Below are 72,089 nucleotides of genomic sequence, written 5' to 3' on the forward strand. Positions count from 1 at the left end.
ATAAACTCGAGACATACATAGTTATAAAATAATGCTGTCACCTGACTCACGACACTGATGTCTAATAACGGGAACCATGTGACGGGACTGATACTTTGGCCTAACACCCCGGGCGTCCTGCAACAGTCCACTTACTTTCTGCAGAATAAAGGAGAATGAAACAAAACAGATAGAAAATAAGACCATGTGTTGTTTTTACAATATGATTCTTGGCAGTAAACCAGATATTTAACCTAGATTTATGGCAAGACTTATCAAGTTTTATACGAGAATTCTTTTGAAGTTCATTTTTAGCTTTCTAAACTGGAACTCACCGTTTCAAATATTATTGGGAGTAAATATATCAAATAGGGTTAACATTCAGTACACAGTCTTGTAGTTTATTGTGAAGCAAAACAATACAGGCTTGAAAAAGTATTCCAGATAGTGCATCTTTTCTCCCGTGGCGATAAAAAGTGCGAGGTTAAAACTTTTATTGAAAAAGATCCTTTAGCTAAAAAAACAACATGGATAAAGTTCTAAACATTCTGAATAATACATTCAAGTAGTTTAATTATTTTCCCGAATAAATTTGGCGTTTATTTTAGAATGCATTTAGTAAAATAAAGACCTTTCAGCTTCATCTAAAAAATAATAATAACTAAAAATAAAAATAATTCTGTATAAAAAAATTATTTATGTACAAAAGTTTCTGGTTATGACAGCCTAATACTTACGCGCATTCTTAATTATTAAAATGATGACAATAAATTTATACTGATAAGATGGGAAGAGAGATTTAAAACTAAAACTAAAAAATATGTTTTACGTTGTACTGCGTTATATTAAAATTAAAAACACTTCAGTTATGTTTTTTATAGGACAGTATATTTTGGTCGGGTAATTTGTCAAAACTAATTGAAAAAATACAGGTCAACAAATGACAACTTCAGATATTAATACAATAACAGGACAATGTCTACTCACCTGGTTTAAAGTTCATGTACATTAAATGAAATAAAATATTTATTTGAAGAAGAAATTACACAGGATTCTGTGAAAGTAATGCAATTTCCGAAAGTAATCGTAAACTGCATTGGACTAAACAACTAGGCTGTATTATATGCACGAATAATTGCATACATTTGAATTTTCTTTCTTCTTTTGATATCAGTTTTGTGTATTGTTTGTGCTGTGATTTTCCCCTTTCCTCTCACACAACAATAGAATAGCTGTTGAGTCTTTTAGTGAAACCATCCGAGCACGGCACTCCCACTGTTTCAAACAGGCTCCTAAAGGAGGTGCAACATTTCATCCAAGTGGACCATCAATGACTTATTAAGTAAAAGTTTCCTGAGCCTGCTAACTGTACTGTGAGCCCTCCCTGCAGACCGTCGACGAGGTCAAGGCTTTACATACGGGTCTCTCTGAATATCGACGAGCCGTGGGCAATAAGAGGGAGAAGAAGAAAAAAACTCCACATATTTGTCTCTGATTTACGAGGTGGAAGCGAGTGATGCTGAGCAGACGAAAGTGGTTAGCACACACAGCCAAACATCTCCAAATTCTTCTTTTTCTCTTAGTTTTATCTTACCCATAAACTCTTCAGAATGGTGTTGTCTATCATCTGTGCCGTTGGCTGTCTGCTTGAGGCCTGGCTCCAAACACCCAAGGGATAAAAGTAAGAGTTTTTATGAGACCACAACTTATTGTTTTCACCCTGCTGCTGGCTAAGGGAGTTTTTTGACATTTCGAAATGATTTGACAAAAATCCCACAGAACGAATTTCTTGCTTTTGGAAACGAAACGGCTGGAAATGCAAATAGGTGAAGTTTGTAGCCTATTACAAAATATATGTTTTAGTATCTTATATGCCTAGATGTTTAATATCTAAAAACGTAACTGATACACACCGATGTATTCCTATACGTTTGTGTGTGTGTGTGTGTGTGTGTGTATTTGAATAACCTAGCCTTATAGGTTAATAAATAATAAATAAAATAAAAACTACCAGGAGACATATCTTATACTTTTATGTTGTAGTCATGTCACTATTTATGTTATATTATTTAAAGTGGTTTGCCTACAATTAAATTGTTATTTCATTAGTCAAATAGAACATCACTTGTCTGTAAGTTTCCACCATGCAGTGGCGTTCAGTCATCGAAGTCAAGGCAAATTGTTATATAGTGCCACCTTGTGGCGAAGATTCGTTATGACTCGTTAACTTCTATTCCACATTAAAGTTGAGTTTGCATTGAGTTTGAATAGAATATCTGTTACCTTTTTGGACGGTAAGTAACTTAAGTATTCGCTGCTTTAATTTACCTGTATTTACACAAGGACAAATATTGGATGACATTCATTAAGAATGTACAGATGATGATGATTATAATGATGATGATAATAATAATATATTTATATTTCATTAATGCAAAATTAGTGATTCAATAAAATTCAGATTTCTGATATCTTGGACTTTATGTTGCTGGTTTACTAATAAAACAATATGAGTAGAGCTTTCAATCTCCACAGGCCCAGAGACTCCCCAACCATCAGAATCTGTTAATACAAAAAAAAAAAAAAAAAGAGTAGAGTACTTTAATAAGAATTTTTTAAATGTTATACTTTGTTAAATTGTATTACTAAACAATATTATATTGTATTGAAACTTAATTATTAAATGTAATATTAAATGTTAAAAAATACCCTTTTTAAAAAGTTCTCTATGTTTATACATCTGTTCACCGACTTCTTGGATGTACAGTGGTAAAATAAACAGAAATCGTCTCACATCATCTCTGGCTGGGTGTTTTGGCCCGTTCTTCTGCTGGACTGTAGCCTACATATTTCCTGTTTGCTCATTACAGTATCGCAGCTCTGCAAATCGTCATGACGTCACCGCGGTGTCATTTTTATTTACACGAGACTCCAGCTGTTCCACTGACTCGGCAGACAGAGTCGATGTGTGTGTCCGTGGGTGTGTGTCATTGCCACGTGATCCAGCTCGCCAATGTCCTTCTACAACCCACTCAGCATCATGGCTGCGGATGCTGCGGATGCTCTCCTCCCGCACCGCATCCCCGGACCATGCCTCCTGCCCCTGCTCCTCCTGATCGCCTCCGCTCTCCCCACACCGAGCCACGGGCTGCTGGGCTTCCGACCGGAGGACACGGGAGGAGATCTGTCCGTGCAGGACGGACTGTTGAAGGCCATAGAAGGGACGCGGTTCATGTTACGCGTGTACTATGCAGCATCACCGCAGAGGCTCAACCGGACCTTCAGCAGCGCCGGCAGCACTGCTGCGCCGTGGATCGCTTTCATAGAAGAACCGGAACCGGGGAGAGAGGGGCAGGTGCATCCCAAACGCAACTTGTGCGTGGAGGAGAGCGCCAGGAGCTCGGATATAGAGCTCCTCGGATCTTTCAAGTCAACCTCCAGCCAGAACTCCATCCTGGTGGAGCTGCTCGCCAAAGAACTGCGGAGAGGAGAGAACATCAAGTATTACTCAATGTGCGCCTTTGACGGGATCAAATGGGAGCACTACCGGACGCGCGACTTCTGGCTGGCGGTGGTAGAGCGGCCGCCGCATGCGGACGGGTGGCTACAAGCGGGTCTTTCGGTGCTGCTTCTAGCGCTTTCCGCGCTTTTCAGCGGACTGGTAATCAGCATGCTCGCGCTGGACCCGGTGGAGCTCAAAGTGCTGCAGAACAGCGGCACGGACAAGGAGCAAAAGTACGCGCACAAGATCGAGTCGGTGCGCAAACACGGCAACTACGTCCTGTGCACCTTGGTGCTGTGCAACGTGCTCACCAACACTTTCCTGGTGGTCTGGATGTGCCAGATCCTCGGAGTGACGCCCGTCTCTACTGCGGCGTGCACTTTTCTCATCTTCTTCATCGGAGAGATCCTGCCGCACTCCGTTGCGTCCAGGCACGGGCTGGCTATCGCATCCAAGACCGTGTGGCTGACCAAGATGCTGATGCTGTTGACTTTCCCCATCACATATCCCATCAGCAAACTCCTAGACAATATGCTGCACCAGGAAATCAGCAACTTCTACACCCGTGAAAAGTTGCTGGCTATGCTGAGAGTTACCGACCCGTACCATGACCTGGTGAAAGAAGAGTTGAACATCATCCAGGGAGCTCTGGAACTCAGGAGCAAAACGGTGGAAGATGTGCTGACCCCTCTCAATGACTGCTTCATGCTGGCCTCGGATGCCATCCTGGACTTCTACACCATGTCAGACGTGATGCAGAGCGGATACACTCGCATTCCTGTGTTCGAGAACGAACGGTCTAATATTGTTGATATACTGTTCGTCAAAGATCTGGCATTTGTTGATCCAGATGACTGCACCCCGTTAAAAACCATCACTCAATTCTACAAGCACCCACTGCACTGTGTCTTTAACGACACCAAACTGGATGCAGTGCTGGAGCAATTCAAGAAAGGTAAGATGTTTATCTTAGGACTCCAGTTGTGTAAAGTTACAAAAAGAAAACCCGTTTAAATCAGTCTAAAAAAGGGTAATTCACACAAAAACCTTTTCTCACCCTTATTTCGCCCAAACCTGTATGCACTTCTTTTGTTCTATGTAACAAAATACATTTGAAATATGTTAATAAAACATTGGACTTAATTAAATTGAATTTGTATGGATGAAAAAAACAAACACTATTTACATTTCAAAATATCTTATTTTGCATTAAACACAGCATTATGATGCGTACAGTTAAGAATGCAAAAAAAAAAAAAAAAATGAGAGAAGATGATATATGATGACAGTTTTAATTTTTTGTTGATCTGTTCAGTAACTTCAGAGTATTGGAGAGCATATTTTACTTTGAAATTATGGAATTGTAAATGAAAATATGCTTGTTAAATCTGGTTTATAACATATAAATAATACATACACACACACACACACACACACACACACATATACATATATATATATATATATATATATATATATATATATATATATATATATATATATATATATATATGTATATATATATATATATATATATATATATATGTATATATATATATATATATATATATATATATAAACATTTTATTTATTTACTTATTTTTGACATCATTGCACATTTAGCATCAGCACAACTTCAGCTGACATATGCAGAGAGGCCAGCAGCTGGACTCCAGTAATTTGAATTTGTTCCCATGGCAACCATTTTCATTCCGTCATCATTGCTTACTGTTCACCATAGAGTTCATATTAGTCATATTTTGACACACCTTTAGCTGAAAATCTAAAAATTACTCATACCAAGCACTGACCTGTGTGGCATGCAGGGATGCATACCATTTCCTCTTGATCCTGCCCTGCACAAAGTCTACAGACAGTGATGTGATGCGTTCTGACACCTGGTATGCTATCATACTTTGGCCTCTACTGCATCACAGTGACAATTATGTAATAATTTCTTTTTGAGATTGATGGTGTTTTCTATTAAGCCACACAGCAGCAACAGCAGGGTGCAGAGTGCCATAATTCAGCTGTAATGCAGTAACCTGTCAGATGTACCACTCACCCATGGTACAAGATTCACTGGATTTACCTTCCCCACAGGGCACAAATGTTCGTACGCAGTAGATTTAGTAAAGGGATCATCAACAGTATCAGTTCCATAACTGCTGTAGGAATCCAGGGCAGTTTAGGCAACGTCAAGACCAAAAATAGGATTTTCAGCACACACTGACACCACAATGCACTTTAACCCTGGATTGAGTTTAATCTTTGTGCAAGACTTGGTTTTCCACCACACAGCAGAACTGTCTGAGAGAATTCATTAAACTTAGATCTGAGGTTAAAGTTTACCTCGTGGACTGCTCTCAATCTCTTTCAGTAATATCTCCATTTAAATTATACTGTAAAGGATGCATGTTGTCACTGTATTTTTTTCATGGAAATGTTAAGGTATCTTTATACACCTCTTTTATGACAGTGACCGTGGCTGTTAAAGGAATAGTTCACCCAAAAATGAAAATTTGCTGAATATGTACTCACCCTCAGACTATCCAAGATAGAGTTTGTTTCATAATCAGAACAGATTTAGAGAATCTACCTGTAGCATTACATTACTTGTTCACTGATGGATCTTCTGCAGTGAATGGGTGCCGTCAGAATAAGAGTCCAAACAGCTGATGAAAAAATGTGTGTGTTTCTATGTAATAAATCCATTACTGAAATGTTTTAACTTCAAATTGTTGATTTCAGATGACCTGAAGGTGAATAAATGTTTGTTTTTAATATTGACAATTATTCTTTTAAGCTCCAAAAATAAAATGGAAAAATAGCATGCAGTTTAGCTTTGCAAATACATCATACAGGTTTGGAACAAAATTAGGTTTAATAAATGAAGTAGTGTCTTTTTTGGGTGAACTGTCCCTTTAAATCCAAGTGCTTGTCTGTATAGAAACATCAGGGCAGATTAGCTGCAGCAGTGACCTTTTGGTCCAATCAGTGTCTCAGCTTGGGACCATATGGACAAAAAGAGCAGAGCGAAAGAGAAGAGGATCTGCTTCCTCACACTGCGAGCACCCAGCCTGTCACTCTTTGAAGCTTTTGCCTCCAGTGAACAGATTACAGCAGGAATTATGAAATATGCAGGCTCAACCTTTCCCTCTACACTCAGTGAAGTAAGGCAGATGCTAAACAGCAGGTAAAGGTGAAGCTGAATAAAATGCTCTTATTCTGAAGTATAAGTTACTGAAGTGGTAAACTAAGTGTATATGTACTTTTAAAAACAGCAAAATCTATTATTCTTTTAAGCACATAAGAAATATTAAATGCTTAATTTAAAACATACATTTACAAACTGCTACTTTAACCAGTTCAACACAGCAGGTAAATTCTCCAAAAGTCTATTACTTTATTTGTCCTCTGGACCAAAAATTACAATTTAAGAATGCTTTTAACCCCACTGACTTTCATTGGGAGGAAAAAACAGAGATTTTTCAAAATATCTGCTTTTGTAAAAAAAATTTACTTTTGTGTGTACTATCCCTTTAAACATCAAAATTATTCAGACAGGCAGAGCATAAGCTGGATAAATTTAGAAACAAGAAATCACACAGGATCTGACTGATCATGATTTGGTTGGCAGTCTCCATTACTTCTCTCTGTTGTATCCTCTTGTAACTCTGCTAGTGTGTCCTATGAAGACAAAAAGCAGATAAAAATACATTTTTTAAAGATAAAAAAAAAAAAAAAAAATTGGCATTTCCTTTGATGTTTGCTAATTATTCCACTAGGGTTTATGCAGAAAATGGTGCTAAAACAAACAATCCAGAGACTTAGGTTTTGTCTGAAAATAGTTTGCTTTGCTAAAAAAAAAAAAAAAAAAAAAATGGCCAGAGATAAGAGAGAAAAAAATGTCCAGAAATCTAGAAATTTAAACCACACCAGGAAATTAAAGGAAATAGTTCAGTTTCTATTCAGTTCATAAATAATCAGCTAAAATTTATGTGAAATTTTGAACTGTTGGTGGCACTACAGAGTTATAGGGAGTTGCCACAGACTCTATCAAAGGCAAAAAATAAATACAAATAAAAATTGGTGCCTACACACCTTTAGTGCTTGGCCTCTAAAGTGTATGGCCCCTTGATTTTCAGGATCAATAGCTATATAATTACTACTCCTCAAACTGTATTGTGCATGAATAATCAGACCTTGAAGTTGTACCAGACCTAGTTTCTTTCTTCTGTGGAACATAATTATATTTTGAACAATGTTGGTAATTAAATAGTTTATGGTCCCCATTCACTTCAATAGTATGGAAAAAAATACTATGGAAGCTAATGGGCATCATAAACTGAAATTCTTCAAAATATATTTTTCCATGTTCAGATGAAGAAAGAAAGTAATGCAGGTTTGGAACAACATGAGGGGGAGTAAATGATGGCAGATGATGGCAAATAATTGCTTTAATTTTTGGATGAACTATCCCTTTAAGCTCAAATGCAGGTCAAATGCTACATGAACGCTGCCCAAGAATCACAAATAAAAAGGCCTAAAACATGATTAAGAAAAAAAGCAATTGACACAGAAAATCATGCATTTATTTGCAAATGCATTTTTAGGACAAACTGTGATAATGGATCCTATTCAGAAATAATTCAGGCATTTCCTTCAGTGTTTTTCTTTCCGTTTTCAGCTACACGCTGCTTTATTTAGCTATTCCCACCATACTGCTCTGCAATGCATCACACGAGAAGAGTATAGTGCCAGCTTTAACGAGTTCATTTGCTGGCACAGCAGCTGAAGGAATCGCAGGGACATCCGCGTGGGCTCAGACTCCCTGGATCCGCGTGCATGCGTGCGCCTGTTATATAATAGCGGAGTGATGTAATGCGGTTCCCTGAACATCAGCTTTGAGGTGTATCGAGCTGAGTGCTGCATTGCCCTTGCTCCTGCAGAATTCTTCACTTCACTCAGCGTGTGCCGCCACCATAGAGACCACAGCGTGAGAGAGGAAGGCTCCTGTCCGTTAGGTTCTCTCTATCCAAAGGTTTAGGATTATGTATTTAATCATCTCCGCCTTAAATTATATTCCAGATCTGTCTGACTGATGATGATTAACAGAAATGCTAGCTGGGATGTTTCGTTTGTTCCATTGCAATTAGCTGCTGCTTGGGAATTCAATGAACAATCTTGTATAAGCACACTGATCGTGCTTCATAAGATTTTTCTTTACAATAATTTAGCTTTTTATGATTTATTCCTTACTGCTGTTCCTTTAAGATTCCAACGTAAGTGCCCTCTTTGCATGTGAAATGAGATATAGGTGTGCTGCAGCAACAAGCTTCTGGTTTGCAGTTGCAGGTGCCAATATAGATTTATATTTCAATAACAGACTGTAGGCAAAGCTGCATGACATTATGAGAGATTAATTAAGCAATCTGTTGAAATGACCAGATTTCAGCTCTTAGTTAGCCTCATCATAAGGCACTGGTAAATATTAAATAGCCATTGTTAATAAATAAATGCATCTGACATTACAACACTGTGGATGTGCAGAAGCCTAACCTGATTTTACCAAGTGAGACATGTTCCTGGGACAACATCGTTGTTGACCCTGGAACAACATTGTGATTAACCAATCAGATTTGAAGAACCAGTTTATAGATTTTGTGAAGTTTATGCTTAAAATCAGTGTTTGGTGCTTGTACATCAGTGTCATTCATCTATCATTTCCTCTGATTTTAGGGATTACTCATGGTTAAGGTTAGGTTTAGGTGTAGGGATATGGTTAAGAATATATTTTTGGAGTAAAATGTTGTTCCAGGGTCAAAAAAATATGTTGACCTAGGAACACATCGGACTTGGCAAAATCAGGACGTGCTGTGCAGAACACGTATGTGTGTGTGTTTAGTCTATATTTACACATGCACAACATGCATATGTTTATAACAATGTTTTTGGAAGTCTCTTATGCTCACAAAGGCTGCATTTATTTAATCAAAAATACAAAAAAAACTTTAATATTGTGAAATGTTATTATACTAACTGTTTTCTATTTTAATAGATTTTAATATAGAATTCATTTGTGACGCAAAGACGAATTTTCATTATTATTACTCCATTTGTCAGTGTCATGTGACCCTTCAGAAATCATTCTAATATGCTGTTTTGCTGCTCAAGAAACATTTCTTATTATCACTTTTCAAACAGCTGTGCTTAACATTTTTGTAGAAACCATAATATTTTTTATTTTTTTTAGAATGCCTTGATTTTATATATAAAAAAAGAACAGCATTTTATATAAATAAAAATCTGCAGTAGATTGAAATTGTTTTACTGTCACTTTTGATCAGTTTAATGCATCCTTTAAAAAAAAAAAAAACTAAAGTGACCCTAAACTATACATAAATATACTAATATATATATATATATATATATATATATATATATATATATACCAAAAATGTAACATTTTATATATATATATATATATATATATATATATATATATATATATATATATATATATATATATATATATACCAAAAATGTAACATTTTGACATCATAATTATTTAATATTAAGGGAAACGTGAACTAATGTCAGAATATCCATTAATGCCTGAGCAGCATTTTAAAGACTCAAAAATAGCAAATTCCAACAGTTTCCAGGTTTTTAGATTGCTCAGCTTCATCATCAGAGCCACAGGGTTCCCAAACCCCATTACATAACCACTCAGTGCTCTTTACATAAGGTCAGGTCTGAATCTTCAAAACTGTCATAGTTAATCTCTTCATGCTCCTTCATTTCAAGCACTCTTTATGTCATGTGACAAATCAGTTTAACAGTGCTAAAGCCTGTCTGCAACAGATATCACATACACAAGTATCCAAAGGGTAAAATAAATGGACAAGGCTTCATTTACTAAAGTTGTGTGACTATTGATTCTGCACACTTCGCCTAATAACTTGATAACTTGCACTGCAGTTTTGTTAAATTGGCTTTACTTTGCATAAATGAGGGTGCATATTAAAATTAAATACCAAATGCTTATCATGCTATTATGCTCCTTTGTCTTTCTCTGGCACTGTAAAGGGAAATCTCATTTGGCTATCGTACAGAGGGTCAATAACGAAGGAGAAGGGGATCCTTTCTATGAAGTCATGGGCATCGTCACTCTAGAAGATGTCATCGAGGAAATCATCAAGTCTGAGATTGTGGACGAAACGGACCTCTACAGTAGGTTTTTACTATTTCTCTTCTTTAAATCTGGTGCACTTTTGCTTATCTTAGGCCTTTTTCTATCTTCTCATTCTTCAATATTAATGATTCAGATGAACACTCAAACACAAACTCAGTCTAATAGTGAATTATAAGAAGAATATTTCCTCTACACGGCAATTCCAGAGCATTTGTCTGAGTGAAAACCTGCCCTGATTCCTGCTGCTTCCTCATGCATAGTCGATAACACTGTGACCTTGTTGCAAATAATTATCACACTAATTGGATTCCAGAACTTGGTGTTATTGTCTTTTGGCAAAGCCTGTTCTCTGCAATTATCAATTCATTTTTAACCATGATTAACAGTGCTGACATACTGGGGGAGACTAGGGTTTTTAAGTTTTACTATGAATATTTTGTAAGTTAACTTGAAAAGTGAATTCATTTCTGTACAGACATTTACCTTAACGTCTCAACTACAAAAAAAAAACAAAACATAAGTTTTCTACCAAGGAAATAACTAGTTATGAATACCATCTTGACCTTTTGTGAAATCATATCCCAGTATAGCTTCAAAGTTGTCACAAAGTTGTCACAATGGGAACCTGCAATAATAGTGCAATGACAGATTATACAGGAGCAGAAAGAAGGAAATAAAGTATATTTTGCATCTCAAGCATATCATATGCTCTCACTGACTTGTTATTGGTTTGAGGTAAAACCTATCCAGTATAATGTATTGCTGTTGTGTTGTGGCAGCTGATAACCGTACGAAGAGGAGAGTGTCCCACCACGAGAGGAAACAGCAAGATTTCTCCATATTTAAACTGTCAGAGAGTGAAATGAAGGTCAAAGTCTCACCACAGCTTCTGCTCGCAACACATCGCTTTCTAGCAACAGGTAATCTCAGTTCACAGTTGTGGGAAAGAGTCAAATACAGGGGCGAATCTAGAAAAATATTAATGGGGTGGCGAGAAGGGGGCAGGAATTTTTGAGGGGTGGCAACATATGGCAGACATATATATACTGAATTTAGTCACAGTTATCACAGTTTGATGATAAATATATGTGCACACTAAAAAAAGGGCACAGGCTATCATTTACAAACTTAATCTCATGCAATCAATGTCTTGCATCTGAAACAGTTCATATAAGGACATATAAGTGACACCCCATAAGCACCACCACACTCACTAATGCATATGCATTGACATGTAATTAAGAGCATTATAAAAGGTTCAGTGTTATCAAAATGTCAATTTATTATAAGAAACACAAGATTTTAACAGCCAATGACATTTACAAAAGGATAGACTCAACTGATTTTCTGCTTTTTAGTGTTAATCACCATCTAACTCAACCAGTCAAGAGCTACATTTAACCTCAGATGTTATATGAATATGGTCCCTGAAGCATAGGTTTTATTAGCTGACAATAATAATAAATAAATAAACATTATAGGCACAAATACAAATGTACTTTTAGAAATTGTTTTTAAAAATATGGTGTTATTGTTTTGGCAAGCTTAAATTAAAACTTCTATGAAAACTTGTGTGATATTCCTTTAAAATAATGTTTTAGTATATATATATATATATATATATATATATATATATATATATATATATATATATTAAGTATATTTTAATGAGGTGCGAGCGGTCTCGAGCGCTGGGAGAATGGAATTATTTTTTTTTTTTGAGCAACTGGGATGGTGCCCCCTCTGAGAGTTGGTGCCTTATTCTGCGTGTAGGGAGCGATGGTACTGAACACCTTTACTATTACACTAGTCCCTATTGAGATTTGATTAAATGCTCTACTTTTGATTTATTCATAAAAAAATGGCCGAATTCCGTGACGTTCTGCTTTATACAGCAAGTTTTATACCATTTCCGCGATTCAATCCCTGTAGCTTTTCAAACACAAACGGGGTGAATCTAAGAATGAACGTGTGAAAGTTCTGACACAAAACGAAGTTGTTAGGTATCCTCATGCTTTTTAAAAGTGGTTAATTATGTTTGACAGGTGCAATATTTGAAAATCGAAAATTATTAACTTATTTTTTTAATTACATTTATATCTGAATATATGTTCGGAGTTTGGAGCGGGTTCGCAAATCATTTGAGTCAGTTCGGGAGTTCGGAGCGGGATCGCGAATCATTTGAGTCAGTTCGGGAGTTCGGAGCGGGTTCGCGAATCATTTGAATCAGTTCGGGAGTTCGTAGCGGGATCGCGAATCATTTGAGTCAGTTATGGGGATCGCGAATCATTTGAGTCAGTTTGGGAGTTCAGAGCGGGATCGCGAATCATTTGAATCAGTTCGGGAGTTCGGAGCGGGTTCGCGAATCATTTGAGTCAGTTATGGGGATCGCGAATCATTTGAGTCAGTTTGGGAGTTCAGAGCGGGATCGCGAATCATTTGAATCAGTTCGGGAGTTCGTAGCGGGATCGCGAATCATTTGAGTCAGTTATGGGGATCGCGAATCATTTGAGCCAGTTTGGGAGTTCAGAGCGGGATCGCGAATCATGGACATTAGAATTTGAAATTTTAAGAAACTGAGAGTTGTTTTAGGTTTAAAACACATACAGTTCAAGACCAAAAGGACGTGTTCACATTAATGTGATAATCTAGTGCATCTACTCATTTGGTGCAGCATTGCAAATCATCAGCAAATGATGAAGGATCAGAATGCTGCGGTTTCATTGTCAGTATCATGAATGTGTTTATTATTCTCTCTGTTCTCTTTATTTCGGTAGAAGTAGAGCCTTTTAAGTCGACGCATCTCTCAGAGAAGATCCTCTTGCGGTTGATAAAGCACCCAAGCGTGGTGCAGGAACTCAAGTTTGATGAGAAAAACAAGCGATCACCAAAGCACTACCTCTTCCAGCGTAACAAGCCTGTGGATTATTTCATCCTCATATTGCAGGTAAAGTACTACAGGTTTTAAAATACATTCTGAAAGTCATTATAAATAAATGATACAAAAAAAAAATAGTAAAAACTTTTTTTCAAATTGTTATGCAGATAAAGTAATTTATGATACAATTATATTACATATATTATACATTATATTACTTATAATAAAATATAGCTTTTTAACTATTGGCCCCTGCTTTAAGTGGAGAAAAATGCTGTATTCATCAGTTTTAATATAAATATTTTAATTAAATAATACAAATATTACATTTGTATATTTTTGTAACAAATATTTGTTATGCTAATTAATTTATAGAAAAAAAAGTAAATTCATGACAAATTTATAGTACATTAATAAAGAGCTTTTTTTTTTTTTTTTTACTTTTGAACCAATGCTGTAAGAGGAAAAAAAAAAACATTTTTATTATTGCAAATTGAGAAAAATAACTAGTTTTATTAAATAATATATTATGAAAAATTATTTCAAAATGGTTTTGTTAATTAATTAATTACAAAATTATACTACATTAATGAAATGCAAAATAAAAGCTGTCACTATTGGACCTCACTGTAGGGTGAGAAAATATTTATTTTCCTCAGTTTATATATTCATAAATTATTAATAGATTAGATATTTGTTCAAAGTTCAAACTCTTATGCTAATCAAATTATGTATGGCAAAATTATATTACATTAACTGCATGCAAAATAAAAGAATTTTTACTTTTGGAAATCACTGTAAGTGGAGAATTTTTTCATGTCAGTTTTCATAATTGCAAACTCAATTTTAAATATGTGAACCATCTCTCTCTGTCTGCAGGGTCGAGTGGAGGTAGAGATCGGTAAGGAGGGACTAAAGTTTGAAAATGGGCCATTTACATACTATGGCTTACCTGCTATCATGACCATCCTACCCACAGGTTTGTTTGCTGATTCAGTATTTGCCAGAATTCATCACTGGAGCTGAACAGAGCCTCATTAAATAAATCAACCTGAGTTTCCAGAATATCTCAAGCAAGGTTTCCCTGCAGTAAAAATATTAATAAGCAATTGAAAAACTCTGAGAGGCGTTGAGCGTGGAGCATATGTGACCCCTCTAGCAACGCTCTCCAGAGATAATTAAGGGAGCAAATCTAAATAGAGCGGCTATGTTAATCTTAGGAGAGTAGAGTCGGGTAATTACAGCGGGAGAGAAACTCTCATCTGTCCACTCAAGCAAAACGGCACATTATTATATAAGGACTAAAATCTCATAAGCTTAGCATCATGAAAATGTAAAAATAACTTAAAGGATGAAGCCTTTAGCTCTTGTTGAAGAGATTAATTCAGAATGAATGTGCATTAAATGTAAGCTAAGTGTCTGTGTTATATAGTCTGTCTCTCTGGTTAGGGTTTTCTCTGTGATATAGACACAGAAAGAAAAAATGCAAACACATACTATATACCAACATACTACATCCAGGACTTTAGCATCTGCTAATGAGATATAGGACATCTACATGGACACAGAGATTCTGTGTATGGCATATTGTTTATTTGTTCATGATTGTACACACAACACTAAAAGTTTTCCTACTTTTTTGGCATTTCATATCCTGTTTTTAACATGTATTTTGCCACAATTTAACAGTTATAAAACAGTACAAAATAATTAAAAAAAATAATAATAATACTTTGAGAAGCAGTATTGTCTATATAATATATAGACTTCTTTCCAGAGAATGTATCTTTAATAGGAGAGCATTTTGTCTTACTGCACTGGAAGAATGTTTCAGATATTTTTATGCATAAACATTAAAAAACAAAATAAAATAAAAATCTGCCAAACGTGCAATACAAAAGACAAGATAAACCTAATTTCAGGATACTATGTGAGAAAACTAATTACAGTATCTAATGCAGTGTTTAAATTCAAGTAGGATTTTTTAATATTTAATAAAAATATAATAAAAGCCCACTTTTGCAGTGAATAAGTAAGCCTGAAGTTGTGTCCATTTAGCTGAATTTCGAATATATAAGTGCATTTACTCCAAATTTGTACTGAATTTTTATAAAAAGCACACTATAGGGATTTTTTGTCCTCATTAAAAAAAGACATTTAAAAATGTAAATCTAAAATAATGTCTACTATGAAACTGTTTCTAAAGTACAAAATTTTGGTTCAAGGATTTTTTTTTTTTTAAATTAAAACTCATTAAGAGCTCACTTTTGCAGTGAATGAACAAGTCTAATCAAGTTGTGTACATTTGGCATAATATTTGAATTTGTAAGTAGTCCATCTCAACATATATGTATATAAATATATATAGTAAGTAGACTCTCAATATGCTAGGTAAAGAACATTTTTATATCTAAAGCAATAATCAACTGAATGAGTTCTACTGGTGTGATCCAGTCCACAGATCACCGTCCCGGAGCAGCGGTCTCAATCATTCAGATACTACAATCCACGGAGGCAGTCTGGGTCAACTGAGCATCAGCGGAGGACCGTATTTACCAGACTATTCAGTTCGCCAGCTCACAGACCTACAGATCATTAAGGTAAACTTGACATGCTGAAAAAGCTGGATGAGGGGACAATTCAAGGTCATGTTAGGGTTCATACCCCAATATTAAAAGAAATTAGTATTGTATTTTTATTTAATATTTTTGACTTAAATTACTGTAATGCTGAAAGAGAACTTGATTCTCATTATGGTAATGAAAAAATCCTGTCTACATACATTATTCTTTTTCCTCCCCTTTTATTTTTTTTTCAATATTAAAATAATACATAATTTTTTTTTTACTACATTTAGATTTTCTTTAAAAATATTGATCAGAATTAAATTCAATATGACCATAATTACGATTGTAATTTCCATTTAAATAATTACTGACAGTGCGCACAAGGAAAAAGCATAAAATGTTAATTTATAATTTTAACATTTTTGTTTTATTTTTGCATTAAACATTTAAAGTAAATCTGATTAAAAATATGTGCAATTTAGATATAATATATTTTAATATAATATAATTTAGACAATGCAACATTTACCTTTAACTCATGGCTCCCAGTCATTTTCTATTTCTGGCTATTTCTTTATTAAAAATATAGTCTTTTTTTATTGATTTGTATGTAAAAATGTCCCAGATCCAATTTTTTTTTAGGCTGATCCAAGGACTCCCATTGAGTTTTTATTTTTCGGTGTTGTTTAGCTTTGCTCCACAAGTGCCAAAGTACCGTATTTTCCGGACTATAGGTCGCACTTTTTTTCATAGTTTGGCTCATCCTGCGACTTATAGTCAGGTGCGACTTATTTATCAAAATTAATTTGACATGAACCGAGAGAAATGAAACAAGAGAAAACATTACCATCTACAGCCACGAGAGGGCGCTCTATGCTGCTCTGTGTTCCTGTACTCTATCACTGAGCAGCATAGAGGCTCGTGGCTGTAGACGGTAATGTTTTCTCTTGGTTCTTAATAAATTTATAGTCCAGTGTAACTTATTACTTGTTATTTCCTCGTCATGATGTATTTTTTGACTGATGCGGCTTATACTCAGGTGCGACTTATAGTCCGAAAAATACGGTAGATACTTTTTAATAATATTATAGAATTTTTATGTAAACAATAACATTAACATTACATGTTAAAACTCAAATAGAATTATTGGCTGTCTCAGTATATTATGCTATTCTTTCCAGATCACTCGTAACCATTATCAGAACGCTCTGACAGCTACACGCATGGACAGCTCTCCGCAAACCCCCGACGCAGAGAGTCATGCGCCCGGGGAGAGAATGACAATCCCTGAGACACGCTCCAACAGCATCGCCCTTCCTCTGACAGAACCACGGCCCTGTCTGACCCGATTCCACCAGCACAGCCACCTCTACAGACAGCCAGACAGCACCAGCACCCTTAATGAGAGGAACCGCATCGTCCGTGAGTGCATGCGCTTCTCATTTATAGCATCTTTCTTGGGTTCTCTTGGTCATTTTCCAGGCAGCAAGTGAATAATAAAACAGTTTGACATGAAAGCACTGAAATACATTTCTTCGGAAGGTTAAATACACCCAAATATAACCATAACATATCAATGTTGTCTGTCACTGCAATCTTTGGGGAAAGCGAGGATGTAGATAATCTATGTTTGAAATTAGGACGTTTCTCACAGCTTCCAAATGCAAGACAAGACAGATGGTCGAACTCTAATCCTCTTACTAAAACTAATCAGACTTTGTGTGAAAAAGTGGAACTCTGATTCTTAAGCTAGAATTCACTTAGTTCAGTTTCCTCTAATAAATGAGGCCTGTACTAAAGCGTACACAAGATCAAATGCAGGGTAATCAAATTACACTGTTATACAATATCATATCAATGTTTGCATTTATATGAAATGTCACTGTAAATATTTAATACACTTTGCGTGCAATACAGATTACAACTTGATACGACAGCAGTTTCTCAACCAGAGTCATTAATCAAAACCTCCATGAAATTATAACGGTTTTGCTTTTTGTCAAAATTTGCTAGTATGAGGTTATTTGAAGTCAAGCGTAAAACAGCCAAAATATTTAAGTTTTTTTTTTTCTTAACTAAAAAATGTACCACAAATATTACATAATCTTTATTATAATTGAATGTAGACTTTACATTTATTTACAACTGTACTTTTCATTTAAATAATAGTAAAAATGCTAGTTATATAAGATATATCATTTTTTGTACACGTTTATTACATTACCAATGCACAATGTGCTTTTTTAAGGAAACATAAATATCTTTATCCAGCAAATCTTTAAAATATCGTGTGACATGAGATGACGAGATGAGATGACAAAGATTCGGGTTGTTTATTTTTGTCTTCTAACATGAAAACCTCTTACAGTCTGAAATACCACATGCCACCAATCAAATGATATAACAGTAATCAGACAGCAGCAAAAATACAAAATAAGCAATTTATCTTACCATCCACATCTTGATCACGACCGCAGGCCTCGTCATCAGGATCTTCTCCCTCAGATCTTGACTCAGAGAGACATAGTCGTAATCCAAAAACAAATTCAGAATCATTTTCTTCTTCATTGCTCGGGAATGAGTGAGAAATATTCCATGGTTCATTGTAAAGAGTCTTCATTGAAAAAACTGTGCTTAATCTCTGGTTGTCATGAAAATTAAAGGCTACTGGTTGTTTTAGAAAAGGTCAATGCCTTCAATACATCCACCACAACTTCCTGTTTCAATAACAATTGTGCCTGCATTGATAATTGCATACTAGCTTTATATTGCAGAAATAGTACGAGTAATGTGCTAATATGCTGTTTCATATGTCAACGCAGGTCAGAAAATTGTGTTTGGTTAATCCGTTTCATTTTTATGTCAAAAGACATGCATAGTGCTACAAACTCCTGTCTTGTTTATTTCCTGTGTGGTCATCTGACTCTGGCTCTCTGGCTCCCCCTGTAGGAAGTAAGTCCGATGGACAGAAGAGCCCCAGTGACTCCGTGTTCCTGCGTATGGATAACACCCCATATATAAGAGACACTCGTGTGGAGAGAAAAGAAGGAACTGGTGGGTGAACTGACGGATGATTTCTGAAGCCAAACTATGACATCATTTTATGCACCGATATACAGTGTTTACTTCAGTCTAAAAATGAATAGAAAAGCTGCTAAAAACTAAATCAAAAGAAGAGACCGGGCATTGGGTGAACATACATCACTGTAGAAACTGCACTTTTTGAAATACAAAAATATATTTTTGATGTTATTTTATTTGTAATTTTTTTCCCACCCTCATGCCATTTCAAACCTGTATGCTTTCAACGGACACACAATGAAAATTTGTTAAGAATATTCTTATTTTTATTATTATTTTCAAAGTCATTTTACATTTTTGTTTCTCAAGCAACTACAGTCATGCTCAAAAATATGGACAGCCTTGGTAAATATGATAAAAGGAGTCTGTGAAAATTAATATGCATAGTTAATCCTTTTGATCTTTAAAAAATCCACAAAAACCTAACCTTTCATTGGGTAATAAGAATTTAAAATAGGGGGAAATATCATTATGAAATAATGATAAGGACAACCCTATAAATTCTTATAAGTAAAATAACTCTGAAGTATATTCCCATTCATATTCAACAATTTTGAGCACTCCAGGGTGATTATGAACATGAAATTATCCAGCCACTGCTTCCTGTTTCACAGAAATATAAATAGGGGGGAAACAAAGCCCAAATGCCCTTAATCATCCATCACAATGACAAAAACCAAAGAATATATTTCTAATGTGCAGCAAAAGATAATTGAGCTTCACAAATCAGTGAAGTGGCTTTAAGAAAAGAGCTAGAGCAGTGAAAATTCCCATTTCCACCATCAGGGCAATAATTAAGAATTTCCAATCAACAGAAAATGTTACGAAACTGCCTGGAAGAGGACGTGTGTCTATATCGTCCTAATACACGGTGAGTAGGTCAGTTTGAGTGGCTAAAGACTCTCCAAGGACAAACAGCACCTACATCAACACATGTTGTTTAGGAGGATTTCAAGAAAAATTTAGCTTTTTAGCAGCAAACACTCAAGATGGGTTTGGTGAACACAGAGAAAAACGTACCCCATGTGTACAATGAAATATACAGCTGTATTTTTGATGTTGTGGGCCTATATTTCTTCTGGAGGTCCTGGACATCTTGTTTAGACACATGGCATCATGGATTCTATCAAATACCAACAGATAAAACAAATCAGTAAGTGACTGACTCTGTTAGAAATCTTATAATGGACCATGCTTGGATCATTCAACCGTACAATAATCCAAACACAAACCTCAAAAACAATACAGAAATTAGTCACTGAGCTCAAAACCAAGCTTCTGCTGTAGCCTTTCCAGTCCTCTGACCTGAACCCTACAGAAAATGAGAGGAGTGAACTGAAGAGGAGAAGCACCAACATTGAGATGGGAATCTAAAGGGTCTGAAGTGATTCGGGATGAAGTAATGGTCTCTGATCCCTTGTCAGGTGTTCTCTAACCTCGTCAGGCATTATAGGAGAAAATGTAGACCTGTTAAACTGGCAAATGGAGGTTTAAAAAAGAGTTCAATAAAAGGGTGTCCTTAATTGTGGCCAATGTGTATTAGAGAAAAACATTTATTTCATAATGATATTAACCCTCCATTTAAAATTCTTATTATCCAATGAAAGGTTCGATTTTTGTGATTTTTGTAAATAAAAGATCAGCCTTTTTAATTCATTTTCACAGCCTTCTTTGATCATATTTACCAAGGGTGTCCATATTTTTGGGCATGACTGTATATGACTTCAAGACTTCAGAATATAGTTTTTAATACTGTAATACCCTATAATTATACCTTAAAAGGTTCCTAAAGATTCTTCAAAATATCTGTATGTCTATAGAAGTAACAAATAAAGCATACAAGTTGCAAAATGGCCTAAGGGTGTATAAACAAAGCCTATTCCTTTAAGAAGGGTGGTGGTCTGCTCTCTGACTAAAAGCACCCCAACTTTCAAACACTGGAGTGGCTGTTTGACAGCGAGCGAGACGTTTGACAGACTGCAGGGAGAGGAAATGCATGGGCTCTAGTCTCTGTTTATACGACCTGCAAAGGAATGTTGACATCAGGCTAGAACTGTCCAGTTCAGCTCTGCTTGTTATGACTGGAGGTTAACAGGGAAGACTAAATCAAGAAGAGAAGAGAAGAGAAGAGAAGAGAAGAGAAGAGAAGAGAAGAGAAGAGAAGAGAAGAGAAGAGAAGAGAAGAGAAGAGAAGAGAAGAGAAGAGAATAACCAATGACTTTCCAGTTCAGTTTGTCATGTGATCCTAGCATCTTTGTCATAGTGTGTCCGATCTATTTCAGATGCGACGGCCGTTCCCATGGAGACGGACCTGTCTACATCCCAGCTCATCAGCTCTCACTCTCTGGGTGCCTCGGATGAGAACCTGGGGAAAAAACTGCTCCGGAAACTCAGTGTGTATCAGATGCCAAGCACCTGACTGAAACGCAAATTTGTGAATCTGCCCAGTAATGACACGACACCTGCGTTTAAAGCTGCACACACACACACACACACACACACACACACACACCTGCTTTTAGTCTGCATTTTCAAATTCCATCTGTTTCCTAGCAACAAGCCAGACAAACTGCAGCCCACACTATTGTTTAATACAAAAAAGAACATTGTGATTTACGCAAGTAGGGCATATTTCTGGGTCAGCAGCCTTTGTTGCTTCTGGAAAAACAGTTTTATCAAGAAATCATTCCTGCTGGTGCTCCGGTAAAGCTTTCTGACTAGCTTAACCAACTAGACTCGACAACCATCATCGGTTCAATTATGTTTCTTACTTCATTTATGCATTTAAATTAAATTTTAATTAAATAAAAAATTACATTTATGCATTTAGCAGACGCTTTTATCCAAAGCGACTTACAGTGCATTCAGGCTATCAATTTTTACCTATCACTTACACTTTTATACAGCAATTCAAATTGTAAAATTTGAAGCATATACCTTGGTGGAAAGCAAACTTGAGGAAAGCAAACGTATAACTTACAAACTAATAGATTCTAAAGTTACATTTGGTGTATTTTCAATATACTTTGAGCTTTCTTTATATATCGATATATTTAGATATTATATAAATGATTTATGTATCAACATTTTCTTAATTATTATATTAATTAAATACATAATATAGAATATCAATATATCAATTATTTTTTCCAAATCTGTATTTTGTTTATTCTTTCTTGAAAGTCTAAAAAACCTTAAACCTTGAAAACCTTGAAAGGGCTTTTCAACAATTTTTCAAACATGATTACAGTTAGAGTGTATTAAAGAAGTACATTTACAGTAAATTAATTTAAAATCCAGTATATATGGATATACTATTTAATATTTAATGTTATTTTTATTTTATTTTAAATATGCATTTGTCAAGCTAACATTCAAAGTACTGACAAACCTTGGTTCAATAAAATAATAAAAATAAAGTGGTTATGTGATTTTCAATTGATTTGATTCTTACATTCAAATTCAAATTGCAGTTCTGTTTCCCATTTCAGTTCAAATTTAATTCAAATTCAGGACTTGTATTGAAATTTGAAGAGCATCTGAATGGTGCACAACCCTGCCAGAAATGTGTCCTATTTGTTGAATAACAGTCGTAATCAATTTTCATCACTTATTCATGCTTATCAGTTGACAACCTTTTTACTTCAAATATTCAGGTCAGTTCAAAACTAGGCATTTTACATTTCACTTTCTACTCTCTAGGCAACAAAAAAAGAAAGAAGTCTTGTGATGGAGATAAACCTTTGGAAGACAATCCTGAACAATCACAGGTGAAGACCTAGCATTCATTGTAAGGGTTTGCTTCTCCCACAAATGTGAAATCTTCTGCAGCCCTCCTCTGGATCCTGAGTGAGAGAAAGCACAACCCAGTGTACAATGACCACCACAACAGATGTAGCATCAGAAAACCTTGCCTTCAGGAATATAATGTTACAACAAACCTGAAATATACAACATCCAGCAAGACACATGTTTTCTTTCATTGACGACATGCTACATAACAGTTGATATACTACAGTTTTGATGGCGGTTTATGATGATGTCATCTCCAGTCACTGTGGTAATGACATTGTGACCTCTGACCCCGGGCAAAGCCAGCAAGCACAAGCCTGGAGACCTGAAGCCAACCATTTGAATAATGAGAGGGCATAACCTTTAGTATGTCTCAAAATATGGTCATCTTTCAGTAGAAACAAGGTGTTTATTGTGTGATTTTCTATCATATTTAGTGAGAGGTATTTGTCAGGCTGTGCCTGGAATTTAATCAAGATATCAGAGGCAGATTTGAGACAGATCAGACCCATTTATTTCATATTCTGTTGAATAGCTGAGATGTTGACAGAGAAAAAATACCTATATTAGGAAAAGTGCTGTCAGAGTCTTTTTTTTTCTTCTATTTTCTGTGTTTAAAGTATGGTTATTTTATGTTGATTTCTTATCATTTTGCTTTAAGTTTTGCACTTCTGTTCGGCTGAGAGCACAGGGTACAAAGAGATATGGCTTTTTATTTCTTTCTAGCTATTTTTGGCCATATTCAGTAGTTTTTAAAAAATAGTGTGAGATGCCAGTGCTAATGGTCTAAGCACATATATTTGAAGATAGATTTATTTGTTTAAAAATAATAACATTTATTATATCGGCATGCTTTTCTCAAACAGCAGTGTTATTATTGTTATTATTAGAACAACATTGTGTTTACTGTATGAAATATAGATATTTAGGACATGCGCAAGCCATAACTTGAACAAACTTGAAGCATTGATACTAAAATGTCACCTCAGATAGATATATATATATATGAAAATAATAAGCAATATCCAAAACATGCAAGAAGCCTATAGTATTTATTTATTTTGAGCCCTTTTGAAAATGATAGAATATTTATTAATTTATTGCAACGTGCTGAACATCTCACCCACGTTTCCTTTCATAAGCATGCTGCTGTGTAAATTTAATCTTCAAGCTTCATACCTCCTGTAAATTAGAGCCTTTTTAAATGGCATTCATACTACCATTCAAAAGTCTGAGGCCAGTAAGATTTTTTAAAGGAATTAATACTAATTAGTTAATAAGAATATGCTTTAAATGGATTTAAAAAAAGTTTCAGGAAATATATTTTATAATGTCACAAAAAAATATATTTGAAATAAATACTGCTTATTTGAACATCAAATTTAATAATTAAAGATTAATAATAAGAAGAAATGTTTTTCGAGCACCAAATCAGCATATTAGTATGATTTCTGAAGGATTCTGTGACACTTAAAACTGGACAAATGATGCTGAAACTTAAGCTTTGCATCAGATAAATTAATTACATTTTAAAGCATATTTAGAGAGAAAACAGGTATTTTTAATTTGTAATAATATTTCACAATATTAGGTTTTTTACTGTATTTTCAGTCAAATAAATGCATACTTAGTGGGTATAAAGGATACCTTTTTCATAAACAAAAAATCTTACTGACCTCAAACTCTTAACCGGAAGAGTATCAGAAAAATATCTGAGCTTCCATCACTGGTTCACTGCCATGACTTTCCCAGCATGCCGTCTTCATGACAAACTAACCAATCAGCCCATCCCTGCCAACAACAGGTCACATGATTACATTATGCCAGGGGATTATACATAGGATGTGTTTTGCATGAAAGGCTGTTTTTTACTGAGTATGTCGAGTTAATACCTCTCTCCTGCATGCACGCAGCAGACACTGGTGAAATGTAGAGACTGTTGGGCCACAAGTGAGACTCTTTTTGCCTCTATGCTAACAGTGTCCCTACCACACCACCAGGAAGTCGAACACAGAAAGCACAAAGACTCAGGCTGGAAACCACTGGATGTCTGTTTCTTTCCCCTTGATATTTATCCCTATATTGAATAGCAATAACCAAGCTAGTCCCTTTTATAAAGTTGCTTTGCATCTTGATGATCTGGAGTGAACTGAATGTGCCTGATTGCTTTCAGGTCACAAGGACACTTTGTGTTGTGTAATACTGTGAGCTAAAGTCACTGTACAGAGAGCACATGCTGACGGGAAAAGACAGAAAGAAGAGGGGGCAGCACTTTTAATGTCACTGTGCTGCATTGCAGGGTGGGCTGAGTGACGCATGGTGACGTCTGGTTCAACCCCTCCAAACAAACACATGCACTGATTGACTCAGCTGCTTCCAGTGAAACGACACATTCAATGATGTGTATATTTAAGCCTTAATCTGTGGGTATTTGCTAAAGACGTTTAGAAAATCCTCTCCAGCTTTCACTCTCTGTACAGTGAGTTGGCCGAAGGATAGATATATGTTTCTACAGAGTTTACAAAGACTTCTATTTGAAAACACCTGCTGAATTGTGTATGACTTTACAAAAAAAAATATGCTCTGATTATATAAGGATATATATATATATATATATATATATATATATATATATATATATATATATATATATATAAAGAAAATGTCAAATGTTCTATTAAGTATTGATGTGGTATATTAGAATAAGAAGTACCACTGACCTCCCAATAAATTAAGATTTGACTCAAATTTGTCTTGGAAAACATAATTTTTGTTCAAATGCAGTAAATTAACACTTTTAAGCAATATAGCCACACCAAAGCTTTATTATGGTGTTCCTGAGCTCATAGTTGTTATGGAGGATTCGTATCAAAAAATTTCACTTTCATTGAAAATAAAGTTTCATTGAGGTCTAACTACTGTTGGGCTATTTCAGGATGATAACCTTTGCTGGGTGATATTTTATGGGGGAACACATTCTTTGAATATGCTTATCATAAAGTGTGTTCTGATGCCACCAGAATCTGCTACACTGAAGGTCTGTCATCACATCTGTGCCGGTTAAATGGCATTTTTTTTTTTTTTTATGGCTTTGCATAGAGTGAAAAAAGTTACTTATTAGTTCACTCAAAAATGAAAATCTGAATCCGAAAATGTACTCACCTCAGGCCATACAAGATGTACAGTAGATCCGTTTCTATGTCAGACATGGAGAAATGTATCATAAGATCTTTTGCTCACGAGCGGATCCTGTGCAGTGAATGGGTGCCATCAGAATGAGAGTCCAAACAGCTGCTAAAAACATCACAATAATCCGCAAGTAATCCAATATGACTCCAGTATATCAACTGATGTCTTGTGAAGCGAATATCTTAAGGGGTTTTTATCATCAAACTGTGACTTCCAGTTAAAATAGGAGTCCTCTATCCATGATCAGGAGAGATAAATGCTCATATCAAACAGTGTTTTCAAGTGACAACAGTCTAGAACAGTTCTAATCAAATATGACAACATGGTTTTGCTTTGTTTCTTACAAACATTTGCACGTCACAAAATTCTCAAATCTCATTCTGACGGCACCCATTCAATGGCATGCTTATAATATGAATATATACCAGAGTAAATTATAGTGCCAATTGCTCTCTGTGTAGTTAATAAATCACATTTTAATATACCATGGTTTTATCTTTAACAAAATAATTTGCCAATGCTGTTAAAGTCAAAAGTTCCAAAGTTGAACATTAGAGGGTTTGAAAAGAACTGAAGGTGCAAAAGTGTCCTAATGAAACTAACAATTTTCATCACATTACTCAGTGCTTTGTGCCAGAATATTCACTTCTGACCAAGTTAAAGCATCCCTGATGAAAACAAGTATTGATTTCTTAATAATACCCCAAACTTCTGAATGTTACTAAATATACTACATGTATTATATTACTATATGTGACTTGGATTACTAAAACACGCCAGAAATGTTTGTTTACTTCATTTATTTGAATGCACTTTGATTAGTATATTTGTGCACAAGAAGTTTTAATACACCTAGAGGTTTGATCTTTTGAGACTAAGCAGTGTGGGAGAGTAATGGACTAATTGCTGCACATTTATTAAATGGTCCTGCAGTGCACAAATGAGCCTGAACACAACACAAAAACACAGCAGTGTGAGTGATGGAGCAGAATCAGCACATTAAAAAGACATCAGAAAATAAAGTGCAAAACAATGCCTGGGATCTTCACAGCTCAGGATTTCCAGAACATTAAAGACGATGAGCTTAAAGGAATATTCAACCCACAAATCACTTTTCTGTATAATTTACTCTCTTTGAGCTGTCAGAGATCCAATATCCCAGAATGCACCTCTTCACCGATCACAATACAAGGTTTCATCCTCTATTGCTTACAATAAGTTTAAAACTGAATCAAAAAAAGTGGATTTTTAGGTAAAATGTTTCTTCAAGCTATTTATTTTGAGGTAAGAGTATCAGGATTTGACAGTTAAACACAATCTAACGCCCCATTATTCAAGTTCTAGAGTCATCTCTGTGTGCATGTTTTGAGAATACACAGACACACAGATCATAAAACATGCACACCGTCCTTCAGTTCCGCACTCAGTACAGTGAAATTTACAGACACAATGATAAAATTCAATTATATATATATCTTCTGGGACCGTTTCATTTCTTTATAATTACAGTTAAAATAGAATGTTGAAATGCTGATTAGACCAGCAAAGCTGGTGAGTGAAGGTGTGTATCAGTGTGTGTGTGTGTGTGTGTGTGTGTGTGTGTGTGTCTATGTTCCTGAAGACACACACACATAAAAACAGGAAGTGTGGTAAAGGTGCTTATTGGACTGTAGTGACAGCCTCATGAATGGACTCGGCCACATAGTCGATGTTCTTGGTGGTGAGGCCACACATGTTTATGCGACCGCTCGCCATAAGATAAATGTGCTTTTCTTTCACCAGGTACTCCACCTGCTTAGCTGTAAAACAGAAAATAACATTTTTAAATGGTTAAGTAACAGTTTATGTAAATTTGTAATGGACACATTGCATTATTAATAATAATAATAATAATAATAATGAACTTTTTCCTTAACTACTTTTCCAGTACTAACTTTAAATTATTTTCCCAATGCTCATATTTAACTATTTGCTCAGTACTAACTTGTAACTATTTTCTTAAGCACTAATTTTAACTATTTTCTTAGTACTCGTTTTTTTATCTATTTTCTAAGTATTAGATTTGAACTATTTTCAAGTACTAACTTTTAACTGTTTTCTAAATACTTGTTTTAACAAATCTCTGATTACTAGCTTTTAACTATTTTTAAGTACTATCTTCTAAACTATTTTCTTAGTACTAATTTGTAACCTTTTTTTCTAAATAGTAACTTTTAACCATTTTAAGATCTAACTTTATTTTCTCAATAGGGTTTAACTGTTTTCTCAGTACTAACTACTATTTTTTCAGTACTAGCTTCGAACTATTTTCTCAGTACTAATTTTTAACAATTGTTAAGTACTAGCTTATAACTATTTTCTTTAGTACTAACTTCTGTTTTCTAAATACTAGTTTTAGCTAAACTCTGATTACCAGCTTTTAACTATTTTTAGTACTAACTTTTAACCTTTGTTCAAAGTAGTAACTTTAATCTGTTTTAAGTACTAACTTTAACTATTTTCTCAGTACTGTTTAACTATTTTCTCAGTATTAACTTCTATTTTCTCAGTACTCATTATTTATATAATTTTTCTAAGTACTAGCTTTTAACTATTTTCTCAATTACTAACTTTTAACTGCTTTCTAAATACTCGTTTAAACAAATATCTAATTACTAGCTTTTAACTATTATTAAGTACTAGCTTTCAAATGTATTTTTAGTACTAACCTAACTAAGAACTAGGAACTTTTTCAGAACTAGCTTCTAACTATTTTCTCTGTACTAATTTGTAACAATTTTTAAGTACTAACTTTTAACGGTTTTCTAAATACTAGTTTTAGCAAAACTCTGATTACCAGCTTTTAACTATTTTCTTAGTAATAACTTTTACAAAAAATTTTAAAGTAGTAACTTTTAACTATTTTCTTTAGTACTAGCTTTTAACTATTTTCTTAGTACAGTATTTTCCGGACTATAAGTCACACTTTTTTTCATAGTTTGGCTGATCCTGCGACTTATAGTCAGGTGCGACTTATTTATCAAAATTAATTTGACATGAACCGAAAGAAATTAACCATGAGAAAACATTCATGTCTACAGCCGCCAGAGAGCGCTCCATGCTGCTCACTCCTGTATCCTACACTGAGCAGCATAGAGCGCCCTCTGGCCACTGTAGACGGTAATGTTTTCTCATGGTTCTTGGTTCCAAATAAATGCAACTTATATATGTTTTTTTCCTCATCATGACCTATTTTTGGACTGATGCAACTTATACTCAGGTGCGACTTATAGTCCGAAAAATACGGTACTAGCTTTTAACTATTTTCTTATTACAAACTAACTATTTTCTCAGTACTAGCTTTTAAGTTTCTCATTACTAGCTGTTAACTATGTTCTTAGGTATGAGCATTTACCTACTATTACTTTTAAAGCCTATAGTTGCAGTAATGTGTAATTAATCAGCAGGTAAAGCATTAGTGACTCATGTGAGAACAGATGTGTCCAGTGGTGAGACCGGTGATGAACAGAGTGAGAAGCGCTGGAAGGAGATACTTACAGTTGAGACCAGTGAAGCTAAACATGCCGATCTGTTCAGTGATGTGCTCCCAGGTTCCAGGAGTTCCCAGTGCTTTGAGTTTTTCCTTCAGCTGAGCACGCATGAGCAGGACTCTGTCTGCCATGGTCTTCACATTGTCCTTCCTGTAGAAAGATGGTAAAATGCCAGACTATAAATAAATAACTAAAACATACACATACACTGGTGAATCTCAAACATCTGTCAAGAACACATCCAGGTCACAAAGAAGTCCTCCACAGCCCTGCATCTAAAACTAATTTGATAATGCTGAGTTCCAAACTCTCTGCCATGTAGTTTTTAACAAAATATGAAAGAAGATTTATATTTATTATGCAGAGTGGTGCTATTTTTTCTATGATCTATAATATATTTTTTAAATCAGCATAAATGAAAAGCAGTGCATTTAATGTTTTAGAATTTAAGTTTACATTTATGCATTTAGCAGACGCTTTACAGTGCATTCAGGATATATATACCCTTTATTTATTTGTATTTTTTTTTTTTTACCAGTATGTGTGTTCCCACATTGAACCCACAACCTTTTGTGCTGCTAAGGCAATGCTCTACCACTGAGCAAAGTAAATAAGCTGTAACTGTCGCTGTTTTTTTCCCATAATAGTAATGAAAATTAGATTATTTTATATATATATATATATATATATATATATATATATATATATATACACATTAATGGGAATTTAGGGAGAAATGGTTTTTCTTGAGAATCCCTTCAAAAATATATACTTGCGCTATTACATTTTTTTTTTTTTTTTTTACCAAACACATGACACTAGATTCATTTAATCTGCATTCACCATTCAGCAAAGAGTTCAGGGGTGTTGAGTGTGATGGCAACCAGACGTGCACCCTGGGACGGAGGGTTGGACCAGGTAATGCGAACGATCTTCTCCATTTGAGACAATACACGGTTCAAATTGTCTTGGTCTTTGGCTACAACAGTCAGGTTCCCCACTCTCTCATCTGTGGAGTCAGATTATTCTTTACAATCAAATGGTTCTGAACAAGGACACAATACAAGGCATTAAAAGGGAATCTCTAACATGCAACACTGGAACCACTTACTGTACAGACCGAAGTTCTTTGAGAATGACTGGGCACAGAATAATTCAAAACCTTGTGACACAAAATAGCGGACAGCCCAGGCGTCCTTATCTAAATTTCCTGAGGCAAAACCCTGATAGGCTGAATCAAAGAAGGCAAACAGACTCTTTCGCTGAGGAGAGAGATGAGAGAAAAAAGTTGTCAGATAACAACTTCTCTGTCATGCAAAAAAGCATTTCAGGAACATTCTGTGTCCTGTATGACTCTACAGTTTTGATGAGATATGTTGACTCTAGGCGATTATGCAATAGTTAACTCAGTATTTATAAAACTGCTAAACTTAGACAACAGTAGGTTGTAATTGCACGTTGTGCTTAAATGGCTTATTACCTGCAATTAGGATCCTTTTTCTGTACCATGAGCTTTAGTATTCTAATCTGAGTGAGATTATGTGGGGTTGTTGTGATGGTCTCACCTTCATGACATCAGCGATCTGCTTCCATTGGTCCTGGGTGGGATCTGTGCCGGTGGGATTGTGAGCGCAGGCATGCAGCACAAAGATGGAGTGATCAGGTGCGCTCTGACAGGAAAGACATGTTTTCATTTGGACTGTATACAGCAGATGTGTTCAAACTTTTTAAAACAAAGAGATAAAAATCTCATTTCCTATAGATTTGAAGGCCAAAATTAAATGTATCGAATTATATTAAAATGTGTAAAAGAAAGTTTTACGTCAAATCAAATTTACATGAAATCAAATTCACTTATTGTTTCTTACATTTCAATGCAAAAATAAAAAGTTACAAAAAAAATATGAATAAGAAATTAAGTTCTGCTTTAATTCCTCTTGTAATACAGTATAGTGATACAAATCCTGGTTTTGGCATCTCTAAAAAGTCTAAAATAATCTACCATTGAAAGGTTTTGGTTCAGTATGACTTTTTTTTATGTTTTTTAAATTATTCCCACGATGGCAAAGCTGAATTTTCAGCATCATTACTCCAATGTTCAGCGTCACATGATCCTTGAGAAATCATTCTAAACATTTCTTATATTTATTTCTTAAAACGATTAATTTTCAGTTTGAGCTGCTTAATATTTTACCATAGGATTCTTGGATAAATAGAAAGCTCAAAGAACAGCATTTATTTGAAATATAATTTTTGTAACAATCTAAAAGTTTCAAACTATATCATCCTTGCTGATTTTGCTTATTTAAAAAAAAAAAAAGTTTTTGACACCAAACTAGGTAGTGTACGCTACGTTTTTTTTATTTTTTTTTTTATAGCATGTTTAGAGCCATTAGAAAATGCCACTAAAGCAAGAAAATCTGAACTAATTCCATGACTGTGATGCTCAACATTTCTTTTCGGGCATAATCAAAGGTTTTTAGATAACATCTATCAATTACTGATAAATAAGTAACTAGGAAGAGCTTGTTTCGTTAAAGGTAAACAATGAGTCCGCACACCAAAAATGCTCCTTAGCAATTTTAATGATTGCTCACCACGTGTAACGTTTCGGGCCCAAGCCCTTCATCAGACATTAAGGTTTTGGATGTGTGTGCTACACCTTTGAATTCTTGTTTCGTTAAAGACAATGGAATTTCAAAATCACTGCTAACCTCTAGGTCACCCAGAAAACCTTCCAGATCGAGTCCACGCTTCCCTGCATCCCAGTATTTGTATGGACGGATGTCCTCAAATCCAGCGTTAGAGAAAACAGCATTGTGGTTCTCTTGAATAAAAGACCACAAACTGAACTGAACATTTTAAGCATTTGACACAATAATACATAAAAACAAAGTTGATTATTGAACATAAGATCAGCATGCTACGCTCTTTAGAGGCAAAACTTTAACATATACTTTATATTGTACATTGTATTTCCTTGAGTAAATAGATCTGCTGCTCACCCCATGTGGGTGCCGACACATAAATGGGTGTTTTTGTGTTGTCAGTTCCATTATACCAACGACGAAGAAACTCTGCTCCGATCTTCAGAGCACCAGTGCCACCTAAACACTGCACGGCTCCTACCTGCAAAACAACAACAACAGAAACATCTACATTAGAATGCTACCGCTTCAAAATGTGTAACAATGTGTAAAAATAAACCTTTTGCTAAATCTTAAAATGTCATGATTTCTGAAGGACTATGTGTCACTGGACACTGGAATAATGTAGGTTTGCCATTACAGGAATAAATTACATTTTAAAACGCATTTAAAAAAAAAGATTTTTAAGCATCTCATCTGACCCGATTGTCCTTGATGGCAGGACTGTCTTCACCCAGAGCGATCTTAGATGAGCTTGAACGAAATTCTGGCAGGCCTAGAATGGGCAGGTACTCGTGGTTCAAACTATGGTCATCAGCGATCATCTTCTCCACTTTTCTCACCACGGGCAGAACCCAGGGCTGACCTTCATCTGTCCTGTAAGCTAAGGTGAGAAATACGATGAGAATTTAAACCAGACTGCTTCAAAATACAAAAGGCAACATTTTTTATACTTTTATTTAGCAAGAATGCATTACATTGATCAAAAGTGAAATGAAAACTAGAGTAATGATGCTGAAAATTCAGCTTTGCCATTACAGACATGAATTAAACTTTAAAATATAAGAAAATGGAAAACTTTAAGCTGATATATTTCACAATAATCCAGTTTTTACTGTATTTCTAAACAAATAAATGCAGCTTTGGTGAGCAAGAAAGACTTATTTCATAAACATAAAAACACTTTTGAACAGTGCACATTACAGCACCCTGAATTTCTGTCTAATCAATATCTGCCATGCGTAATTGTTCCTTTTTTATCAAGCCTGTCTATAATCAGGATTTATCTGTGAACTTTCACCAAAGAGCAAAATTAGCTTATTCAACATTAACGTGTCCTGATGCAACTCTTGAATTAAAAATCATACACAAATGCAGAAAAAAATGCATCCTGTACATAAACGGAATCAAAAGATTATGAAGTGGAGCAATGGTTTTAATAAATCTGCATGCCTGAATGTATCAAATATTAGAACAATTACCAGTTTATGGTGCAACTTATTTAGTTTAGTATAATTATCAGCCTTTTAAAAGATATGAGATAAGAAGCATATTCAATGCATAATCTTTTGTCACCTTCTGCCGAAGTACGACAAGATGTAGTAGAAAGCACATGAAATCAGTGTTCTGGGTTGCTCAAGAGGGATAGGCCTAATCATTTCAATCTGAGGAAAGACCGCAAATCAGGGGGGAGGGGTTCAAAAACAGTCATGACTCAGGGATTTTCAATCTCAGAACCACAGGACAAGCGGAAGATAAAGATAATCCTCCCAGAATCCTCTGAGGTCAAGCCCTCTAACTGGGATCAGGAATAACTACACAGCAGATGACACATGACAACTGCTTCTACACAAAAATACTGTTGACAAAACACAATCTATTCAACCCAAGTTCAAAGCACTGCACATGGGCCTGGTCTCCAATAGAAACGGCCAATGCTGGAAGAGTAACTCTATCCTTTAATATATTTAGAAACCCTAGATGCCTCTGGAGCTAAATGCCATGACTTTAGTTTCGTTTAATTTGATATAATACAAGTAATTTAAAATTTAACACCAATTAATTTTTTTTAATATATTGTCTATATTTTAGAGTAATGGTCAAGTCATCAAAAATATGAAATAAGACTAATGGAAAAAAAAAAATATTATGCAGGGACTGAAAATGTTAAACAAAACATATTCTATTTGAAAGGTTTATCTTTTTGAAAGTATCAAAAAGATATTTTAGTATTAAGCAGTATTTAATAGATTATTAATATATGAATTATTTAAAATAATAATTAAACAGCAACTAAAAAGTTAAATAATTATTTAAATTATTCAATCCATTTCAAACATGCATTAATAAGCATTAAAGCATGCAGTTCAATTGTTGGGTCCTTTCACTAAGACCAAAAATGTAATTTTTTAATTTGTATTGGTCTGTTTTACAAACATGAAGAGAAAATATAAGATCAGATCTGTATGCATGACTTGCATACAGTCTAAAACGACATACATGTCATGCAGTTAAAAATATAACAGTTTAATGGAGTATCTCGTGTTACTGATGCTGTTAACGTTACTAGATTCCAGACAATAACCTAATAACGTACTGTGTCTCCCACCCTCATAACTATTAAAAACGAAAATGTTGACTGTTGTCAAAAAGGATAACAGTGTGTGCGTGGACACACTGACAGTCATATCCATATATTCTGATATACACGTGCGTGTAGGTGTTGATATAAAGCGCATCTCTCACCTCCGACTCCCAGATTCACCTTCCGGGGATTCTGATCTTCACGGAAATCTGCTGTCAGTTTAAACACTGCGACAGGAGCAGCTTGCGGGACTTCACCAAATATCGACATGATATTGTGTTAATATTTCTGCTAATTATGAGCGAGAAGAGGGAGACTGCAACGCAAGTACCGCTGGATTGAAGTGCGGTTTGATGGAGACAAACAGATTTTAACCTTCAGATGTGCGATTTGGCAATGGAGGACAGGCGTGTCTAAACTGACCAATAGAAACCCAGAAGCTTGTGTTCGACTCGAAGATTACCCAATCATATTTTAGTACCGTAAGGTCAAGCCGCTACGTCATCAACAAACGCGCGCGACAACACTGCGAGGACCAATGACAACTGGAATGTGAAAGAGCGACGTGCCTTTTGACCAATTATAAAGTAGAGAGGGCGGGTTACGTTTGCGTTGTGTTCATTCACACCCACACAGCTATTTGAGTTCCGTATCCAGATATCTGGATCATAATTGAAGTTGTGTAATTTATGGCTGTTATCTGCTTTTACAAAAACAAAAGTTTCATAATATCCGGCTTAGTTCACTTTAATGATGTTATCAGTACCCTGTACTTCCACCTTCCCCCAGATAAAAATTAAAAACACTGCTGAATTTGATATTGCTATCAAATTACAACACAGTAATTTAAGGCTATATAAATGTGGTTAAACAACACTCCTCGCAAATTGAATAGTAGAAATACAGCACCTGTTTTGGGTAGACCTCACACACACACACACACACACACACGCACACACACACACACACACATATATATACACACATACATTACATGTTAGTCTATATATTTACTGAAAGTATCCAAACAAGGAGAACAACAAAAAATACAGTAAATTTCTACATTGTGTTTAGCAAAACTGACCTCAATATTTGGACTATTTATATTATATTATAACTAACCCTTAAATTTGTTAACTTTTTTTTTTACTTTAACTTTTAAAGCATTCCAAATTTATATAAATATACATTACATTTTATTGTTAATAATGCTTAATTACTGGTAGCCTATATTATATCATATCATATCATATCATATCATATCCTTTTTATATTATGTATTTAGTCTATACATGTTTTTATTTTTGTACATGGGTAAATACAAGTACATTTAGAGAAGAAAAAATATTTAGTATGTCATGTCTCTGTGAGGCCACAAGGTGGTGCTCCAAGCTTTTCACACTGTCCCACAAAAAAAACACGATGTTTTAAGGTCTCTAATGGAATCATAATTCAAGGCCCAAGAGGAAAAAGGGAAACATGAGCTGTTCTTTGGTATTTATATCATGAAGGTCTCTAAAAATCTATGTGCAGACGTGACCTCTTGTTCACTTCTATTATTTCTTTTATAGTACTTATTTTAAAGTTAGCTAAAAAATTATTATAATACATTTAAACTTCAAAAGCAAATAATAATATGTTTGTTTGTTTTGATAATGAGCTTTTAAAGGATATACTTCAATTGATAGGTACTGTTTGAAAGCCACTCCAGGCAGCGTGAATGTTGCATCCTAAAAATGTCGATTTTTGTCAGCTTAAGAGATTGCATGCTTTTACTTCTCTTGACCTGCTATTAGCAAAAGAAATGAACCTGAAAAAGATATGAAACTGCCATCTCCATCTTAGAGAGAGTAGCAGCACCATCAGATAACTTATCAACCTCAAATCACCTGCACAACCCAGACCTGTATTTCAAGTACTGCGATTGCTTTGTGTAAGAAAGTGAGCAAATCGTTTCAATAACTTGCAAAATCCTAGGATTTTAATGATTAAATTATGCGAACGTGGAATAATTTTTTTCTGCTTCTCAACAAAATTAATAAAATAAATAAAGATTCAGAAAGGGGGTTTTCCCAAAGTACCATTCTGAGAAAAGTTCTTAAATTTTTTTTTGTTGTTGTTGTTAGTTTAAAGAACATTTTAATAATCAAAAATTACACTATATTATTGCCATCTATGATTGCATGAAGAACCTATTTATAATACTGACTGAAACTTTCCATTCTTTATAGTAGATACGTTTTTTAATAATTAGTTAACTTTTCACTGAAAGGTTCTGTGGCATCACTGTGAAAACACCCTTTAGGAACCTTAAAGGGGTATAAAGAAAAGGTTCCATGGATGTTAAAGATTCTTCAAGGAAGCATAAAGAACCTTTGAACTTATCATTAAAATATTATATGCATAACGTTCATGATTACTCTACCAAAGCCTACCAGTTTTGTGTTGGGATGATCTTATGCCCTCACAACCCCCGGGAGATATGGAGGAGTAACTTCTGCACCTGCAGCATGCCCTCCATCTCCGTCTCTCAACCCCAGTGCAGTAGATGTTTGCATTCTTTGCCGGTCAGTAAGGGTAGCTTACCTGTGTGTTAACTGTCAGCTTTGTAATTATGGGATTTGGAGCTTCCAGCACAATGTTTGTTGGCCTGGGGACAGATAGAGAGAGACATCAGGCTGAGAGAAGAGCGGGGACCACAGAAGCATATGACACGAGTGTCAGTGTTTGCAGCTTCTGTCAGCTAATACCATATCAAAGAGCATTCATTAGAGACCCGCCTCAACAAATATGAAAACACTGGAGTAACATTAACAAACATGTGCAATCTTGCATAATTATCAGCTTCATTCTAATGAACTCTACAAATAAACACAAAACGGTGTTCAAAAGGTAGAATTTGAGAAGTCTTCTTGACTTCAAAAGCATGCACGGACCATGACAGAAAGTCGGCAGCTCGTACCAAACATGTACACAGAGCGACATTCCAGTGCAGGACCTTCTCGTGTTGTTCACGTGTTACATTAGCCTCTCTGCTAAGGGTCAGCACACTTCGCTGAGTGAGGGACTTTTCTAAACTCTATGTTGGTTATTTTGTTTTCTGTCACCAGTTTCATCAATTCTGTTTGATGGATTTGACTGAAAGACCACCATGTTTTCCCTTCACCGCATTCTGAGTTTGCGGACCCGAGACGTTCCTATTCCCAAGACCAAAATAGAGCAGCTATAGGTGGAGCTCTGTAAGTAGGTTAAATATCATGAGTCACTCTTTAAGAAAAGAGAGAAGAAAGAAAGAGGGGAGAAAAAAAATGTAGCAGGAGACACCTCTTAAAGATCCAGAGTGGGCATGTTATGAGGGACATGTTGGTAAGAGATACGCTGTAGTTGGAGAAATGGGCTAAAATGTCCAACAACACATATTTCATCTGACAGATTTCATCACTCATCGAATCTCAGCAAGAATGTGACCGCATATTCAGGACTGGGGTAATAGATTCTATGGCCACATTTGTCCCTATGGCCATTTTAACTTGTTATTTTGTTATCAGATTCTGTTTATTATTTTATTACTATTACTATTGAATCTTTACATTTAAATCTAAATTTATTTCAACGTCATATATTGAAATATATGATGCCTTCATATTTTTAATATGTAAATTTTGTATAGCATTTTAAACATTTTAGAAATAAAATTGCTAATTCCTTGTTCTGGTTATTGTTCTGGTAACACATTTCCTAAATACACGATAAGTAATGAAGAATAACTTATTCAGCAGTTTTTCTTCTCTTATTTCATATTCTTAACTACAAAGAAAACTATTTGGTAGTGGCTAAAAAAAAATTGTTAGATGTTGCAAATATCAGTTGTGGGACATTTGTTGTAATTTATGCAAATACTTGTACATATAATAGTTAATATGTTTTAATATATATATAGTTTAAGATGAAAAGTTTAGGTTTGTGACAAATATAAATCGGTCAAAACTACACATAAAAGACATTGTAAATGTAAATTACATTAAACAAAGGTTTCTAAAACGTAACCCATGGGACATAAACGTTGAAGAAATAACCATCAACATCAACCCAAATCTGAACTAATCTGAACACTGAGATGAAGTGTCTTCCTCAGTGTCTACTGGTGGTTACAGCCCTGTATGTCAACATGAATAAAAGTATGATGCATAAGTGCTGTTAAGTGTGATTAAAGTGTCATTACTCATTGAAAGGCTAATCCATTATAGTTCTGTACAAACAGAACAAGTCACACCCTATTTATTGAAGGCCGAACACATTTACTTGTACGACTTTCATTGTAGCAAAACACAGATATATGTAAGCCTGTCTACATACTGAACAGATGTTCCTTTTCTTCCAATTTTGACCTCGACTACATTTCGATCTGACCGTTTTAAACAATGGGAGGAAGTGTAACCTCATGTCTACAAGTCTGCTGCCACCAATTGGTTTACATCTTATTGAAAAGAACAAATAAACATACACGAAAGGGCCGTGCAAACATTGTCTTAATTCATACTTCACCACAAACATGTCAAATGGCAGCAGAAACATCGCTGATATATGCAGCTGTCCACAATTAGCCTTTATTTACTTCAGTCACCAGATTCAGAGCCTTTGTATGAACGCTGGGATTGTCACTGGCAAAAATATATCAAACACCACAAACTGAATCTCTTTGCCATGATTTTCGGAGGTTGTGAAACCACACAATTACACTTGTTTGAATTAGCAGTTCTGACAAATGCATAATTGCACAAATATTTGCAAAGCAGACTGACAAGAGACCGCATCTATGGTCTCAGAGATTATGAATGTGGCGCGCTAATACTTCTGATTATTCAGCAATAAAGAGTAAAGTCACGGAAATGAAAGAAATCCATCGCAATCACTGTCTGACAACTTGGAAGATTGCATGTTCCTACATGTCTGCTGTGAATACTTCTGAGAATTGCTGTTTTTGTCCTACACGATCATACTGCCATTTTTCCCCCCTTAAGAAGCCAAGCATATAAAGACATTAAAGGAAATAAATCTCATTTCCACAAGTCTTTTTGACCTTTATATGTTAAATAAAGATGGTATAATCATTCATTATAATCAATAAGAGTTTTTAATATTATTGTAATAAGTTTACTTGTCTTCCAACATGCTTGTTCTGAAACAATTCCATTTTAAAGTTTTTTTTATTTGGTGGGGGGAGGGGAGGTTTCAGTAATTTCAAATCTAACTATCATGCATCCAAAATTACTGCAATAAAATCATATTTTTTACTTTTGAAAGCAAATGTTGACCAAAATTTTCACGTTTTCAAGTTTCACGTTCTTTGAGACCACAATTGTCTATATGGTAACCAAGTGTAAGTTTTGTAAAAAAAAAAAAATAATCATCAGGCTTAAATCATTGGTTGTGGCAACGCTATCTCACGGCCAATTCGTACTTATTTTACGAGGTGGCTTATTCGTATGAATTTGTACGACCTCACTCGTACGATGTTATACGATTTGTCTAAACCCCAGTGACGGTTAGGTTTAGGGGGGGTTTAGGTGTAGGTCATTCGTACAAATTCATACGAATTGTGCAACTCGTAAAATACGTACGATTTGGCAACAATCGTATGAATTTGTACGAGTGTGGTCATAGGAATTCGTACGAATAAGCCACCTTGTGAAAAATGTACGAAAAATGAACCACAACTGTTTATCACAACTGTCAATTGATCAGCTAGGCCTGCTTGCACAAACCAAGGGATTCCCAGGACTGCAATCTCAGGGGCTACAAACAACTGCCTATTTCCCAACAGAAACGAGCCGTTCCAAACCCAAGCCAAATGTAGGAGCCGAAACGAGCTTCCTTTTTATTTACAGCTGCGACAGCGAATGAATGGGATCTCATGCTCGAATAGAAACAAATTGTCAGTTTGATGGGAGACGCCACACTGACTGCTCTGAGTAACACAGGCTCCCTGCTCGCAACATGTTTATCCAGTGGAAGGTCATGTGGTGTGCATCCCCAAATGAACAACATATAAATCTGAATAAAATTAATTGTATTATTGTTTGAATGACAATCTTTGTAAACTGTGCGCATACCAGCGGTCAGATGAACTTGAAGCAACCTTTCCTTTTATTTTTGCCTCTCTGGCACGGCCCAGGGAATGTTTAGACAAAAAAGAGGAAATCTAGCCGTTCACATCCCACTGGAAGACTTTGTGTAGCTACTCTGTGTTTTAATCACCCCTGTCTGTTGTAATCGAATATTTAGGTTACGGCCTTCCTCTCTCACCACATTACCCAAGGCGTAGGTCACACACATTACAGACTAAACGCTCGGTAATTTGTGCACATGTATACAAACACACACCTGCAGGGTTAAGGCCATGAGGGAAAATACAGCTGTCTAATTTATTAGTCCCAGGAGGCTGTGTGTATTTCTCCTGGCCTGACTTCCGTCAGCGGGCTTCCAGACCAGACCTCCCTAACTCAAAGCTCTGGTGTGACAGGGAATGTCTGGTGCTGCAGCGCCTCGCCTCCCTCTTTTCCTCCCCGTCTACACAGAAACGGGGAAGGCTATCAGTCATATGGCTGGGTCAGATGCACAATGGTTCCCGGCGAGGTCTCAAGGCCTGGCGCAGCACACGGCCTGAAACCAGGAGCTGATAAGACTCACCTTCCGGGACCTAACAGGATCTGCACCTCCTCAGATACGCCTTCTGTATATATGGGCCTGTTGAGAACCGTGTGAGGACATTTCCTCTAGTTGGCCACTGCGAACGAGTCCTTACCTGCGTGTGATCTTAAAAATAACAGCTCTTCATTGGTTTATTTGGTTCAATGAAGAGCGTTTCTCATCCAAGTAACCTTTCAATTCCACAGAAAAAAATAATATATATATATATATATATATCAGTGCAAGATTCTTTGGGGGAACCAAATATGAAGCATTATTATGAAGCAATGTTTGTTTTAAAATGTTTTTGATACTACACTGACTTCTAATAAGGCAAATGGCTTCTGTTTCTTTCCCACATTCACCACTTCAAACTTGTATTTGGGGAGTTTGATTAGTACGAAATTCAAGGGAGGAATGCTTTACGGCACTAAAAAAAATAAACGACTGCATCCTAAATCGCAAAAATAATTTGTGCATGGCAGTGAAGCTACCGCATTACATACAGAACTCATTTTTACCTGGTCTCTAGTGGTTACTTATTCTGGACAGAGAGTAGGCTACGAGATTTTGGATCAGCTAGCCCCTGTAATTACGACAGTGATCTAGCCTATTTACGACGGGAATCCCACTCACTTAACTGTAGGTGGCTCCAAAGTCGCAAAAATGCAAAAAACTACATACAGTTGCTTTAAAACGCTGCAGATATTAATCTAAAACATATTCTCAACTCATAAACATGAATTAACATTGTATTCTCACAGACTTTGGATTTGAGCCTAAACACTCGCCTGATGTTCACAGCAATCGCTGGCTTTGAGTTTGTACAGAATGCTGTGATGTCAATGAGCAGTTGATGGTCCGAAAAGATGCAGGCCCTTGACCCACTTCTGGTACCTCTACATCTAACCATAGTCAGTGTCCAGATGAAGATGATCTATTGGCCTCTCCCTCCCTCTGCTGACCGCCTCACTGTCATGGTGCTCAGGTCTGGGTTTTGTTAGGTCCAGGAAACAGGCTCTTCCTTTACATAAACATGGGCTTAAAACCTTTTTCTTTTTTATTCTTTGTGGGACTGGCATCAGCACGCAAACGTCTTGGTACCTCAAGACAGAAGTTTTTTCACTGGATAATTATTGTTTTACACACTAAAGCGCCATGCAGTAAACATTTTGAAGGATGGGGAAATTTAAGATGGGCCAAATAATTTGCTGTGCTGCAATAGCTGAAGGTATTGCTAAAGTATTTGTAATATTAGATAAGTAAACAAAATATATATATATATATATATATATATATATATATATATATTATATATATATATATATATATATATATATATATATATATATATGAGATTAACAAAGCTACAGAAGATGTGTGTGCCATAATGAACTTCGGCACAAAAACTAAATGGACAAGTACTGGACAATATCAATAACTCCACAGTCTGGACAATAAGCTATCTATGAACGAAATAAATTAAATAATTCATTTCATTTAAAATATCTGAACATCTTAAAATCTAAAATCATAATACATACTGCAAAGAAGTAAATCGAACATATAATAGCAACGTCTTTATAAAGCTGTCCTCAATAATTAGATGTTCAGAAACAAATTCCTTTTTCAGTTTCACAAAAATAAATAATCCAACGTAGACTATCATGTGCATGTATAGCAGGCTATGTAAACATACTTTTCAATCATTTAAAACGTTTATTTAACTTCCAGCTATCACCCCTAATATCATTATGTGATCTGAAGTCGGCTATCATAATGATGATGATAATAATAATAATAATAATAATAATAATAATCATAATAATCATAATAATCATAATAATAATAATAATAATAATAATAATAATAATAATAATACATGCAGTAGTTCTGGTTTGACCATTAATTCTTATTTTTTGTCTTAGGTAAAATCACTACTTTGTTAAAGGTAGCTGCACAAAACATTTAATTTAATCACAAATTACATTACCAAAACTGTCTAGGCTTTAATATAATATAATATGATATAATATAATATAATATAATATGATATGATATGATATGATATGATATGATATGATATGATATAATATAATATAATATAGTTAGGCTAATATAATATTTAATGGATACTGAGGGAATGTGAATGTGTTTTTATATTTATTTTCGACCTTTATTCTGTTTATAAGTTAACGCAGCATCAAAGCAAATATTAACAGTAGCTACTTCCATATAATCCTGGCAAACCGATCGAAGCGTTTCAATTATTGTTGTATATTCTGCTATATATATTGCTATCATCAATATGTCCATCCATCAGGACACTGGAGACTCCAGAGGAGAGTCCTGTACAGACATGCGCTCTTTACGGTCAGCTTGGCTTCATGCTTGACTGAGACTCTCCCCATCCTAATGGTGCTTTAACCAGACAAAACACTCACACACTTTAGTCGTGTGTGGGGCAAAGATCACTACTGATCGGATAAAAGCACGCGACAACCTCCAACCCCTGTGATCGTACACTCTCCAAAGCTCTGGCCATGGGCCTGTGAGGATACCTGCATTGCTATTAGGCCGGTGTGTAATCTATTATGAATTAAATATGCGTTTTATCAACTAAACAGGACCAAAACGTTTTATGGTGTTTGTCATCGTGTCAGCACACGGAGTTATAATGTGCTGGAAACTTTTTAATAACCATGACAAATAAGTGGTGCTGGTTTAAAAGAAGAAGAAGAAGAAGAAGAAGAAGAAGAAGAAGAAGAAGAAGGCGAACAAGAAGTAGAAGAACAAGAAGAAGAAGACGAATAAAACGTTTTGAACTGATTTTTTGAGGGTGCAGTATAAAGCATAAATCAAACATCTAAACAAAATGTTAGGCCCACTGCCCATTAGTACACCAATAGCCTATTAACAACTGCATTAACGACAAAGACAACGCATCATCAGCAAATCCTATGAATAAATGCATTAATTAATAAACAAATAAATAAATACAGCAAGTCAATGATTAGTAAGTGAATAACAGCAAATATCATGAAATTAATGTACCTTGCCGTTCCTCCACTCCGACTTTCCTCCTGAACCATTAGTCTTGGGACTGAAGGACACAAAGCTGATCTAAAGAGCACTGTTGATAGCTAACGGATGAGATAATCTCGTCTCTCTTTCCTTTTCTTTTCTCGTCTTAGTCTCTGGCAGGCTTTTGTCTGTGGCGCCGGAGCAGGAGCTCAGAGAGACACCGATGCGCATCATTGCGCCCTCAAACAGGTTTCCTGCGCACCGTCCTCACAATAAGTGATCGATACCTGGGACTGGACACAGGATGGAAAACAAAAATTATATAAAGCCTACGGTTTCTGGTTCTGGTGCTATTTATTCTTCGGCGCAAAAGAAGCACACCAAGGGGTCTCCAAATAGCTATGTATTACTTTTAAGATTTTGAATTTAAAAAACTATTTAGTTTTTTTTTCATCAATAGATCATAGTAACTAAACAAACGAAACAACATAACATTTCATTTTATGCTTAATATTCCTTTTTGGGAAACTGAGGTAATCTATTTGACAAAGTCACTGAATTTTAACAGACAATTTTAATAACTGTATTTCTACACAATTGTGCGTATAGTGATCAAAACTCAAAGGTGAATATTACATTAGCGAATCGTTTATCATAATTGTAACTTTTGGAAGAGTGAAGAGAGATTTTTGTTTTACGAACAAAAGACGAAATTGTAATAAGTTAATTAATTAGAAGATGGCGACGAAGAATCTGAAGATGTAAATTCTCGATTTCAGCAGAAACACATCTTTAAACTTTTTTTCCAGGTATAAACCTGCTGCGATCCCATAGAAAAGAAATCACAGGAAGTTTGAGCACTAATGGAAGTCTACCCTTCTTTAAATTGATTTTATATTTTGAAAAACCGTGAAAAACTGGAACTACTTAAGACCATTCTCTCTCATTCAGACACACACACACACACACACACCCATGCAGACACCATTTGTCTCTCACACGCACAAACAAAGTTATGTTTAAATCCGCTTGCTGCTTAATTGTCAAAAGTCTGCAGCTGTTTTTGCTCCAGCTTGACTGTCTAATGGCACACAAGTGTAGTGCAGGTCAGATCTAAATGGGATAATAGCAGCAGCAGGGTTAAGCTTCTTTTCCAGAGAAAATCTAAGAATATGCGGCTGATAAACAAATACAAAAATTTCAGTTATTATAAGCAACTCAGCGTTTTCACATTAGAAACGCTTTTTGGGAGTTATCGTTTATGGGATATTAAACATATAATTATATACACATTTCTTGATGTCATATCATATAGTTTTTGTTTCTGGGTTCTTAAGAGAACTAAAAAATAAAAAGATATTTTTAAAGCTAAAAAAAAACATCAGGATATAAAACTCTTTTTGGTTCAGTTTATTATAAAGGAAACATACATCAGTCTTAGTCAAAGATATTCGAAATATAATTTATATTATAATATATAATTTTAAATTGTGCAGAACAAATGCATTTGCATTGAGCAGATGAACACGAGTCATTTAACATGATTTACATTTTCATAAGCTCTCTGTGGGAGAATGTATTATTGAGCTGTATTATACCAAGCCTTATCTTTACTAACTCTGTAAAACACAATCTTAAATTTAAAATGAAAGATTCCGATTAGAACTTAAAATGATTCGACAGTACGTCGTAAAAAACTTTTACTAGAAAATCATCAAATCAATTCTGATAAGAAAAACTTTAATGTGGCATCAAGAATGTTCATCTCCAAAGACTGAAAAAAAAGTGTACAAACAGTGTTCTGTTTCTGTTCTGTTGAACTGAGGAAGGATGCATTAATGATTACGTTGGTCTGGTTCTGGCTATCTAAAGGGTATCGGGTGATATTAGAGGCTGTTTTTCTGCTGGCATGAAACTGTATATGCGTTTCCTCTGTGGATTGTAGGAAGGATCATTACATCCCGCCCCGGTAACGTGACATCACCGGGCAGAAGAACTGCCTTGTGCTGCCGGACTCCAAGAAAAACACACAACCGTTTAACACCCACGAGTGGCGGTCCTCACCTCTCTTCATGCAAATCAAGCAGCCATGAGAAAATGGGAGATTAATCGACACATTTAGGTATGTTTACTTGAAATGATTGGTTATCTAAACAATTGTTCAACAGGGCTTAGTGCTCGACGCTTCCATTTGAATCGGGAATAACAATATAGATGTAATCCAACAGCGCCTGATGATGCTTCCGAGCCCGATCACATCAACGCCGTTTTCTGTGAAGGATATACTGAAACTGGAGCAGCAATCTCGCCACCTTCAATCTCTGCATCCCGCGCAACACCACGCACAACTGCATCCGGAACTGCAGGAGAGATTCCAGGCACCATCATCCTGTTTTCTCGGAGGTGGAGACAGCCCCGGCTTCTCAGACAACGACGAGAAGATGTCTTTCCTGAACTCTCTCTCCATGCAGGACAGTTTAGTGGAGAGCAGCCTTTCGCCTCCGATGTTCGTCCATCCGGGCCTGGGACACGTCGACACTAAACTTGAAGATGAACTTGAGGACCACGAAACGAGTGGGTGATTTTGTGTTTTACAACTGAGGTGAATGAGTTTGAAACTGACGAGGAGATCGAACTGATCGTGTCTTTAAATATAAGACGGAGGGAGAAAGTAAGAAAGATTAAAAACTAGAAATGTAAATCAAATGCCGTTGTATTTTTGATGAATAGCCTAGTATATTTTTTTAAACAAACAATAGCTAAAAATTGCATGAATCATACAGCATAACATAAACATAAAACTACCTTTAATTAGGTAATTTGCATTGACTAGCATTGGAAATGCGTAAATTAGGACAACCACACTCTTCTTGAAAATTTTTACAATTTTAATAAACTATAGGCTAGCTTTTGAAAAGAAAAAAAACAAATATTTCTGTTTTGTGATTGCATAAAAGAGCAGCTTTGGAAAATCCTATGAGGTAGGCCTATTTTTATGCGTCTTCAATGCAAGGCGCCCTCGTAAAAGTATGTAATTGTGATAAAGTTATACAATTATCATAACGCTGTATTATTTAAACAATGTTTAATGTGAATAATGCATGTTATGACACTTTCTATCACTTTCGTACTTTCTATCGGTCTAACCCTGCAAAGACATAGTAGAGCCCTACATACATAATCATAAATAGATATATAAATACCATTGACTGACCACTTGTTTACTGTTTATGTATTGCACTACAAAATTAAATGACTCATCTACTAACCGCTGCACAATATACACTTACTCTTATAGGCTATATGTTCTCCTGTTTATATACGTTATGTTGGTTGATCTTACAATAGTACTATGCACTTTTACTTTTTTTATTTTATTGCTAAAACAATTACAATTGTACATTATTTCTGAAAACAACAACAACTTGATTATTTTCTGTCTGCAAGGTTGTATAAGTGACATGAACTGTTGCTAAAGGCCTATAAACTCATCGCAATTGTATTGTTTTGTTTGGTTTATGCGAGGAAATGCTTCTGTGAATTACGTGAAGTGAGAGTTAACAGAGTTAGCTCTGTGTATTTTGTGTCTCCTGTTTCTCTAGAGAGCTGCTCTGCCATCATCAGATCCCCGGAGTGTGAGGGCGAGGCGCACTCGGACACGGAGCGCGCGCAGCGGCAGAGGACGCGCAGGAAGCCGCGGGTTCTCTTCAGCCAGGCGCAGGTCTTCGAGCTCGAGCGGCGCTTCAAGCAGCAGCGCTATTTGTCCGCTCCCGAGAGAGAACATTTGGCTAGTACCCTGAAGCTGACATCGACGCAGGTCAAAATCTGGTTCCAGAACCGCAGATACAAATGCAAGCGACAGCGTCAAGACAAAACACTGGAAATGGCAGGACACCATCACCCGCCGCCGCCGCCCAGGAGAGTGGCAGTGCCCGTCCTAGTCCGGGATGGCAAACCGTGTTTAACGGGATCACAGAGCTACAACGCCACTTACGCGGTGAACCCAGGCCCCTACACATATAACGGCTACTCGTCTTATAATAACGCCGCGTACACAAACCCTTACAGCTGTACATATCCCAGCCTTCCTCCTCTCCCAGCAAACACATCCACTAATGCGCTGATGAGCATGAGTCTGAACAACCTCGGAACATATTCCCAACCTCAGACATCGCAAGGGACACCCGTGTCCGCGTGCCAAGGGACTCTGCAGGGCATTCGAGCATGGTAGTGTCATTGCAGCACCCGTCTGTATATAAATTGCAACTTTACAATAATAGCACACAACAGTTAGTCATGTTTTATAGGCCTAGGGTCCTGCATAGTCTACCTTTTCAGTATAAACTTGAGTGAATTTCTTCTAGCAACCTTTCCACGATGGCTGAACGAATGCACATGAATATTCATTAAAAATTTTGACCACCTATTTGGAACACACAGCCTACTCCCTGAACATTCACCGGTCTAACTTTAGCCTGGCACCATGGTATCAGAGACAACTGTTTTCTCATTCATTGCACTTATCGATGAAATAGTTATTACCAAAGAAATGTTACGAATGTTGACAACGGTGTGTGTAATTTTGTGCAGACCTACATTGTAAAAATAAAAACAGTAAACTTTATTTTTAAAAGGTGATACTAAAATACTTACTAATACACGGGAATCTATAGCTACGTTTAAAAAACGATCAAGTGAGAGAAAGACATCAACTAATTTAAACCGAATGCGTATAATTCAAGATAAAAAAAAAGTTTTAATAAGAGGAGGAAAATTTCAGACAGAAATAAATCAATATAGCTAGACAATAACCTACAAGCCAAATTTATATGTATATGTGTGTATATATATAATTATTAGGCCTAATTTATAATTTTCCGTTCAATAAACAATCTAATATAAAGTCAGCTTATGTTTGAAATAAATTAGCCTTATTTTAATACAGGCTACGTTTAATTATCCATGATTTTTAATATTCAGAACTATAATTCGAATTTCTCAAGTCTCACGAAAACAATCGTGATAGACTCGGGCGTCTCATAAATCTACATTTAAACTAATCTTTCGCTTTTAATTCCCAGTTTTTTAAAGACAAAATTAACGACAAGTAGCTTATTTCTTAGAAAGCAAATACTTATTATGCTATCGGCCTAGTAAAGAATAAAAGTTTTGGTCAAGCCAACTTTAAATCGATACTTTAATCCACGCAATACCCCGACTTTGAATGTCTGACAAGAAGTTAAACGTTTATATATAGGCCTATTTTGATAAGGATGATTGATTGGGTTTGGAATATGAAATACTTTTAATAACAATTCCACACATGCATTAGTTTAAAATACATTCAGAGATAAGTACTTTTAGCAAGGGATATATGAATAGATCTCACACTTTCTGCCTCCTCCTGTTTGTTCTTCCTCCAATGGCTATTCTCTAATAGTCATTGAATGTTGTTGTTGTAAGATTTAATCGAATAGACTATAAATGGCACAAGTGTTTAATCGCATTACAAGCGTTTATCTCGTTTAAATAAATAAATTATATATATATATATATATATATATATATCCTGTTATTCACTTTAAGGTATGCAACCTTTATAAAAGTAGGAATTATATTAAATATGAATTCAATGAACTTGATAATTCGGATGCTACATCGAATTATTATTATTATTATTATTAGACTACCAAACAAAATATTTTCGCACTTTGTAATTTTCGACCTATGAGGGAGAAAAAAAACTAATTCGAGATTGTTGGCCTAAGAATCTTTTGAGCAATTGTATATAACATTGTCAAATAAAAACACATCATTACATTTTAGAAAGGACGCAGTAGAAAGAAAATACATTTGGCGTGCTTCAGTTACTGTATATTTCAGTTCCTGACGACATAATTCGTCATTCTGATTTCGTTTTAACAAACATAAAGCGTTGATTGAAGGAAGTAGATCCGTTCGTCCATTACGCACGGCGTAACTCGCCTTCAGCCCATTCACGGGTTCACACCAGAGCTTCCACCATTAATGAAGATTAATAGTAAAGTAAACAGAGTCATCGGGGGTTTGTATCTACTAATAGCAAGGAAGAACAGCTCCCCTCGCTACCGCAAGGCCATTGGACATACCTGCTGTCAGGGTAAGTGGGCCAGACACTTCAGAGTAAATACTGATGGCGACAGAGCGGCGATGCCTCAGGATGAGCCGCTATAGAGAGTGCTGGACGACAGATATGAATCTATAGAGAGGATTTCTGGACGAATATCAGGACAGGGTGTGGTTGGTTCCCCTAAACAATGTGTCATAGGCCAAAAATTAGTAGTTGCATGGCCATTTCTGATACAAGCTACAAAAAAAAAAAAAAAAAAAAATACCTTGGCTTGACCACATTATGGTTAAAATATTATAAATGCATTTATAATAGTTTTATAATTCTTAAATTAATCACTGTCATATAACTGTTGGAATATCAGTAGTCCAAGAAAGAAAGATATATCCAGTATGGACTGGTTATCTGTATAGAGATAAAAAAAGGAAGGAAAAAGATGATTACGAACACAAGAATTATTTCAAGAGAACACGAGGTCAAAGTTATAAGGCCACTGAATCTATCTTTAAAACTGCAAAGCGGGCAAACAACGAGAACATAAGCGAATACATTACAGTGATGACAACTATTGCAACCAAGGGTTAATGAAAACAAAAGAAGAAAAGAGAGAATGCTTGATGAATTCAGCTGCATAAACATAGATCACAGTTTATGAATGTTTTGCTTTCATAACCCTATGCTGATCTCAAACATCACAATCTGAATGATCTAACCAATGAACAACACATTCATAGGCTAAGTGAGGAAAGATATTTGCAGATAAGGAATTATTAACAGGTCTTAATTTTGTCACAAATCTCAAAGTGATAAATGGCTTATCTTAAGAGAAATCCTCAAAGGTTGAGTAGGCTACTACAGCTTTGGGTGCTATCCTCCTAAATGTAATTTATATTGTCAGCACCTTTACACTGAGAGCTCAAGATGGAAAGCGCCCCCTGCTGGTCACGTCTCATTCGTCCTCCAAACGCATGATCTTTATATAAAACATGAGACAGTTTTAATATATGAAGACGAGGTGCCTGACAAGTATGTCATTATTTCAAGGACCTGCAAATAGGCTACAAAATTAAATAAAAATGACATCTGAAAAGAGGAGCCACTGAATCAGATGTTTAACTGCCTTGTTTTTTTTTTTCTGTGCATTTGACCTGATAAATTAGAATGTTTCTTCAGAGTGAAAAACATTTACAACATTTCAGACCTCCCAATATGGTGATATGGCTTACTCAACATGAACAACAGCAGAGTAATATTTATTTGGTTTGTTTGTCGTGGGAGTGTAAACAAAAGAAAAGCATCCTGTTAAAAGTTGTATTAAACATTAATCACTTTACAAGATCTAGCTCAATTTGGTTTGTGAGCACTTATATGTGAAACAGCAAATATATACAAGTGTGGCAATTTTTGTAGCATATATATATATATATATATATATATATATATATATATATATATATATATATATATATATATATATATATATATATATATAAAGCTTGTTGAGCATCAGAATCTGTCATTTGGAATAGACTGAAAAACACTCAGTTAGTACAATATGTAACTGTGTGCATCAAGAGGCTATTTGCAACCTGAAGAACACTGAAAATCAAGCATAACAGTATCATAATAAAAATGCTGTCTATATCAGACTGCATGAAATGATGTTGTCACATAGAATTATATATATATATATATATATATATATATATATATATATATATATATATATATATATATATATATATATATATATATATATATATATAAAGTTCAGACTTCTTACGAATGCTGGAAGATTCATCTCAGCTTTGGGAACATGGCTAGCCTACAGTTTCATTGGCTGCACAAACACAAAGCAGAGCATATGTTGGCCACATGGAGGCGCTGCAATCGTATTTCTTGAGAACACAAACGGAGAACAATGACTTTAAGAAACAAACAAGCAAACACGCCGAGATTTACTTCACAATGTCATACAGCCGAACCACACACATTCACTGGAACGTCTTTGTAAACTATTAGTGTGCGTGTTCTGCTTAACTCATTAGAAAACCTGTCAGGAAACCGAGAGCTATTCACAAAACATCTGTATGAGTTATACCTAGCCTACATATTACAGACAGGCTAAAGATCGAGCATTACAAGACGCTTGAATTTAAATTGCCATGTAAGTGCTTTACAAATATATATATATATATATATATATATATATATATATATATATATATATATATATATATATATATATATATATATATATATATATATATATATATATATTTAAAACTACATGCTTGAATTTTTGATTTTATACAAAAGATAAAAGAATAGCTGAATAAAAAAATTTCGTTTCAAAGAACGAATGCGTTTTAGAATTTAAATGAAGAAGCTAATAAGTAGCTACATATTTAACACATCTAATGCAGCCTAATACAAAAAAATAAAATAAAATAAATATAGGCTTCTGCATGGAAGGTCGTTGCTTCAGAACAGAAAACAAAAGCTTGAATAAAAGTAAAGAATTTGATTGATTCTATTATAAAATATTTTACATTTCTAAAAGTCTAAACAACACAAGTGTTGAACATCAAAAATGACGAGAAAGACATTAAATATTAAGTGCTGGTTAGCAAATTTTACAAAAATCGCAACTATTAAAAAAATAATGTTTTCAGAAGCAAGAAATTATTACCCCACCAATGAGCCATAGGTGTTTAATACAGGGACATTTGACGTGAAACGCGTTTTTGTCAGTTATAAAGTTCAGGATTACATCAAATATAAAAAAAAAACTATCAATTATAGCCTACAACTCTAATAACGTATAATAACAATGCATCGTGATGTTTTGCACTTAATTCAATAACATCTACAATTATACTGTCTTAAAAAATAAATAAATAAAACCTTGAAAAAAAGAAATGTTGGCGCAAATTGACATAATTTGTCAATTTTGTAAGGCGAATCCGAGTCAGTGCTGCGTAACCAACCAACATGCAGCAATACATTTTGCTGTCCTTTGCCAAAATAATCATAGCCTAGATGTTTTCCTTTAGACCTTCATAACTCTGTCAAAAGTCATTACGTTTTTTCTTAATATTGTCAGATATGTTGACCATATTTATTAAAAGATTTTATATAGCCTATTGAACTGTGTTTGAAAACGTTTCTAAAAACGATGATTAGCTAAGTTTAGCCTACACTCGCGTGTATTAAAGGGGCAAAGGTTAAACCACTTTAAATGTAGCCTAAGATCTTTTTTTATTTTAGAAAATGCCATAATGTTTTTTTTTAAATACAAAGAACACACAACGCTACATTTATGTGCTTTAAATAGCCTATTCAAAATAATTTTCCTTTTGATCGTCTCAGACATTCTTGTTTGTCATCGAAAAGTGTCGTGAAACTCAACAAAGCCAGTAAGAGCATGTGGTAGTAAACAGATTTCGGTGGGTATTCAGTTCTACTCGTCTATTTTAGAGGGAGGAGCGAAATGCTCGAGTAAGCCCATTGGCACCGCGTCTGAAGGGAAAGAGAGGAAACTGATGCACACATGACATTTCCTGACACTTTGCTCGTTGATTGGTGCAGGAGACGTTTTTCCTCAATTAAACGACACGCATAGAGGAGCCCAATTACACTGCGCACTAATTCACCGTGATGAAAGCGCAGGAGCTTCCCAGATAAAAGCGCAGAACTGCGGGACATCGGAAACTGACGAGGGGGTTAGGTAGGTTATGTTTTAAATGGCGAATAACCGTACCTCCTTTTCCATTCACAACATATTAAACGGAGGACTTGATTGCGAGAGAAATGCCGGACTTGATGAGGAATACGCAGAAGAGCAGGAGGCGCAGGGTCGTTCGAGCTCTTCTCTGCCGGTGAGGAACGATGGAGCTGAGAGCATTTCTTCCTGTGTGCTCGTGCTGGACTCTTCACCCTCCGACCAGCATTCATGTGAGGAAGGATCAACAGGAGGAGAAGACAATTCACCAGAAAGACAGCACGGTGAGACATTAAGACAACTTCATATAGCCTACGTTGTATTGGAGATTGGGCTGTGATGTTAAACATTTTGTTACCTCAGGTTTTTGCACTACACGTGTGTCAAACTTGGATATTTTTATAATATTTTGTCTGCCACAGATTAGCTAATACAGTTCAGAAAAACTTAACTGTGTAAATGAACGTGTTTTTGTCTGTACCTGATATTTTAGACACTGTGCATTATTGTGGTAATCAATATTTTCCCCTCAGAAATAATTATTATGCGTCACTCAATTTCAGCGTCTCAGAAACGGCACATGACGCATTTTAAATGCAAGAGAAACAATCCATTAGAAAATAAATCAAACAGACGAATCTTTAACGTAAAAACGCGTGTTAGTCGAAATTGTGAGAAATACTGCTTATATAGGCTACTCAATTATAAACCATTTTATTTTATTTAGCTTTTGTGGGTACAATATATAGCAAAAATTAACCGATAGAAGCTGCTAATTCGATACAATTTCCGTCGTTTAGCATAAACATGATCACAAATCTGTAAAACAATTATAGGCCTACTTTCTTACCCAATAAATATTTTTGCCTTACCTGTAAATATTTTTAACACATAGAAATATAGTTCGATGTTTAATCACGTTAGGGTAAATTAAATGACAAAAATTCTATCATCAGCGTGTCCTTTTTAATAATATATTTTAATAATACTTGATAAATAACGTGCACACAAGCTTTTCTAAGCTTAAAAAAAACAGACAAGGCATAAAAACAAATACACACATGCAGTGTTTATGATTTTTAATCATAAGCCAATTTTATTTAAAAGTAAAAAAAAAGGTGACCATTTAGAATTAAAATATTTAAATTGAAATAGGGGTAGCATTAAGTATTTGATTGCAACAATAAAGAAATTTTGCAACATTTAAAATATTTATGTTTTTGATTATAGTGTACTGGAGCTATATATATATATATATATATATATATATATATATATATATATATATATATATATATATATATATATATATATATATATATATATATCACTCTTTGCACTTGACACTATATTTACAGTTTATATACCAGAGTAATAGATCAAAGTTTAAAACACGTAAAAAAATTAAAGAAGCTGAAATGAAAAAGCACTGCCCTTGTCTCCTCTCAGATAATTAAAATTATGTATTTCTCACTGCATGCTTTAAAGTAAAAATCTCCCTAATATACACACCAATTCACATTATAGTCCTATTAAGCTCTTAACAGTCACTTATGAGTATTATACAACTATTTTAAGATTTTATTTTTCATATCAGCTCCTGTATGTAACACAAAGTGTCTAAACCTGTTTTGATCCATCAATACAGATCATGACAAGGACCAAGAGAAACCACAGAGTTGCAACTTTGAAGACAACCCCAAATCGAGCAAAAAAAGGTCACGGGCTGCGTTTTCTCACGCACAGGTGTATGAGCTGGAGCGCCGTTTTAACCTGCAGCGGTACCTGTCTGGTCCAGAGCGGGCTGACCTGGCAGGAGCACTCAAACTGACAGAGACGCAGGTGAAGATCTGGTTCCAGAACAGGAGATACAAAACTAAACGGCGACAAATGGCAGCCGAGCTCACGACAGCTCCGACGACAGCCCTGGCAAAGAGAGTAGCAGTGAAAGTACTTGTGAGAAACGACCAGAGGCAATACAACACCGAGGAGCTGCCCAGTCCGTCTGTTCCTCCAGTATACCAGTCATTCCCTTACTATCCTTACATGTTCTGCTTCCAGCCGTGGATCTCAGGAAACACTTTAAGTGGTGGCCTGTACTGATTTACCAGAGTTGTAGCATCAAGTGGAAAATGACTGTGGAGACATAAACAATCAAAAACAGCCAAAGAGTAAACGAAACTGCTATCCCTCCATGGATTATCAATGCTGAAACTACAATAAACTATGACCATGAAACCAAAAGAGGAATATGATATACTGATGTTCAATAATGATCATTAAGCCAAAGCAAAGACACTTCACCCAAACGAGTTTCTATCATTTGTAGTTATAACCGTCTTTTTTAAATGTTGTACAGTTATGCATTTGGACAAATATGCACACTTAAAATCTATGAATTATATTGCATTAGATAACAAAATATTAAACCAAAAAGTGCTAGCAAACAAATGATGCTAAACTCTTTGATGCTATTTTACTAGATAGGTGTTTTGACAAAGTCAGAATGTGTCTAAACGGTTTTTAGTACATAATTTGAAACGTAAAATATTGGGTTTGTAAAATGTTTTGCATTATTGACTCTTAAAATTTTTCAGTTTAATATTTGTTATCTAATGCAAAGGCATGCATGCATTTAAGTGCTGCTTAAGTGCTCAAATGTAGGTCTACTGTAAATTATATGGAGTGTGTTTAGCTAGTTGAAATAATTTTTCTGTCAGCATTTGTCACCGATTAAATTTCTTGTTTATTTCAATCACAAAGGAAAATACACTCTATGGTGCACTAATGTGTCTACTGCTTTAATTCAATGCTTAAGTCCAGTATCAAAGCAGAAAAGCAAAAGCTTAAAGTGGGTTTGTCAACACAGCGTACAGAGATAAATGCCTTAAAGGCAATAATTTAAGAGGCAGAGCTCATCAAAAGATTCTATGTAAATAATGGCTTGACAGGTGGCAGACTATTATACAGATAAAAGCCAATGAAAACACTATCAGTAACATTAAACTAATAATGCAATAACATTTTAGATAAACCAACACCAAAACCACTTATTGTAACTATAATGAATGCACAAATATGAAAAGTGAGCTAATCTGGGATTAGAAATACCAAATTATCTAGAATCTGCCCTGTCTCTGACCTCGCATGCAAGACTGTGCCGTACATTTCCATGAAGAACAACAAAGTCCGTCAGACTGTTTTGAAAAGTCTGCAGTCCTTTGTTTCAGAAGGACAGTATCACTGTCAAACACGTTTACAGAATAAATGTTGTTTATGTGCCAAATAACATGCTTTTTAAAAGGGTATGAGATTATTCAACAGCAAACTGTACAAATATAAACAGCTATTTGTCTTTTTTTTCTTTCTCCAATATCAAGCGCCCATATATTTAATTAAATAACTAAAATACTGAAAAGCAATACAATGCATGATTTAAATAAAAAAAAAACCTCAAATATAAATTAAATAATATGCTGATGATCAATTTCTTTTTTTTTGATTATCACTGTAAAATGTTTTTCAAGCAAAAAAATATTGTTTTGAGTTTGCTTTACAAATTATATATATATATATATATATATATATATATATATATATATATATATATTATAAATTATATTATATATTATATATTACAAGTTAAATGTAAATTAATACAAATCAATATATTAAAAAAATATATATATTTATATATAATTTAATTTATAATTCTGCTTTAATTGTGCAGAAGTGGGTTAAAATACTTTAGGAACACTTGAAATATCTTGCATTTAAAGACTGATACTACACAGAGATCATACTATCTTTATTAATAATGATATTAAAACACATCTTGGGCATAATATTAAGAAATGTGCATTGCGCAATTAAGAAATAATAAAAAAAAGGTGAATTATAATTGTATATCAGTAAATCTTAAGTGATATATCAATAAATACGTTAACAGATTTTAACTATACTTAGCATGACGTTTTTTTTTTTTTTTTTTTTTTTTTGCAGAAAGCAGATAATTTTGCAATTAATTAATAAACTGATTTAAATTAAGCAATTAATTTAGCCTGTTCATTAACTGTAATTAATATCTAAAGTGTTCAGGTAAGGGTGTTAAGATGTGTGTTATTCTACGTGACTGAAACTGTGCTGCTTTTATACACATCCAAGGATTATTCAGCTGTTTATTGCAGTTAAAAAAAAAAGAAGAAGTTGGGGGCGAGATATATAATTCTATTTCAACCATCACAATATAAAGCAGTTCACATGAGTTTAAGCAGCCCTTTCGTGATATCTGCATGATTCAGATACTGTCAATAGACCATGTCTATGTTGCACAACAGAGTCTGGCTAAAGCCCAGAGCACATTAATCAAGTGTGCTTGAAGAGACAACACCCTCATAAAGGCAAGAGAATGGAGGTTCACTATCACCAAAATACAGCATCCATATGCAAACACACTCTCTGAGACCTGCATCTACTTCAGCAATGTTTTACATATAGTCAATCCAGATTCATGGATGAAATCATAGTAACATACCATGTATTGTTCATTTTGTGAGAGCCATTTGAGGGCAAAACACGGATTTCCGCTTACAATCCTCCAACAGAGTGCAGAAAGAAAATAACTAAAGTGCACTAAAATATACTATTTTATGCCACCTGTGTACCATCAGTACAGAGTCAATTACCTGTGTTTGGATAAAAGCTTACTATAAGGAAAAGCAAAAATGCAAGTAAACATAATGCATTAAAATACTTGAACTTCCTACGTTTTTAAATGATTAAAATCACTTAATGATGATGGCCTTTATAAGCAGAAGGCCTACAGTACTCAAGAAGTGAACAGATCATCTTCTGAAGAGGAATTAGGACGCAGTTGAGCACCATATGGATGTCTGTGTTTATACAAAAAAAATGTATCGTGAAAAAGTATGTAAACACAGTTTTTGAGTAGAGCAGACGATTCGTGCAGACGAGAGTGAGCAGGCTTATAAACCCTCACAAAGACAACAAAAGCGGCTGGGAGAGTTCGCCCACTGCATGCTCACAAAGCCCTCAGCAATTAAGCCTCACATTGACTGGGTAAAAAGACTCAAATTGTTATTTTGCCATGTTTCACTCTGACATTCATCTATGAAGAAATTAAAATAGGTGAGACAAAGAATTGATTCAAAATACATCAACCGTGAATCGGACCCTCCCAGTTCAACTACTGCAGTATAAAGAGTCTGTCTTTAACCAGGACACTGATTGAGGGATTTCACACAAAGAACTTTAAGTACTTCCAGAATGTCACACAATTTCCTTGATGAGTCTACTGAGACTACTTTGATTTTTATTTTTGTTTTACTTTGCAAAGAGCATAAAACTATGGAAGCTTGTTTCTGGAACGGCATAAACAATTAAAGATAATTGTAATGTTTTATCTCACGAATCTTACTGTTTTCATAATTTCATTTTTTGCACAATTAGTGCCACTGAAAAGAAACTGCAAAAATATTTTCTCCCTACACTCCCTATTTCTGTAATTAAAGATTTAACAAGTAGTCCCACCGTAACCTCACAGCATTGGTTAAGTCAATTTTGCAATGTTTTCACAGCATCACATATCAACAATGTAAAAAACTTTTTAAGGAAATCAAACTACGTTAGTTGGCAACCTACCTAAAGTTGTCTCTGTATCTGACAGGTGAAAGCATTTTAAAGTTGGGAAAAAATGACACATATCATCTTCAAAAAACAAAGTCATTGAATCCATGACGTCTTAATGACTCGCTATGATATTTGATGATCAAGCTTCAGGTGTGAGAATGTAACAAGAAGCTAAATTTTCACATGAGTGCAGTGGAAAGAGACGTTAATGCATTCATCCAGGCTATAGAAAGGCATGAAAGAGGAAAGAAATGGCCCAAAGTTAATACCTTTGTTTGGAGAGAGCACAGCTTCACATTGACCTTGTCTCCTCAGGCGAATCACCCCCCAACACCACCACCAATAATCCAACCCACAGGACTCCACGGTCTGTTCCAAAAACGATTAGCTGATAACATCACGGCATGCTGGAATGTAAACATTTACAGTAAAACCATAAGAGATGAACTCTCTTCCAGTGTGATGCATTTATCAGCCATCAACTCTGCTTCTCTTCTGTGAAAACACACACTGAGCTTTCTAACCACAAGTATGGCTTTGGATTTAAATGTATAGAGTTTTATGAGAGTGTGTTTTTTAAAAAAAGAATTCAGGAAAAAAAAAAATATTCAGAGCATAAATGTTTTTTCTTTTAGGGATTAGAATGTTTTAAAGGTGCAATAGAATGCCAACATCATTTTATAAGGTGTTTGAACACAGTTGTGTGGCCACAGTGTGTGAAAACAACCAGCCTATAATGACAAAAATCCACTCACTCATTGTTTTATAATCCCAAAAAATCATAAACTGTCTCTCCACAGGAGCAGTTCCAGACTGTGACGTCATACTCTGGAAAAGTCCTGCCCATTTGTGACGCTCTCTGATAATGGTTAGAGAGTTGGACTTGTAACCCGAAGGTTGCAGGTTCGAGTCTCGGTGCTGGCAGGAGTTGTAGGTGGGGGAGGGAGTTAATGAACAGTGCTCTCTTCCACCCTCAATATCCGCGGTTGAAGTACACTGAAGGCACTGAACCCCCGGTTGCTTCCTGGGTGCTGGCTTTATAGCTGCCCACTGCTCAGGCTGTGTGTTCACAGTGTGTGCACTTGGATGGGTTATATGAAGAGCATTAGATTCACCAATTCTGATTATGGGTTACCATACTTGGCAAATGTCACAACTTTCAACTGTTGCGACACAGACACGCTGTTACTCACCTATCGTGAAGAAACAAAGCAGGATAGCAGGGCTTCCACTCCTTGAGTTTTCTCCAGCGCTGGAAAGCTGATCCGGTATTAACATGGGTCCTACCTCTTGCCTTAAGCCTTCTTTTGTTCTGCAGACAGTTTCCTCTTTTGTTTTTTATCCGCCATCTCTATGTTTCTGTTGCTCGGCTCGGCTAATATCCGTCCTGTGGACTGAACGCTCTCTCCTCCACATCATGAGTAGATGTGCCCCTTACTGCTGATTGGCTACAAGTTTGTTTTGCTACTCAGCTCAAATCAGTTTTCTTAGGGTGTGTTCACACTTAGCATGTTTGGTTCAATTAAAACAAACCCTGGTGCGATTGCTCCATTAGTGTGGTTCATTTGAGTAGTATGAACGTTCCCATCCGAACCCTGGTGCGCACAACAAACATGTGGACCGAGAACTCTGAAAAGATGGGACTCTTCAATGGGAAACAAACTCTGGTGCAGCTCGAATGATATATGAACGCAACATGGACCAAAAACTTCTAAGCAAACCAAAAACAGGAAGTAATGACAAGATGCGACACTATGCAACATGATTTAACAATAGTGTAACCAAAACAAAATGAGCAGATGGCAAACATGGAGCAACAATGAGGTAAAGTGCCATGACGTGCCTTTGGGTAAGTCTTGGCCCAATGGTTAGGGAGTTTGACGCCTAACCCTAAGGTTGTGGGTTCAAGTCTCAAGCTGGTAATAGCAGGACTGAGGTGCGAATTCTGAGTATGGGTCACCATACTTGGTTGTATGTCATGTCACTTTCACTTTTATGAGCTCCTCGTGAGTTTGCCTTTGGTGAAAATAAACGCAAAAATGAGAGCAGACGACATTAGGTGTGTTCGACTTAAAGCGGCGCTGAGCAGACCGATAGGTTATTGGGTGATATCATACACCCGTAGCGCAGTCTAACACACCTTTTGTTTTTTAAATATTTAAATGTTTAAATATATTAAGCCACTTTTTTCACATTTTACAATGTTTTGCCGCACTGTGTAGTGATCAAAATATTGCCACGGTTGTTTAATATAGATTGCAAGTGGCCAAAACTTGCATTTTGTTCACATACCTTTATTTTATTCTTTTGAGAGGTGATCTTGAGAGGTTTACGGCTGTGAAGCAGATGGAGAATTGACAGGCTTGTGTTACAGTGGATGTTTTGCCCTGCAAATGAAAGATGTTTCAGGTCACATTACATTGGGGGGAAAGAAATCCTCTTTTAAATAAGGTTAAAAAATTTATCATAATAGGATATGGTTGGTTATGATTGTGGTAGGATACCATTAGCTAAATAAAGTTAGGGATAATCCACTTTACAGTGACTTTAAAAAAAAATCTGTATAAAAAAATACATTTTTGCATGCACAAGAATATTTTCATGCATAAAGAACGATTCACTTTTTGCATTCAATTAAAAATATCAGATATACACAAACTGGAGACAATGCATGACGAATACGCAAAAATTTCCCTTGTGTGCGTGCAAAAGATTTTCACATGGTTTCTCAATAGCTATCAAAACTACTATATAACTAAATACTACTAAACACTAAATAACAGATTTGTCTCATTTTAACACTAAAAACAGATGAAAAATGTATTTCTTTTGTTAAGATTAAATTAATAGAGTGTCTATTTACACTAATAGCCTGCCTTGTTGGCAGAGGCTATTTACATTAACTCCACCCACAAACCTTTTATTATTAATGTTATTATTTATTATTATTATTATTATTATTATTATTATTATTATTAATTATTAATTTATTATTAACGACTATTAAGAAACAACTCCAATGATGGTAAATCGCATTGTATTTTCTTTTTGAAATCTCATAGGTCGGAAAGGCATTTATTTTCAATGAAAAAGAAGGAAATTATCAAAAAGTTAAAAATAAAGTATTGGGTAGGGTTAGAGTAGGTGTAGGGAGGGCTTTATTGTCCCAATTAGATGTGGCATCTATTTAATGATTTGAATTAAAAGGATAATTTGGCACTCAATACGCTATTATTGCATACTGTTTTATAATGTATACTTCAATACAGTGGTGCAGATAATTGGCAGTATTTGCAATAAAGTAGTATAGGAAAATCCTGTCATTTTAACATAGGGTAAACAGAGTCTATAGCTATTTGCACTTAGTGTAACAAAATATATGCCTAAGAAAATCCTGCTGTTTTTACTTTGAGTAAATAGAATCCATTGTTATTTGAACAAATAGAATCTATCAGTAAGAAATTTTTATTTTCACTTAAAGTAAATAGCCTCTATCGCTATTTATACATTTAATGGTATGTTTTTTAATTTTTTTGTAATTTTTCACTATATAATGTAATTATGTGTACAAGCATTTAAACCATGTTTTTACAACTAGCCCTGCTCTCCCCTACACATTATTCTGCAGTGGTTTACAAACTCTGAACTCAAAGCAAATGAACAGTATGCTGAGTTCAAAATATGCACATGAAGTTTTTGTTTACCATAAAAAGATGGATAAAAATGGTTTCCCTTTATGGGCTGAAAGATGGGTTAGTGAGTGAGTGTGGGAACGTGATGTTTTCTGGCACCAGTGTGTGAATATTTTTACACTCCTCTGGCCATAGATGGGTTGCTAAGGGCTCTGATATGCTCCAACCTGTTACATTTCCACAAGATGCTTCCCAACAGGTCTGAATCTCACTCGCTGGGCTCCGTGAAAGGAATTTCAATGTTTTAATTACCGCTGATAAGGAAAAAACAAGGAGTGCATTGAAAAACCCTGACACAAGGCAACTTCACTTATCAGAGGAGAGATAGGACCTCCACTTAGAACCTCTTAGGGCTGCTCACCAGCTCGGATTTGGCACACATCCGCTCCTCCACTGTCTAGAATGATGTCCTGTTGTTCTTGCTTTGCCCAAATTATGTCTTTTATTGTCAGACAGGTAAAACGCAAACATTCATGCCCTTCACAACTGATTAGAACCAAGACTACCTGAACTTGAACTGATGCTGTGCTATGGTGATTAAGTATTCCTGAGAAAGGACTTGACTTTTTGTTTCTATTTTTAAAAGATCTGTTTTAATACCTAAAGGATGCAAGGTTATATGCATTATATCAAGTGGCCCAGGCAAATAATATAATATAATACAGTTGCCAAGTAACAAAGCATCTTCATTCAGGCTTTACTGATCATTATGATCTTCGCAGGGAGAACATGAGGAAACTCCAAACTCCAAGATTCAAAAAACAAAATAGTTTTACCACAAAACACTACAATAAATTGTCAGAGAAAAAATGTATGCGAAGTTTAAAAATCAAACACTCATTAAATTTCCCAAGTATTTGCCATAACACTGTATTTTGGATGTTTCCCTTATCTTGCTCACCAAGTTTCAGTCCTGGAGCCTCTGATAATGAGAGGAATCAGGTGTTAAATAAAGGATTACATTTAAAATGTGCAATCTGGAATACTTCAGGACAAGGCTGGCAGTCACTGCAAAGTTTCAGCAAAGTGGACCGTGACTAACCATGAATGGTCACAGAATGACCAGTCAAGGCAAGCAAAGAAATATTTCAATGACAGATGGCTTTTTGTTTGTTGCTCAAGGTCAACATAGAGCAGACAGCTCTGTCCGGTGTGCTTTTGTTCTGTCCAACCAGCTGAGACCCCTCCTCTCCGCTCAACCCTCTCCACACCTGTGGAAGAGATGTCACCTGACAGTTGGCTTGTTGTGCAGAGAGAGCAGACACACTTCCCTTTGAGGGTCTTGTCGGGATATTTTATGTCCTTGTTTACTTTTTCAGAGGCATTTGTCAAGAGAGCAGAAAAAATTTGTGCTGGAAGGGTGTCAGGCTAAAGAGAGAAAGTTTTGGACACCTGCACACAAAATCGGCTTACTTTTAGACTCTGTGTGGCCTTAAAGGTATAGTGATAAACACAAAAAGAGGGGTTTAGAAGAATGTTCAAGCTGCTCACTTCATATAAAGGGAATGGGGGAAAGCAATACGAACAAATTCCATACCTACATATTCCACATCCATAAATCATGCACTATATTTCAAGATTTATAAAGCAACAAGAACCATTTGCATGGAAGATTAAATTTAAAGCTACGCTATGTAACTGCTGGCCCTCTAGTGGAAAAAACATCAAACTACAAGTTACTTGAGCAGCGCATTGTTTTGGTAATTACGTGAGTCTGAATTACGTGAATCTGATGCCTTGTCATCGTTCTGGTTATTACCTGAGTCTGAATTACATGACTCTGATGGCTTGAGGTGCGCCACTGTATCAACGTGAATATCATTTACGAAAGAGTAGCCTAACAGATATCCAAAAATAAATAAGGCCTTAAGAGCAGGTGGCTTAAATGCCGCTGTTGTGTAAACAACTGCTTTAAATGCAACGTTACAAAACTTTGGCAGTGTTGATATTAGACATAACGATTGCTATTCATATCAGATAAGGTAATTTGATCGAAACTATTAACTTGCCTATAGGCTATTTATAGGCAAATAGACCAAAGCAGTGGATTAGAGTTCGGCATTGAAACCAACAAAAACATTGTTTTGTGAAAACATAGTCAGTGCATAGCTCATTTGATGCTATGCAAACTATGTTGATTCGTGTTTTATTACGGGAACTGTCGCTTTTGCTTTTTTGCTTGCTAACGCTTTTCGGTTTGAGGCTCATTTGTTTTGGCTTCAAGCTAGGCCTATTTAAACTGCTTCTAGCCTAGCAGTAGTCTGTCCTTCTTGCCTTTTTTAACCCTTTACACCGTGAAGACATTTATAAAGATTTCACATCTAAGCGACACAATAAAACGGAAAGGCTTGAAACTTACCAAAATAAATGAATAAATGAATAATAATAAAAAAGCATTAAGTTCATGGTCTCATTTGATAGAAAACCTCTTCAAATTTGATAAAAATATATTTCAGAGTCATATACAACACTGCTGTGAAAACCCAAGAAAAAGTGATAGATTTATTTTGTTGTTATTCATCCTTGACATGATGACAATTAGAAAGCCTATGTGACTGATCACATAAATAAAGTTCAGGCTTATTCACAATAATATCAACCACATCTGGGCCAAATTTTGTGTTGATATCGCAAAGCAATCAAAATTTATGGCATTTGGAACCAAGGTAGCCTTTTTATCAAAAGTCCAAAAAACTTTCCAAATCTGAGTGTTTTACTGAACATAAATACTACTTAAATGTGTAAACACCACAAATAAAATGTACGAATATATATTATACATAGAATAAACAATAACTAATAAGATCCTAATTGATGATCGTCCAGTGTTTTTTCAGTGTGCACTCCTATTCTGTGGTGCACGGTGAAGTAAAACCGATTGGTTTCTACACACCACACCCAAGATCAAGTTAACATTGGTTGAACTTTCAAATGATGTTGAAGAACACTGTCAAAACTGCACCATGATTGGATCCAGAAATAGCTTTAGCCAAGCAGCATTTCATGTCATTGGGTGGGGATTTTCTTATGATCTACGTATAATGCTATGTTGTGTGTGGGCTTGTTTGAATCCAGACCACCTGGTCTAAATAAATTTATGCAAGTTGTGATTTACGAATGTTTTGCAAGGAGCCAAAATATGGTGCAAAACCCTCAATTGTGAATTCTGTTTACATGTGCATCTGTGGCAATTTTACATGCAAAACTTATAGGTACATGGTATATTTTGGTCTTTTAAAAATATATGCATTTTGTATTCTGCCAGTTAAGACCTTTTCATCAATATATGACACTAGATTATCTGTTATGCATGATGCTTTCACAGATCACATTCCCAAGTAGACTAATTTTTCTTTATGCTATGAAAATGGAGCACCTTAATATTTCAGCTATTTTAAAAACTCGTTAAGAGTTGGACATATTCCTTATATTCACTGTAAAGTCAATCATTAAAGCTTTAAAATGACACCTATTTTGTGCTGGTCAAGCAAGTGTTCATTCAGTAATCATCGCCCCCTATGGGCACAGTACCAGCACTGTTGGGGTTTAAGGAGTTAAACTTATACATTCACGAATACTGCAAGTATGCTGTCCCATCCAGAAAGCTCTAAAATATGTTATAGTCTTTAGGGTAAGGCAGAAACAAGGTTTGGAAGATGGTTGTATGATGTACTGGCTCATTATTACAATTTTGCTAATTTCAAACAAAATGAAGTTAATTCATGTAGCACTAATTTGACATATTATTTGAAATCTAGCCTGACAGATTTGTTCTCCATTCACTTTCATTGTACAGAAAAGAGCTGCAATTGACTGTCGGCTATAAATAACACCTTTAGCCTTCCACTCAAGCAAAAAGTCATGCAGGCTTTGAAAGGCATGAGGGTGAGTAAATGATAACAAGATTTAGGGTGAACCATTCTGTGAACTCCATTCTTTATTTACTGATTTACTTGAAGTTTCAAATTAATTTTAAGTCAAAAACCACCATACAAGCAGCATATTTACATTAAAATCATAACTTCAAACATGTGCCTTTTCATTTGTTTTCTTCTGCTGGACTAAGTATATGTTATCTCGAATAAATAAGACCAGCCCATCCTCTCCAATCCCTTCTTATATTTTCACAACTGTCTTCATGCGTAAATGCCAACACTCTGTGTGGTATTAATATATCACTTTTGTGACTTTTGCACTGTGCTCTCAAGACTAGAGGCCATCAGAGTGTCTCAGAACTGTAAACAGCTGGATTTATTAGGGGAAGGTCTCTGTTCACAGCAAGCCTTGCATGAGTTTCTTTTATTTCATGAAAGGTGTGAAATATCCTGTTTCACAAGCCTAAACCAGTGGCACAAAACAACAGGCCTTCATAGGCCTTCACACACTTTACACAAAAAATGAAATATACATACACAATGGGTGAATATTTAGGCACTCAGATAAAGAACATGCAATTTAGTTTCACTTGCAGTGGCGAGAAATACAATGAGCCCCTTTTCATTCAGGCTTTACTGATGCATATATGATCTTTACAGTGATGACATGATGAAAAATGATTTCTAATTCCATCAGACTGAAAAAAGCCAGTTTGCGCAGGCTTGTTTTGTTACAGTTGCCCCCAAATTATTTAGATTCTGAAATCACACAAACATATGATGCAAAATGCAAAATATATATACAGTATAGCATATATACAGTATACATTATATATATATTTGGCTCAACCTGAAGAGAATCCAAAGACAGATAGCAGCTTTAAGCACCGGCAGAGGGAAGGGATGGGAAAGGCAGGGCAGAAGAGTTTTCAAACAGCTTTCAGGGTTTCTGCTTGACTCACGGAGCCACAAAGCTTCAAGTAATCTGTCAGAATGAAGACTTGTCATGAGCCCATCTCACCCGGTAAGTATCGTGCGAGTGTTACAGTGAGGCTTATAAACAAATTTGTCAAGTTTAAACTTTATATTCACTGAAATGATTCACTGTCTCCTGATTGTCAACAGTATAATAGGAAAAGTGTTTGACTACTGGTGTGTAAACACACTGCAGAACTGCAATTTGGATAAAGTCTAATGCCTGCAGGCCAATAGACATGAGACCAGACAAGCTGTCTGTCAACAGAGATTGTATAAAGCAAGGCAACAGTATCACCAGAGGATTCTAAGATATTGCTGCTTTTTCTTTTTTTAGGTGTGGAGCATGTTTTACTCTACCTGGGCTGTCAGTGGCCTCTCCCACAGGTGCACAGGCTGAGGGGCTCTGACCTATAGATTATGTTTCCAAAACATCGGCTTAGGCACACAACAGAAGGGAAGAGATTGAGAGTGTCTGCTTGTGTGGACGTGTGGCTCCTATAATGTAATAGACTTACTGCTAAATGGTTGCTTGGCAAGTACAGCAGGCCAAAATGTATTTGGACAATTAAGCCACACTTAAGAAAATTACAAATGTCATTGCATTACATGATAAAATATCAGGTGTCTGCAAAAAAAATAATGCTAGTTTAGACTAAATCAAAATGTAAAGTCACCCAACTTTCAACAAAAATATAAATACCGTATTTAAAGAATAGACAATGAAGAAGTTTACTAGATGAAACAGGGTCATTTCAGTTAACTAAAACTTAAACTAAAGCAATTGAAATAAAATAAACCTTAAATGAAATAAAATAAGAATTATTATTAAACATATTTTATTTTAGCCAGTTGCCAAGGCAAAAATGATCTTTTTCAGTTTTACTTGATGAACTACAAAAACTAAAACTAATTCTAAAATAATAAGAACTATATATTCATAATAATTATTCACCAATACCAATATTAGTATCGGTGTATCGGGCCCGATGCTGCGCTCCTGTACTCATACTTGTAAAAATGCCTCGATACCAGAAGCCGATAACCACAGAGCAAGTGTCCAGAAAAAGAAACACCGACAACAGGACAACATATAGTAAAATTGAGTTATTAGAAATTAATGATGTCCATTAAGTACAAGTAATTAATATAATGGTAAACATTCAATATACACGCCTGTATAGCGGATGTGTGCGAGCTGATAAGCAAAGCGCGGATTGAGCGCGCGGCGGCACAGATGCGCGAGCTTGTCCAGTGAATATCAGATATCACAGACATCACTGGAAAGTTTGTAGTTCGGTCTGATATGTCAAAAACAAAAAAGCAAAATAGTGCACAAGTTACTAAAGTTATTAGACTGTAAGAAGAGCGAGAGATGCGCGCGCGCGTGTGTGTGTGAGGGAGAGAGAGAGTGATCGAGCGCGCACTTATGTTGCATAATCTTGATTGCAGTTCGCTCCGTTAGCGCATGCATTTGGATTAAACCTAAATCATAAATAAAACAAAAATTATATGGGCATTCACTATAAACAACATTTATTTGACACGTCAAGCATACACTGTTAAAGCAAAAGTGAAACTAGCAGACTGTGTGAAATGCACTAGGCTAGGAGTGTCTCTCTCATTCTGCACCAATGAAAACGTGTGCGCGCTGCTGTGTTTAGCTTGCCTTAAAATTGTTTTTTTTATTATTATTCGTACGCGAGGATCCTCGCATGCTACAGTGCGCGTGACGAAAATTACATCACCAAAAACAGTACATGTGTACTCTTATAATGTATAACGAGTGGTTCCCTGCATTGTTTTAGGAAAATGTTTTGTGATTATTGATTTGTAAGTATTGAGCAGCTGCAATAGAGCAGCTCTGCGCCATTAAAATGAACAGTGAAAGTATAATTAAGTGTGGAAATATTTCAAGCAATATCTGATTGCTAAATGAAGCCAACTAACACGATTCTTCTTCTTTTTCTTCTTTTTCTTCTTTTTCTTCTTCTTCTTCTTCTTCTTCTTCTTCTTATTGTTATTATTATTATTATTATTATTATTATTATTTTGTCTCTTTACCCAATATTTGTAAAAAAAAAAAAAATGACACATGCTGTGAAAATACAGGTATCAGTATTGGTGAGTACCAAAAATTAAAGTATAGGTATAGGACTCGTTCTGAAAAAAAGTGGTATTGGTGCATCCCTAATAATAATAATAATAATAATAATAATAATAATAATAATAATAATAATAATAATAATAATAAAAGTGGCAAAAACAAACAGCAAAATTAGCAAAACTGAAAATATAAAACAAAACAAATCTAATTCAAAATATTAAAGGGATAGTTCACTTTGATATTTTTAGGTCAAACCGTTCTTGTCTGTGACTCATATAATGGCGGTCTATGGTCACCACCTCAAAGAGCATGCACAGAGAAGTCCATATGAAACAATTCCCCATCGTAAGTACACATTGATGACCTAAGACCTAAGACCTCACTTCCATCGCTTTCCACGCTTGTGCAGACTAAGCCAGAGCGCGAGTGCCCTCAGATCAGTTGGACGTGGTTGTGTACAAGAGGTAAAAACGATATAAATACTGTTCATTTTCTCACACAAACCGCTCGTTTCGTGTCTTAGGTCATCAATGTGTACTTACGATGGGGAATTGTTTAATTTGGACTCCTCTGTGCATGCTCTTTGAGGTGCTGACCATAGACCTCCATTATATGAGTCTCAGACAAGAACTGTTTGACCTAAAAATATCAAAAGGGAAACTACTGCGGAAACAAAGAAACCTACATCTTGGATGCTCTTGAGGTAAGCTAAAACATACCAAAATTTAATTTGAAAGCGAACTATCCCTTTAATAAAAATAGTATCTCAGTGATAAAATAGCGTTTGTGCAAATGTGTGAGATATAAAGTCAAAATAAGAGATGGAAACAATTCTGGGAACTGTTGGGAAATTATGGGACATTTGTGAGATGTATTCTATATCACAAAAGTCACAATAACCATTATATTTTATTACTCTAATGCATAAACAGATTTCCTTAAATACTGATATTTTGTTATCTAATGCAATGATATTCATAGTGTTGGCTACCTGTAGGGCTCCTATAGGCTTTTTCCCACATAAATGTTTGATCAGTTTCACAAATTAGCTTCTCTCATTTCTCAGACTGTATAAACTTCAAAGATTTGGGATCAAGTAAGATTTTAAAACAAATTCATTGTACTCAGCAAACATGGTTTAAAAAATAATCAGAAGTGAAAATGAAGACATTTGTTTCACAAGATTCACTGAAAAATGCATCAGTACTTTCCCTCAACTGTTTTCAAGATTAATTATAAGAAGAAGAAATGTTGCTACATTGGAATGATTTCTGAAGGATCATGTGACACTGAAGA

General features: G+C 35.4%; 4 protein-coding genes across 4 annotated transcripts; 3 read left to right on the forward strand and 1 right to left on the reverse strand.

Annotated features, from left to right (window-relative positions):
• The first annotated feature begins 2,962 nt into the window (after positions 1-2,962).
• LOC127970389 (metal transporter CNNM1) lies at positions 2,963-25,605 on the forward strand. The gene is made up of 10 exons (XM_052572957.1): positions 2,963-4,436; positions 10,574-10,717; positions 11,459-11,599; positions 13,457-13,626; positions 14,437-14,536; positions 16,012-16,157; positions 17,306-17,546; positions 19,074-19,178; positions 21,488-21,598; positions 22,908-25,605. The coding sequence occupies exons 1-10, from the start codon at positions 2,993-2,995 to the stop codon at positions 22,985-22,987; spliced, it is 2,682 nt and encodes an 893-aa protein (XP_052428917.1). The 5' UTR covers positions 2,963-2,992; the 3' UTR covers positions 22,988-25,605.
• A 1,366-nt stretch (positions 25,606-26,971) lies between these two features.
• Positions 26,972-35,357, reverse strand: got1 (glutamic-oxaloacetic transaminase 1, soluble). The gene is made up of 9 exons (XM_052572958.1): positions 35,110-35,357; positions 33,066-33,247; positions 32,722-32,845; positions 32,431-32,543; positions 31,282-31,386; positions 30,828-30,978; positions 30,560-30,725; positions 29,724-29,866; positions 26,972-27,985 (listed from the first exon to the last, which is right to left on the reverse strand). Exons 1-9 carry the CDS (start codon positions 35,216-35,218, stop codon positions 27,846-27,848), a joined length of 1,233 nt encoding a protein of 410 aa, XP_052428918.1. The 5' UTR covers positions 35,219-35,357; the 3' UTR covers positions 26,972-27,845.
• Positions 35,358-46,658: 11,301 nt separating this feature from the next.
• Positions 46,659-49,286, forward strand: nkx2.3 (NK2 homeobox 3). The gene is made up of 3 exons (XM_052571803.1): positions 46,659-46,784; positions 46,891-47,236; positions 48,265-49,286. The coding sequence occupies exons 2-3, from the start codon at positions 46,897-46,899 to the stop codon at positions 48,891-48,893; spliced, it is 969 nt and encodes a 322-aa protein (XP_052427763.1). The 5' UTR covers positions 46,659-46,784; positions 46,891-46,896; the 3' UTR covers positions 48,894-49,286.
• Positions 49,287-53,438: 4,152 nt separating this feature from the next.
• Positions 53,439-57,262, forward strand: nkx3.3 (NK3 homeobox 3). Its single transcript, XM_052572998.1, has 2 exons — positions 53,439-54,779; positions 56,144-57,262. Exons 1-2 carry the CDS (start codon positions 54,518-54,520, stop codon positions 56,596-56,598), a joined length of 717 nt encoding a protein of 238 aa, XP_052428958.1. The 5' UTR covers positions 53,439-54,517; the 3' UTR covers positions 56,599-57,262.
• The last annotated feature ends 14,827 nt before the right edge of the window (positions 57,263-72,089 follow it).

This window comes from Carassius gibelio, chromosome B13, assembly GCF_023724105.1.
Source record: "Carassius gibelio isolate Cgi1373 ecotype wild population from Czech Republic chromosome B13, carGib1.2-hapl.c, whole genome shotgun sequence".
Lineage (NCBI taxonomy): Eukaryota > Metazoa > Chordata > Actinopteri > Cypriniformes > Cyprinidae > Carassius > Carassius gibelio.

Excerpts from the sequence above, each read along its gene's own strand:
- LOC127970389 (XM_052572957.1), top strand. The coding sequence starts at position 2,993 with ATGTCCTTCTACAACCCACTCAGCATCATGGCTGCGGATGCTGCGGAT. Across the intron at positions 4,437-10,573 it reads GCTGGAGCAATTCAAGAAAG|GGAAATCTCATTTGGCTATC; the intron begins GTAAGATGTTTA and ends GGCACTGTAAAG. Across the intron at positions 19,179-21,487 it reads GGAGAGAAAAGAAGGAACTG|ATGCGACGGCCGTTCCCATG; the intron begins GTGGGTGAACTG and ends GATCTATTTCAG.
- got1 (XM_052572958.1), bottom strand. The coding sequence starts at position 35,218 with ATGTCGATATTTGGTGAAGTCCCGCAAGCTGCTCCTGTCGCAGTGTTT. Across the intron at positions 33,248-35,109 it reads GGTGAATCTGGGAGTCGGAG|CTTACAGGACAGATGAAGGT; the intron begins GTGAGAGATGCG and ends TTCTCACCTTAG. Across the intron at positions 31,387-32,430 it reads GTTTTCTGGGTGACCTAGAG|AGCGCACCTGATCACTCCAT; the intron begins GTTAGCAGTGAT and ends CTTTCCTGTCAG.
- nkx2.3 (XM_052571803.1), top strand. The coding sequence starts at position 46,897 with ATGATGCTTCCGAGCCCGATCACATCAACGCCGTTTTCTGTGAAGGAT. Across the intron at positions 47,237-48,264 it reads ACTTGAGGACCACGAAACGA|AGAGCTGCTCTGCCATCATC; the intron begins GTGGGTGATTTT and ends CTGTTTCTCTAG.
- nkx3.3 (XM_052572998.1), top strand. The coding sequence starts at position 54,518 with ATGGCGAATAACCGTACCTCCTTTTCCATTCACAACATATTAAACGGA. Across the intron at positions 54,780-56,143 it reads TTCACCAGAAAGACAGCACG|ATCATGACAAGGACCAAGAG; the intron begins GTGAGACATTAA and ends CCATCAATACAG.